Here is a 61,635-nt window from a genome sequence, read left to right as displayed (position 1 = left end):
AATTTTCTCTAAAATATTCAATATTTTGAGAACTAAAGATAAAATACTACATACTACATACTACATACTACATACTACATACTACATACTACATACTACATACTACTACTACATACTACATACTACATACTACATACTACATACTACATAATATATTGTATTTTTATTATTGATGTGTTCAATAAATTATTTATTAACATTTGCAAAAGAAATGTCAACACTATTCGATAAACTTAATAGTGGAATTTGTTAAAACACGCACCGAAAACTGAGCCTAAAACAATTCCACGTCTGACCATTTATACGAAGGTAAAGTTTACGACGGTTAAACTGACACAGATGTCCGCCGATACACCGCATCAGAGATTCCGAACCCTGCTGACCCTTATTGCTGATACGAGCGTCCTTCCTACAAATAAAATCCACACATCTCCTCTCAAAATTGCCGATTTGTCACCTTATCATAACCGAATTACAAAACCCTATGTTTTCGCGCTGCGCAATTAGAAAAGTCCACAAACGTCCGCATAATCTCAACCCTGCAACCTTCTATATGTCGGAGGGTGGAAAATTAAAAAAAAAGGCAAAAAGAACACAGCAAGTGAGAGGCTTGGACTGTAAGGGTGAGGAGGGTTGGTTTTGAAACTCGAAATAAAGTTTGCCCTAATCCCGCAATAACGGAGATAAAATTTTCAGAAGGAACCGTTGCCAAAATTTTATGGCCCGACGTCCTTCGTCCTGCCACCACGGTTTTACGCTTCATTTAACGAGTAATAAGGGCCCTAATTAAATCAGATTATGTGCGCCGCATTTGAAGATTCCGAACAAATTACGCGAGGCCGGAAATGGAATTCGAACATAAGCATAACCGAAATTGACGACAATCAGTAACACAGACTGAAGGGCAAATTACGTAACTAGATACAAATATGCATATTCAAACCTGAACATTTGATTTTAATTAGAGTACACCAGAACGTATGTTAAAAAAAATCGTTTTTCAACTTTGATGGAAAATTACAAGAAAACGGTGGAATAATGTGTGATAAAAACATAACTATAAGAAACATACAAGTTAAGTGGCAATAATTTACAACAAATAAAATTGACAATTAATATGACAATTCTAACGCTAGGCAGAATATTTCAGTTTACAAAAAAAACAAAGATAAACGAGTTTGTTAAATGTGGAGTAACTTGTAAAATATTATATAATATTGAGTTAATTACAAGGAATAATATAAGGATCTGAATTATAAATGTAATTTAGTCTTTTGTTAAACGTTGGTAAATTCGTTTTAGCCGAATATCTTGTGTCACAAAAGAAGACGTAATCTTCCGACGGTTAAGGACTCAATTATGTAGCTTCGAGTATTCCAGCCTGGATGATTATTTTTTGTTTGCCACGCATTGTAAACAAATCCATGATTACGAACAACGAAACAAAAAAAAAACAAAAGAAAACACACAATTTTTGCAGCGATCATCGAATGCTGCGAGCGCTAAGCTAGAAATGATGATGTAATGATACGCGTCGCCGGTGTATATATGTGCGAGTACGGTCTCGGTAAACCGTAATGGATTTGTTCGGTTCAATTTCCGTTTCCGGATTCGCTTTTATTTTCCGGGCCGTAACTGAAATTATGAACTGCGTGACGTCCAGAGTTTTGCTACAGACGTAGTAGTAACCGTATCCGCAGGCTATTAATCCTTCATTAAATATGGAGTGTAATGAAGTTACATCTCGTATACAGTGTCAAACTTGGGGTACATTATGCGGGTAAAAAATTGGCTTTCTTGAGAGGAAACTTAATTATGCTTGTGTTGCCGTTATCGTTTCCTTAAGATATCCTTCACTGTCTTTTTCTTTTCGTTTGCGCTACTGCTTTTATTTTTTTTATTCTCGTTCGTGTTTTCTGATGGGTCGATAATGCAAATGGATTATATAAAGTTTTATAGGGTCTGTAATGTGCAATAAAATTGATAAGCGATTACGAATTCGGTGATTAGATGTAGTGGAGCTGAGATGAGACGCAGTTGCACATCGTAGGTTGGTTAGTAATCTATATCTATCAGTGCATGTAATTAGGATGGTGCGCGGGCCGCGCAAAGTAGTTGTCATTATAGTGATTGTGTGCGAGTGGATCCAACCATTATATTACATCGGTAGAGTGGGTACATCTATAAATGCAGAGTAATGAGAGAGTACACATGTGAGCTTGGCATGTAAGAGAAATGACTATAATGTAGTCTTGGAGTATGTGACAGCAGGTTGAAGTATGGGCGGAAAAGGGAAAGGGCCTCGGGATGAAGATAGGGACAAGAGACCAACAACAGCATCCGAACCAACCGTTCCTCTCGTATTACTGCTAGGTGTGCGACGACAAAACGCAAGATGGATGGCCCGAGCACGCCGTGACCCGGATGAATGTTTGATGGTACCGTACTGTATGTGGATTGCCGTCTCGAGCTGGGCCATCTCTTATGCAGTGGCTGCATACATAATCCACGATCACGTCTTACAGCCGATGCCTGACTGAGGATCTGCCATGGTCCGGGACCCACCCAGCCCATCTAAGCATCCGGAAACTCCTTCCGCCTCTACATTTTAACCGCATTATAACACCGTTAAAACACCCAACCCCTTCAATTATAAATTAATCTTAAGTCTTTACCTGGATAATTAAACGCAATGCGTGAAAACCGGAACTGTTGGTTGACCTTCGAACCATCGTCGACCCCAATCCGTTTCACCTACAGCTTTAAACATAACCCAAAAAAAAAAATTACAAATTTCAAAGTAAATAAATAATAGCCAAAGCAATTTCGCGATTAACCCAGATGTGTCTTTCTCTATTATTAAAACAGAAAGCAACTGGAAATAATACGAGCGCTTTTATAATATCCCAGAAAATCGATATGGAAAATGAACAGAACTTTAATGCACTGACCTAAAAAGATGTCATTGCAAAAGCACAATTGTGCTATTAGCCTTTAATAAATTAATTTCCATATACACAAAAAAAAAGCAACTCCTGTATTCACCATACAGCACAGAGCTGATTTACATGCACGCATTGACATCTACAAGGAAGAAGAAACTTGAAAGGTCTTTTATTCGTAAAATCTGCAAGTAAGAAAATGCGTTCCGCATCGTGATCAATGTTTAAATATGTAAGAGAACAACTTGTTATTTATAGCCACGTAAGCAGTGTAGGATATAAGAATACAATTTGCGCCAATCCCATCACATTTTTATTGTTTCTTTAAGCTCGAGTATCTCGTAAAACGAAAATTCCGGAAGTGTTTAACTTAAAATCCATTGCAGTTTATTTACTCTTTTTTTTTCGGTGGAGTCTGCATATTACGGAATTAATTCAATCAGCGCGTAGCGAAGTGAAACACGTCCGGTGATTAAACCAACTCAAAGGATTTTACGACTTACATCAACATTCCTCACATATTTCTCGCCGTGTTTGCACCGTGCAAACACACATACGTACATTTTATTTATTTATTTTTGTTTGCTCGAAATATTCGGAACGCGTCTCGTGTGCCCTTTATAATCGCGAACTTTTTTGACATAATTGTTGCACATATATTAATATCGTTATCGTTACCGTTGTCGTTACCGTTACCATTACCGTTACAAACCGTTTTTTCGTGTTTCTTATCCCCGGTTTTCCATATAAAAATGGTTAATATATATATATGTGTGGAATGAGAGAATATAAAATACAGTTGTGCGCAACTATTTTGCGGGGAAGTGGGAAAGCTGTAGTAAAACAGAAACGGATAGAAAATAGAGGGGAAAAGGAAGAAAGAGAAATAAGGAAAAGGACGAAGTGGTAACGCGTAGCGTGGGGAGATGAAAACGGGAAGAGCGCAGTGTGCTTTAAAAGAATGAAAGCCGATATCTTAGCACTTCCATTCCTCGTCTAATCTCTGGAGGTTTGCAGCCCAATATTGCTTGCTTTTGATTTAAAGGGCCTGCGGAATCGTAACATAACGTATCGCATCGGAAAATTAACGGGTCACGGATAAAATGCGGGAACAGTACATTCATTTATGAGTGGGAAAAGATCAGCGAAGTAATAAGGAATCGAAGTAATTTATATAAATTGCGTTTTGTGATTGAAGTGTGTAAATATGGAAATTATATGGTCATTGCATGCAGAACGATACAACAGTTTACTTTTTTCCTTCTCCTATCTGGGAATCAACAAATTAATGCTAATGGATACATAAATTGCATTAAAAATAATGTACACAGCATTTAATTATTTGTCGTCGCGTTCATTTGCACAATCGATTTGCAGATTCGATTCGACAGGGACGTGGCGCGAATCGGAAACGATTGCATTTTAGGTTAGTCCTAGGGCTAAGGGACTGTCGTCTGTCTGGCAGCAGCTTCGAAAGATCGCGTTGCATGTTAGACGCTCTTCCCGATGTGCAAAATATATATGTGAAACGTGAAAAAGATGAGAGAAAGCGAGAGAGAGAGACTGGGTTTGAAATAGAGTGAGAAGGAGACAGGATGAGAGAGGGTGGATGAGATCTGGAAGCACACGGGGGAGGAAACACAATCTAAATGTAAAACAGCCGGCAGCTCTTTGTGACCGAATATCCAGTTAATAAACATATTCATTTTGTAATTATTTAATAACGTATGTAAATTTTTGGGGAAAAGCGCGCACGCGGCCGCGCAATGTACCAAATTTTTGGCCATATCTGCGCGCACCGCCGAACCGTCCAGATTAATTACGTAACGCAACATTTTGCACAACGTGTCCCGGCGCGATTGTCCTGCAGACTCGGAACAAAGGATGCCGCTGTGCAATTGATTTCAGCGACATCGGAATAATGGCAATAAAAGGGCGGACGTCCATTTCTCTTTTTTTTTTTTTCTTCCTCGTCTGGCATTTTCATATGAAATGCGTAACTCGTATTAATTGCATGTTCGATTGTTCCATAAAGGCCAATAGAGATATTCCTGGGAAAATCATTTATATTTCATAATGCTGTATAATTATTTCTTCCTATTAAACAAAATTGAATTTTTAGCATCAAAGTTGTATATAATACCTGTACTTTTCAGGTACACTTATAAGCCTTCAGGTATATGAAATACAGGGAAATGTATAGTTATTTCTTCCTACTCACGAAACTGTTTCCATTTCTATTAATATTTACGATTTTTTTTTACCATTATCAAAACATATTTCATTGATATAAATAAAGTAAAAAAAAAATATACATTTGAAGGTGTATGGTGTACTAAACCTATACTTATAAGCCTTAAGGTATCTGTATATAATACCTGTACTTTTCAGATACACTTATAAGCCTTTAGGTATATTAAAACAGGGAAATGTATAGTTATTTCTTCCTACTCCCGAAACTGTTTCCATTTCTATTAATATTTACGATTTTTTTACCATTATCAAAACATATTTCATTGATATAAATAAAGTAAAAAAAAATATACATTTGAAGGTGTATGGTGTACTAAACCTATACTTATAAGCCTTAAGGTATCTGGATAGGCATCTGTCTCTGCTGTTTGGTTGGCTGCGCTAATTGCCGGATCTGAAGGAGTCGCAATAATCGTAAATAAATGCGCGCGAATAAAAGAGACAGGCGACGATCATCAATCATCATTTTCACTCGCGAAAGTAGCACGAGCAATGATGATAACGGCGAGAGAAAACACAATTAGCGGCGTTTTGTTGTTTAGATCTGGCCATAAATTATTTTGCAGCCACGCAAATCGATACACACACATGATTCACAGCCGCATCGAATATTTTGCGCAAATTAAGCGAACGACGTAAGAAGAACAAAAACAAGAAGAAGGCCTAAGGGATTTGTAGGTTTTGCTTGCGCCAATTCCTAACTGTACCGCAGATTCCTGTACACCATCAATAAATCACTTTTTACTGCGTCTCGATGCATAAATAATTATTGAATTATGACCGCAATTTCGTATCGAGTTTACTTTACCCTAGCATTATTCATTTCAAGGTCAACTCTGTGTGTCTTCTAGTTACTCCGATTTCCAGAAAACATTTCCATCCGTAAATCACTTATAATTGTACCATGATGCTTCTTATTAAATTGTGCACTTAATTATATGTATATGATTACGTGCACAATTTGGTATCGAATTAATGTATTTATTATACATTTTGAATTTATTAATACAAATAATAACGCAAAGTAGGGCAGAAAGACCTATTTACTAAATTATTCAAAAAAATGAAAGAACAAAGAAAAATATGATTGTGCAAATTGTAATAATGATAATTGTAAAGCACTTTGTAAAGTTCGGATTAATCACATCAAACTTTTTAGTAAATTATTACAAATTTCAGTGCATAATTGAAACTTTTAATAGAAAATAAATGTAATTACATAATTAATTATCATCTGTTTAAAAATACTTTCATTTTAATATTTATACACATTTCGTGTAATCATTTTTAGTAAATTATTCAAACAAATGAAAGAACAAAAAAAAATATGATTGTGCAAACTGTAATAATTATCATTTTAAAACACTTTGTAAAGTTCGGATTAATCACATCAAACTTTTTAGTAATTTATTACGAATTTTATTACATAATTGAAACTTTTAATAGAAAATAAATGTAATTACATAATTAATTAACACCTGTTTAAAATTACATTCATTTTAAGATTTATTTACATTTTTAGTAAATTATTCAAAGAAATGAAAGAACAAAGACAAATATGATTGTGTAACCTGTAATAATGATAATTATTGTAAAGCACTTTGTAAAGTTCGGATTAATCACATCAAACTTTTTAGTAAATTATTACGAATTTCATTACATAATTGAAACTTTTAATAGAAAATAAATGTAATTACATAATTAATTAACATCTGTTTAAAATTACATTCATTTTAAGATTTATTCACATTTTTAGTAAATTATTCAAAGAAATGAAAGAGCAAAAAAAATATGATTGTGCAACCTCTAATAATGATACTTATTGTAAAGCACTTTGTAAAGTTCGGATTAATGCCATCAAAATTTTTAGTAAATTATTACGAATTTCATTACATAATTGAAACTTTTAATAGAAAATAAATGTAATTACATAATTAATTAACATCTGTTTTAAATTACTTTCATTTTTAGATTTATTCACATTTTTAGTAAATTATTTAAAGAAATGAAAGAACAAAAAAAAAATATGATTGTGTAACCTGTAATAATGATAATTATTGTAAAACACTTTGTAAAGTTCGGATTAATCACATCAAACTTTTTAGTAAATTATTACGAATTTCATTACATAATTGAAACTTTTAATAGAAAATAAATTTAATTACATAATTAATTAACATCTGCTTAAAATCACATTCATTTTTTGATTTATTCACATTTTTAGTAAATTATTCAAAAAAATGAAAAAACAAAGAAAAATATAAAAATTATGTTTATATAAATTTAAGATATAAATTGTATTCAGTATACAACATGAGATATAAAACGATAATATGCAAGTTTTCTGTTATTTTGTAATTAGCATGAAGGCTTTTCTATGCAGAATGTCAGTGTTAACTTAAAACAAGTCAAAAATGATATGCAAATCCGCGTTAAGCGTTTAACCACAATTATATGAATTGCTTTGCGTAATGACACAGAATGTGGTTGGAGCACACATAAAACATATCACATGCAGATTAATAGGCAAATATACAATGCTCGACTATACAAATGGTTTTTTATTTCAACCATCCACGCGCGTATACAGAGCGATACATTTATATCCACGATCAATTTTACAGCACCGACGAACAACAAGCTCCGAGGACAAAAGCAAACAAACGGATGTTTTGCTTTGGTTATTGCCGTTCCACCTGCGTTTCATCCGCGTTAATGTATCCCTTTGTTGGTAAACAAATTGCCTGAAATAAGCGGCAAATATGATGAAGTTGTTTCGTATGAAAGTTCCCCAAACTATACTATACTAGAGTAGACGGTTGGTGTGTTTTCCCAGGGAAGTGGACAAAAATAAATTAAACACATCAGATGCAGCTTGATGGACGTACAGAGATTCACACGAACGGGCAAGGGTTGCCTCCCTCTGTTCAAGGCAGCTGCACAGACGTCAGCCCAAGGCGAGCCCAAGGCGAGCCCACGTATGCCACCGCAAGGATGAAATTATCCTCTCATTAAATACATGACAATGTTGCCCTCAAATGAGTAATTGTACAGTTGTCAGTGACTGCATACATCGTCGATATCCTGAAGGCATCGCATAGCATCCATCGTCGTCGTTGTAGCAATTGGAATTTGGGTTCGATTCGAAGGAAGAAGCATTGGTTGGCACAAGTGGCGTTCATTAACGGCACGGTACGCGTGTGCTTTATATATTTCATTCGGTTCATTCCCGTATTGCAATATGCAAGTGGATGTGTTAGGGTTGGAAGCACTTCACGGAACGAGCAAAATAGTTTACAGTATTTTGCCTATTTTATGAACGGGGTTGGTCCGGTTCATGAAATTTCAATTCAGCACACGATCCCGTCGAGCATACACAGAGTGTTTCACATTTTCATAAGTAAATTATTTCGGCAGGCAAAATGAGGGTGGAAAAAACACACAGCACAGACATGCATATAACATATAACACACAGCGAACAAACACCGGCTCTCCACCATACATACAACCACCCTCCCACCCTCACCCTCGCAGCAGGTCCGAGCACTGTGTCGGAGCGATTGCAGTTTTTCATTGACATTTAGAAAACAAAAGGCAAATAAATAAATGATTCGCAATTATTATTTACTATAATTATTATGATTATTATTGTTGCTGTTGCTGTTGCTGTTAACATTGAAATTTATATCGCATTGTTTTTGAACAAAAGAGAAATAAATTCGTTTGTATATATTCATATTATTGTACGGGTAATTATCTCGCGTTCGCGTTCCATAACACAATTACCGAGAAAATGAGGGAGAATATCAATCTCGACTGCTATTCAAGGGCTTCGATAAAATTTGTTGTTTCTTTCCATCAGAGGCTCATTAAAACAATACTAACATTATACATGATTATATAAGTTAACTGTATATATATATTGTTATTAGTTGCTGTATTTGAAATGTAGTGTCATTAGAGTATTTTGAAATATTTGTGCGAAATCCAATCAGCTTGAATGATGTGCGCGGTGTAAAGATGTTTCTGTAATTCAATAGAATGAAATGCTGTATGAATTGGTAAGATGGGGGAGGCGACAGGGATGAATATGTAGATGGAATCACACGGCTTGTGTACGTGTGTTGATATGCAAATTAGCGCGGTTGCAGCGTGTAATTATTTGAAACGGCAGCTCATTACGGCGTGTGGAATCGGTTATAGCGAAATACGGCAAAGCGGATTAAAAGAAGAAGGTATCGATTGGGTTGATAACGCGAATGTTAGCATATTATCTCGTCAGTCCATACATCAAATTGATTCCTGTTATACCGTTAGTCGGAGAAGCTGCATCTCCATCAGCAACTAGTTTTCATTATTAGATATACAGTTATGCGAGAGAGCCTACTTCCTCGCAGAATGCAGCGGAAAATAATAAACAACAAGGATAAGTAAAAATCTGCAAGCGAAATAATAATGATGATGGTGATAAGGTGAGGAATGTTGAGCATCTATTAATTATCGTTTTGGAAGTGCGAGTGGGAAAGCCGTCCCAATGACCCGTTTCGATAGTGTTTCCTTCTTGTTTGTTGCATTGTCGGAAAACCAATCGCCGTGCAGGATAATAAAGAAAGGAGCAAAAACGCGATCGTGTATGCAAATCGCCTGCACTCGTGTGCGATGGTGAAGGGAAGTCTGTGTAAAAATCCGTCTAAGGTAGGTTGTATAAAACACCTAACCTACAGACGACACCGAGCAATTGCTATATAAAAGGCCCGGCGTCTCGAGGAAGGCATTTTGCTCGTGGTGGTGTGGCACGAGGCATGAGGTATCCTCGCGGAACGTGCAATTTGCAATAGTTCGCGCAGTGACAGCAATCAGTGCGCCCAGTTAATAAGAATTGCTTTGAACAGAACTTCTTAGAAGAACCATGGTGTTCCACGGCCTCCTGGTGATCATGGGTGTCCTCGTGTGTGGATGCATTGGCGGCCTAGTACGAGGCCCGAAAATCTACAACGCGCTCATCACCTCCGACGCGAATCTCACCCCCAGCCAGGCGTTTCCGATCATAGAGCCCGTGCTGAGGACGACGGCCCTGGGTGTCGCGTTTCCGCCCATCGTGGTGCACCCACCGCCTCGGCGCACTATTCAACCCACGCAGCTCGACAAGGTAATGTTTCCAACGACGAGGAAGGAAAGACGAGAACAAGTGGAGACGCAAAAAAAAAAAACGTCCTTTGCCTTAGGTAACTTTTACTTTTTACTATTTTGCTTCTCTGATCGCCAGGAAACTGCACAGTCAGATGGTGGAGGCAAGGTGCAGTTCGCATACCACGGTTCGCTCTACCCGCTCGCTTATGACCCATACATTCCATATGGCTACAGGCAGGAATACCTGTACCCAGCGCTTCCGTACTACCAGCATCCCATCTACGTGGAGCCGCAGCAGCAAACCGTCAAGGAGGAATCCCCAAAGCCGGCCATCAATTTTAAGAAGAACCCCGACATTCCCGATGTGCTTCCGCCGTTCCCAATAAAGGACGAGAGGAAGGGCAACTCGTGATCGGTGTTCGTCCATTATTTACTTTAACGAATAGTTATTTATTTCCGCTAACAATACATGTGCTATCTTAAAACTGGCAAAAAAAAATACAATAATAATACATTTTAAAAGAACGTAATATAATATAAACAAATAGAGACAAACAAATACAAGTTAGTCTTCTTTCTTCAAGTCATGTCCCAGTATCTCCACATAGAAGTGGAACCCTTTTCCGTAAACAGTCGACACCGCGATCACTACAAAATTCTCCCCGACACCTCCGTCCAAGTATTGAGGATATGCCTGACTCGCAGGTGCCTCGTCCATAATCCTCACACACCTGATATCAACAGGACCCTCAACTTGGAACTAAAACAGAAAATAAATTCAAATCAATAAAATACATAAATTTTCATCATCATCTATTTTTTTCCTTACATCAATTTCTTTTAATTATTATTTTTTTTGGTTGTTTACATCATATTTAAATCATTGCCTAACATCGAAACTGCACTTTAACTGGAGCAAGATCTAATTAAAATTTATCTGCATCGAGCGGAGCAGCAGAACCCGAACTTGCCGAATCAATTATTTATTTGGCTTTAACTATAATGACGAACTTTATGTGCGCCTCCCCGAGCTGTGCCTTGCCTTGCCCTGCTCTCAAAATCAAAAGAAAATAATCTAAAAAGTGCACACGCAATAAAACGGGGAGGCGAAAGTCCTTAACCTTTTAATCTATGAATAAATAAAACCCTTCATTAATTCTAGATGTTTACTTCCGACCAATCATCTTTAATTATGTTTTATTTATATTCTACACTTTTCTTGATTAAAATCGTTAAATTCTTTAAGTAATTCATTAAATAATTAATTTTATCATCTGAAAATCTATTATTTACTCAACATTTGTTGAAAACTATTTAACCTAGCCAAGAAATGTTGAAAAAATAATTACTTTAACAATAAAAAAAAATAATAACTGTTACATGTTACACATTCGATTTGAATGCAATGACTAAACAAATAGGAAACTACGTTTTTTTTTCGGTTCTTTATTATAGATTTACTTTTTTCCTCTACATTGATTGTTTCCTATTGGAATGATTAATCGAATAATAAAGAACTTTTATATTTATTTTTTAAACTTCTCCCAACTGCGATTAATAGATTGCAAACTTTTGTTTTATTTGTTTTATTAGTGGCTAGACAAATGTACCAAATATATGAAAGAGTTATGACTCAGAGAATTGTCCTTGAATTTACTTTGTTGGAGATGAAGCGTGCGAAGAGTTTGTTCAGTAAATAGGTACAGGTAATGCTTTAATTATTGTTCAGTGGTATTTACCGTGATGAGTTTTGAACCAAAGAAAGAATACCGTTGTTAATGAATGTATTTTTAAAAATTCAATTATCCGCATCGGTGCGTTCGCCTTTTCTTGTTTTCGCGCAAATAAATAAATAAATATATCGCTTTTGATACGATACGATTTCGTCCTTGAGCGGATGTTAATTGAGAGATGAAACTGGAATATGTGTATGCCGCATTATAAAAGAGATATATACAATGCGTCTAATTACCTTGAGTAAAAGCCTGATGGATTTTCAAATACTTGTTACGCAAGATGAAACCGAGTATTAATAAATATCAATTAGTTTAATTGAATTAAGTACAGTGAAGATATTAGTTTTGAATAAAACACTTCGTAATCACCTTAATTTCGGCGGTCACATGGCTTTTTCCATCGTTGTTGACGATAACGTTCTCCTTGTGCAGCTCCTTCAGACCTGGCGTGCACTTGCCTATGAAGAGGTGATGGGGCTTATCGAGGACCTGCAATTCAACTGTTGACCAGCGAAGATGAGATAGTTCTTGGGAACAAAGATCTAACAAAAAGCACTTACTGAAGCTGTCCGGAGTCTTCGATTCCGTGATGTTATTGGTCGTGACCGAAGTGTGCACCAACGGATTAGCTCGAACTAGAGCGCAGAAGATGAGGAAAACGAGCTGGATTGATCTGATCATCGCGTTTACTTGACCCTTTTACCAGAAACGAAACGATCCAATTCACGGAGACTTCGATACTGCTTCCCCGATTCCTTATATACCATCGCATTCCTCACGAGCATAATTTATTAAAATTTTTTTTGTTATCGCGTTGCAGTGCATCCAATTGATAAAAGACTGATAACACACGCCTGTTTCTCAACATCGCTGAAGATGCAGCTTCCTTTTGTGCTTGTGCAACATAATTTGGATCACAGAATCCGGAAAAGCTTCTTCGCACTCGTCGTCGTCTGTTTACATTCCTGACGTTGCGCAACGGTTCACAAGCGAAGAAGTAGGCTGTAGCAATTAAAGGTCAAGCTTGGATCTGTTTTTCATGGTGATAAATTTTCGTAGTCGTCCGTTGCTGCTGCGACCGCACCCGTGCTGAGGAGAAGAGAAGAGATGAGAGGAGAGGTCGGCCTTTGGTGATTGCATTTCAATAAGGATGCATTAAGGATTTTTGCGGAGCGTGTTGGCAAGGAAGAGGAGGACCGGAGGCGGTCGCCCTTCCTGTCATCCGCAGGATTCCGTTCCGCGCAATATAACAAATGACATTTTGTATTTTCTTTCCGGTGTGCATTTAAATAACTCCATCGAAGGTCGATGGCTAAGGGATCAACGATCGCACTTGACCACCGCTCACGAAAGGGCACCACCGTTTCCACAAAACAAATGTATAAATAAAGAAACATCGGTGCGAGCGACGCAACGAGCGGAGATAAAAGAAGAAGAAGAAAAAACAACAAACGTGCTGCGTGTACGTAATTAAATTAATTCAGAACCATTAAATTGTGAATGAAAGCAAAACTAACTGGAACAAATCGACGTGCGTAATGCTTTAAGCTTGGAAAAAACAAGTCTCGAGATATATCTATATGCAACATAAGGAGTTGCCACTTGCAAGAGAACATAAATTACATAAATAAACCATACATGGAATTTTTATTAATATCTTCCAAATAGATTTAAAACCAAGCAAATTATTAGAATTATTTATTTACAATTTAAATTTATGTGTGCAACTGCTGCAAAAAATATTTTATTTATTATATTTTTTATTAAAATAATGTTATAATTTTGAATATTTGAAATTTACGGTAATTTTTTATTTTATTTTTCAGTGAAATTAAATAATTATATAAACGAACGTTATCACAAGTAGATGAACTTAATTGAAAGTAGGTTAATAGTATTCAGGATAATAATAATAACTTGACTAATAAGAACAAAGCTACTTAATAACTTACTTAAGCTAAGTATCATTATGAAACGAAGTAAATTATTATATAATAATACCGGTGGCAATCCCAAGCCCGACAACCGAAATACCGTCAATCAAATTTCCAACGTACGAAATCCCGACTGTATCGAAATCCCGACAACCATAATCCCGGCTATATCAAAATCCCGACTATATTAAAATCCCGACAACCATAATCCCGACTATATCGAAAATGTCTACAATAACATTTTTAAATTATTCCGGAGCGTAGTGACTTTTAAATTGTTATTAATAATAAATAATAATAATTAATAATCTAATTGCATTTGAGATTATTTTATAAAGTTAAGGTTTATTATGAATAATTCAACAAAATCAAATAAATTAATAATAATTTATTGTTATTAATAATAAAAATGTAATACAAGGTGACTACGCTCCGAAATAATTTAAAAATGTTATTGTAAAAATTTTCGATATAGTCGGGATTTTGATACAGTCGGGATTATGTTTGTCGAGATTATGGTTGTCGAGATTCTGATACAGTCGAGATTATGGTTGTCGATATTTTGATATAGTCGGGATTTCGATACAGTCGGGATTTCAATAGACGTTCTTTCGGTTGTCGGGCTTGCGATATAGACCTTGGTATGAATTGAATATAAAAACCAATAAAAGTTAAAGTAATGGAAATTTTTCTGAAAAATTATGAATGAAATTTATTTAAAATTAAATAAATTTCATTCATAAATGAATCCGTTATTTGTATTTTCCTCTACATACTTGCGATAACCTCTTCATCGGTTTTAACTGGAAGATCTTGACGTAGTTTCTCTAACAATCCTTCAATTAGTTATTTATTTATTTACTATTTTTTTTTAAGTTTCTACTAGAAAATAATACATTTCTTAGAAATGATTAAATAATAAATACAAGAAATGTCATTGCACATACTAATATCATTACTCAATCTAATATGTTAATAAACTGGGTTAAGATATTCCTCGAACAAGTAAGTGCAGAATCTGGATTGAATTCAAAATACATATTGAAAAAAAAAATATATTAGAAGAGTTCACCTTCTTTTTTTCTTCTTTTTCTCTGTTATATGTTTCTGGGCTCGAATTTGCATTCGCGATAATCCGGAGCGTCGGATGAAAGGGCATAGGGCGAGAGCGCATTACAAATCACGGAAAAAGTCTAATTCTATTAGCATTACAGATGAAATATAGAAAAGTTTTCGATCGGATTCTCATTGAAACTTTCGCACTTATCGCCGAATAAATCACGCATTGCGACATAGTTTATTAACTATAAATCTAGTTTCCCTTTTCTTTTTTTTTCTTCTTGTTCTATTCCGTTGGGCGTAGCTCTAATTCTTAAATGTCACAAGTTTGATCTTAATTCTTGCCGCACGCATCTGAAGATCAAATATAAAAAAAACTGGTATAGTAGTTTCGTAAGGAAATTAGGGTGGGATTTTTTAGTATAAAAGGATATGAATTAAACATCATAAACATATCAGTTTGAAAAATCAACAGCTATGAAGGTAGTAAATCAAATTATATTTAATTTATTTTTATGTAATAATTATTTCGTTTCAGTTACTCGTCGTTTTGTTTTGTCTGGGTTTAACCCAAGCAGGATTTGTTAAATCCAATTTTGCTTACAGCACCATACAAGCAGTCCAGCCAATAATCCAACCTGTGGCTCATCCACTGGCTATTACCTATTCACCTTATCCGTTCCATCTAATCCAGCCCCAATACTACCACCCGCTGATCACAGCTCCCACGTACTTCGGCCAGCACCACCACCAGTTCATAGCCTCGAGTCCAGTTTTTGGAGCGTCACCTCCGGTACAGCAGCAGCAGCAGCAACAGCTACAGCAGTCCCCGCAGGTTTCCGCTCCCAGACCGGAAACTGTCAACGTGGAAAACGATTCGATCACCGTCGAAGCCGCCTGAAATGCAATTCCATTAATTTCAACTACAAACAAAACAAAAAAAAATAATACAAGGATAAATGTAACTAAAAATAAACGCATATTCAATTACAACAACAACAATAACAACAAAAAAATGAAGCCCTGACAATAAATCATTACAATATTTCAAAACTGTTTGTGTTTAACTCGAATCATCCGCTTTGTACACTCATAATTGATAATTATTTTTAATTGGGTTTCATTGTGCATTGTTCAAAAATAAAAGTAAATGTTTATAAACGCAGTCTAATTAAAAAAAACTCTATGATCTTTCACAAAACTAAAAAAAAACGCTCTTTCCGAATGATATGTAAATTAATAAATATTAAATACGTTGTCCCAGTTAAATTAAAATGGTTGTTATTTTCTCTTTTATGAATGAATAAATAATAAAGGTAATTGTTTTTTTCCTAGAAAATAAATTGCAATTGCATGACGGTAAACGCATATTTAGTTCATTTTTTTGTTGTTTTAAAACTTGGGGATAATATCGAATAGTTAATTATAATCTAAGCGATATGAGTAAATTATTACAGTTATGAAATACAGTTTAACCTTATAACTGTTATGAAAGTAATTATATTAACATCTAGTTAAAACTAATTTCATTTCATAATGTTGTAATTCTTAAGTTAAGTCGATTAATTAAATTATTCTTGTATAAGAAATTAAGAATATCCTCACTTCGAGTAAATTATGATAACCTCTTCAACTGAAACTTGGATTGGAATCGTTGAATTCTGTAGTTTTAATACCAAAATATTAGTTTGTGACAAATATCTCAACTTATTTCAAAAGTCATACTTAAAATTTTATTGAATATAATTAATTTGAAAATTTGTTAGTGAATTTGATTGGTGTTTTAGTGATTCGATTCTACTTTGAAAAGGTAACTTTTTTTTAATTAATAAAAAAATAATTGTAGTCAATATTATTGTTAAGGAATTTGTAAATAATTGATAATAATTAAATATTTCACAAAATTCTTCTTACTAATTCATACAGGTATTTCCCGACTTATGAACTCCCGGACTTAAGAACAAAATTCTAAAAGCTCTAACTCTAGAAACTCTAAAAACCATGATAATGTGTGGTAAGATAAGTATATTTTAAAAATTTTAAAATTCCCCCAACTTACGAACAAATCTTTGGAACAGAACTAGTTCGTAAGTGGAGGATACCTTTATATATAAAAAAATAAGTGGAGGGGCCGTCTTTGATTAATACAATGTCTTAAGGTAATTTTCTTTAGATAGTAAACAGATAGAAGCAATATCGTTAAGCCTTATGTAAATGCTTTTGTATTGCATAAATATTTGAATTTGGGTCCTGTTCAGCATGCAATGCAATCAAGTGCATGCGATTTTTAATTGCTTGGGTGTCGTCGCATTATTTATTCGAAACGATAATAAACTTACGGGCGTGCTCAATAATTTTGAGACGAGAAGTTTTGCTTTTAGTTAGCTAGTTTAAATTTTAGTCATTAGCCTCTGAGCTGAATGCGAGACCGCACGTGCGAAATTTTCCGAGGTACAACCACTAAACAGGCTGTGCGGCTGTTTATACATACATAGCATAGTCTGCAGTAAGCAGTATATAGATATAAAGTACGTAACTTTGGCCTTACGTAATCCGGTGCGGGGGTTAAGGCGTTAAGGTTCCCTTTCTTTTTCCGCCTCCCCACGATTTTTGCACGGTGCTCGATACTAATTTTAATTAGCTAATTTGCATGCGCGCCTAGTTCGATCAATTAAATCGCGTTCAATTCCATACGGAATATATTTGCTTTAATCGAATTGCCTTTCAGATCGGGCGGTATGAATACAAACCCCTAACTTGCAACCACCCAAAATATACCCCTATTGTAGCCTTGTTCCTTGCGCTCTCATCAAACCTACACCCCCCCCCACCCCCAACCCCCAAAAACAACTATAAGCAAAATTAGAACTGATTAGTCAATAAATCATTCGGCGATAAATTGAAACGCGTATGCGAACCGAATAAATCATACGCGTTCCGGATTAGTTTTTCCGTTACCCCCGTTGCTCTTCCTTTCATCGCGATTCCCATTAAGAAAATTGTTTTTCATTCCTTCCTAGAAATTATCAAACGCATTTTCCAATCCAATAGAACCTTGTGCTCTTCCGTCAATCGTTATTTAATCAACTTTAAGCTTTACAATTTTCAAAAAATCAATTATCAAAAAAAAAATCATAAATTTTGCTAATATAAAACTTTCTGATTAATGCATTCAAATAAAACAATTTAATCTGTGTTTTAATAACCTTTCTGCTTTAAATTCAAAGAAAACATTTAAATCAATTAATTATCAATAAATATTGTCCAATTTTTGAATCTCTCTAAGACTAAAATCATTTTTAATAGGCTATAGAAGAGAAATTACTCATTGTATGTATTTAATGTTAAAAATATTTTATATATAAAATATATAACTATGTTTTAATATAGGCAACCAAGTTTACAATTTCAATGAACAATTATATAAAACTTGAGACCGCAATAAGTAAAAGTTAAAAATTAACTTGAAATCCTATATGAATTACAGATTTCAGTAGCTGAAATGGATGGAATGGTATTTTGCGAGTAATGCGGTAATGGCAAAGATTTGCACGCTCGAAATTAGAGCGTATAATCCCGCATTTCCATGTGTATTAAATTATGTTTGTTATTAATTCAAGCTAATTGGGATTGCGGACGGCAAACACATTAATGCGTAATTGTTGTTCGGTACAATAAAATCAAAGTCCACGGTGATAATTTAGCTCATCCATCGACGATTTCCCAATCGAACCACTTATCTGGAACAATAAATAAATACAAAAAAAAAACGCTTGTACAAATGTAATTAACACACTGCGATATCGCAAGAATTGTAGGACGAGCTGTGCAGTTTTCCTAGATCGCATCTGAATAAGTAGATTATGATGGTCGAGGTGAAAAGGTTAATTACCACTTTACATAATAACAGTAGTGAAAGAAGCGGTATTTTTGAATTATTATCAAATAACTAATGCATTTATAGGCAGTAACAGCATTATTCAAGCAAGCCATTACAGTATATGTTAATTCTATAAATGATTCAAGTTTTGACCTGAATCTCAACAAATAAAGCATTTAAAATTCACGTAAAGAATTAAACAAAGCTTATTATTAGTAATATCTTAATAATTTAAATGTTCTCTCCAAATGAATTTAGGTCTTGTAGTTGCAGATTTTTCCTTATTATAATTCAATCTTGAAAAAACAAATAAAGGAATTATATTAAGATCATTCATAAGAAGCTAACTTACCTTATTTTATTCTACTAATGATATGCACATTCGAATATTTAAAGTAATTAGCATATGTTTAATAATTATCCAGAAGTTACAATATTAACATTTAAAGGTCAAAGTGGAAGTTTTGAATTGAATGGTAGAAAAGATGAGTTTTGGATAAGTTTAGTGAAGCATAGGTTTAAGATTGATGAGTCAATGTGGAAGTAAAGTGAAGTAAATATAAGTAATGCAAATTGATTAAGAACACCTTCGGCAGAAGTTACGTGCGGTTTCTTAATCACGGTAATCAAAGTAGTTTGAAATTGAGTTGATGTGTTCAATTAGACGTAATTCGAGATCAATTTGTGTAATGGTATAATTGCTTCCAGTAAGCTTCGACAAAGTAGATGACTGGTGGGAGTCGAGCCTATGCAACAAGACGAGCCTCAAGAGATTGGAAAGTCTTTTGTTGCCAATAAGGTCGACAAATTTTGAAGCGCGTTAGATAAATAGTTGTAGTCTACGTGCAGGCCGGAGGGAAAGTCAAAATCGGCCTTCGCGCGTGTCATTTTTAAAACCAGTCCAGATGTGTCTGTGTTTGCCTGCGTTTTGAAAAAGGACAACGACGACGACGATGATGGTACTCTTCTAACACCGACCATCAACAACACCCGGGTACGCCACCTATCCAGCTGATTTTGTTATCGTAACAAAAACAACAATTAGTCGCAGTCCTCAGTATAAGCAACACCATGAGTCTGTTCGCATCACTTTTGGAGCGCTTCCAAACAAGATTTGCAGCGGATGCTCCATCGAAACCCACGAGCATGGTGAAGCCTCATGCAAAGATCAACGAAAAGGAAAGCGAGACCTACTTTTGGATTATGTAAGTACTTCTTATTTTGCGGACAATGCGCGCAGTTTAAATGCCGCGCACAAGAAGAGAACAAAAAAAAAACAAACAAATCTCGTCGTCCTTCCTCACTGCTTCCTTAAGAAAAACAATTGGCAAGTATATACAGCTTCCAACAACAAAGAACATTCGTTCAGGAAATAAAATTAACAAGTTTCATGATGCGCGGAAGATTTGGCTACCGCTCGTACGAAACGCAAACATTCGATTCTTCTTAGCATGGAAATGATGGTCTGAGACAAGTAAATAAACATTGCTGTTTACAAACAGACCTTCTATATTTAGGTAGGCTATTTATACGTTTGTCGTCACATACCTAAAAAAATATACACAATATCGAAATCTCAACGTTGAAATAATTGTGCATGCAATAGTCGTTTGACGATTGACTTATCTGTCAGATAATATGAGTACTATAAATAATAGATATATAAAACATAAATAGTAGAATCTCGACAAAAATTAGATACTTGAACACGCTGTATCCAAGGTAAACAAGTGCCATGGAAATGTGCACACCACGCCTCAATTCATATACGCTATCTCTCGAACAATATCATCGGATCAAATGACATACGGAAAAAGAAAACAACGCCTTAGAGGTCAAAACAGAAAATTCCGATGAATAAACATGCCATCAGTCATAAAACGTAATGTGTTTACTGTTTGTTCAAGTTTTCAAGTAGAAAGAGAGAGAGAGAAAATGAACGCCACGTGTTTTTCATTTCATTTCAACGATTCTTAGTTATTCTCTCAATTTGAATAACTAAGCTTATCTTGAAGGGTTCAAATTGACAAAGGTAAAACTACCTGATCCTAGACCTTCCCTAAAATTCTATATGGGGACTGTCCAATCTTTCCAAATAAAGTATAGAATTTTCCGCAGTTCGGATAAATTCAACGCATTGTTCAATTTATTTTCTTGTTTTTTATTTAGTACATGTTACATGTTACAGAATTACAATCATTTACAATGATCTAAACTACAGTTACATATTATTTAGTAACGAAATACATTGTGAGAACAGACATACATTGTTATAATAGACCAAGTAATACAGATTTGGCGAATATAATTGACCCCAAGGAGACTAAGGTCCAAGGTGAAATATGATCTTAATTAATAGCTGCTGGAGAACGACATAGACACATTGAGTTAAAAAGCTGAGCAACGAAATGTTTAGAACAACGACCGCAAGGTCGGTTTCAAGCCTCATCAACGGCAAACCATACTTAAGCTAAGCTATGATTTATATTTATTACTGAATGCTCGGATAATTGATTTCTTGATGTAACAGATCTAATAGTGTGTGTGTGTGTAATTTTGAACGGCAAATATTGTTTCTAAAGAATTCAACAATCATGATAGTATTAGCGTTTTCTTTGCTCATGCAGTGGGTCAAAAGGTCGGTGTCGGTGGTATCACCTGAAGGGCATCCACGTGTGTTTATTTTATGCTTGATGTTCGTCGTCGGTGGGATTTGCATTTTGGCCCACTTGTAATGATGATGGGGATTTTTTGATAGACACACAATGAACATTCGTTTTGAGGCGGTCGACAGTATTCCTCCTCCTCCTCCTCCTCCATTGGGGGGACGAGGCTGGCATATATATGCTAAGCTAAGCCCACATAATTTTGTTTGCAGAATCGCATTTGCTTTATGTTTATTTCTGTTTCAGGTGGAGATGGTAGGTGTTGTGAAGTGATGTACGACCAAAATAATAGCGCCCCAATGTGGCTTCTGCTGATCTACGCAGTGATGCTACTCATATGCAGCCCCATCTTCCTCGTTGTTGTCTTTTGGTTCCCACATTTACCTCTAATGCTTATCAGGCGAATATGCTACATACCATTTGAATCTATTTAATTGTGATCAAAGCAGGAAAGCCTCATTCTGTTCACCTTATACTTAGTTACTATAGTTAAGATTTATAGTATAGACTAGCTGTTAAATTACCCTTTAAGATGTTCATTTGTGATGTGAGAATGTGCAAGTGTGTCTTCATTTATATACTTTTTTTTATATATATCTATACGTTTTATATGAGCTTTTTACCATGTTTGTATTATTTGCCATTTAATGTAGACTTAACTAGTTAACTAGTCAATAAATAATATATATATACATTCAGATTTATTCTCTAATTCCTAACATATATTAAATAATAGTATTCATTTGAAAAAAGGAACAGGAAAGTCTTAATAATTTAAAAGCCGTATTTGGCTTGTGTCTGCTTCCTGGAGAACCGGCTGGCAGACCACTGATTCTGCAATTCTTGTTCATTTGCTTTGGCCTAGAAAAAAAATTAATAACCTTCATATTATTTGTTCCATAGTCACCCTAACCCTCTACAAATTAAAGCCCGATTGGTACTTCTAGCTCATCAAGGATGTCAAACAACAATTAACATTTTAGTATACCTTTTCTAATAATTTGACAACCCTGATCATTTAATAATATAACCCCCAAGTATGGTTGTTCCTATACTCTAATGTAACCATATGGTGTATGATAGAAGCCTCATTTTTTTTTATCTGCCTAGTAAACTCCACAAATTACATTTGTTAAGCATAGATAGAAGCTTTTAACTAAATGTAATAATGATAAATTAGTGTACTTAAAGCTAAAGAAAACACATACCTGTTGAGCAAGATATGTGATGTGGTGCTTCTTCTTGCATGTATTGTTCACTGGATCATTGATGGCAGTACCCTTTGGATTGGCCTCTGGATCAGTGAGAGCCTTAGTGACCCAAGCATCCTTCTCTGTCAAAACCTCAGCTTCATTTATATCAACCAACTTGATATTTTCTTTATGCAATTTTCCAGAGCCAACCAACTGCTTGAACTAGAACAAATAATCATATAAATCAATAAATGCATAAAATGTTTGAAATAGATTCAATACAGCTTCATTGTCCAAACCACCATATGGTTCTTGTGCATCAGGAGCAGAATCAACAGTTGTATCTGGAGTAGCGTCTTCCTCTGCATCAGGGATAATCTTCACAGGCTTCTTCTTCTTTCCACAAACTTGTTTCCAAGTTTCATCATCGAAAGTCTCAACCTTTGATTCATCATCATCCTCATCATCACTCTCTTGTGGAAGTTTTCTCTTTTCAGCAACTTTCGGCTTTGTCTCCTGCTTGGGCCTAGTTATAGTAGCTGTAGGCTTCTTCTTCTTCGTCAAAACATTTGGAACAAATGTTCTGTTTGTCATAGGCACATTCTTCGGAGCAGGAAGAATGGCAAACAAGCCACTCGCCTTCTAAAAATGTTTGAAGAAAACATTAATACAAAGTATTGTTATGTGATAAGATGAAACTTACAGAAGCTTGTAAACGAAGTTTTAATGGTTTAGCATCTTCTTCATCGCTGTCAAACTGCTCAAGTGCAGGAACTCCAATCTTAATGATTTTCTTCAGTTTCTGAGGTTTCTCAAGAGCCACTTCTTTCTTCATCAAGAACTCATCAACCTCCTCCTCAATGTCTGGATTAGTATCCATTTTGGGATCAGGCAATTTCTTGAAAAGAGTGTCGGGCCCCTCCTCTATTTTGTCAGAACTTTGTGCTTCATTGCTGGATGACTTCTGTAGCAAGGTAACAGTACCTGGTTTATCCTCATCATGGTCTGAATAATTATCAGATTCGCTGTCACTGCCGTACGCAACCAAAGCCATCTTTCTGTTTAGTTGAACTTAAACTAAATCTCAGATAAATTGGCTTTGATTGAGGTTATGGAAATACTAACACTGAATAACACCAACTAACACAACTTTGTTTTGACAACTACAGGAAATATACTGTGCATATTACATTGCCTATAATAGGGGAAGTATCATCGGTGGCCTATAGTTACCATCTCCGATCGTCCTGCCAATCTCGCAGGATAATACAACTATTGAACAAATTGAAACGCAACGGAATTCAAATTTAAATTTAATTTTGAACGACGATTTTAAACAAGTCACAGGTAATTAAAAAGCTGCCGCAGTCGTTACAGACAGTTATTTCAGGATTTTAAAATTTTAATTACGCAAAACAATCAATGCGAAAAGAAGAGAAGCAAGGAAAAAGAATAGCAATAAAAACGCAAACGGTTTCTTGCTTTTTAAAATGCAATTAGTGATAATTGAAGAATATGTTGTTTTTGCGTATGAGAATTTTCCGGAATTCCTGGCTGGGATTTTTCCCGTTCATCCTGCTAAAGGTGGAATGATTATTAATACGGGTATCCATGTATGTGTGTATGGCGGGGTTTATGCAGGGGGAAAAAGGACGACAGACAAAATGGAGTTACGATGGTTAATCCCGCCTACGCGGTTTGAGGATAGCTCCTCCTATCGGATTAACCTGTGCTTGAGGACCAATGGATGTTGAAAGGTGGGGCCGAGACTGCGTACCCATAATTCCAGCATGAGCACAAACTCAAACCGATTTTCGGTGTTATCCCCCTCAGATAAACCGATTTGTTAAGTCAACTACAAAGCATTGCCGACAATACGCTACCACCGCACCGCACGATCCAACGGAGAGAGATCCTATTGCTGACGATGAGTGGCGACATGTGAGTTGTAGTAGTCCTAAAGGAAAAGAAGATTTGAATACGGATAATGTCATCTCGATGGAAGAGCTGGAGGAGATAGAGGAGCTGCACCGCAAAATCAGGTAAATTGAAGATTTAATAGGATGTAATTGTTGTTATCGTAGTACAAACTGGAGATATGCATAATAGGTTTTGGCCCAGTTTGCTTGTATAAGATTATAAATAAGATTATAAACACGGCTAAGTTAAGTGTTTTTATGTCGAAAAATAAAAGAAACAACGGATGAATGGCCGGTAATTAAGAGCGAGTTATAAATGTTCGAACAGTAGAATGAAGGACCCTAATTAACGATCAAACTATAAAGTATCCATGATAAATGATTGTAGTACGTCCCTCTATTTTGCCGCTATTAATAAAACGCGTCAGCTGTGTAATCGAATTTCGAGCGCTATGTTTGATAGAGTAATTTCGGGGCATGGTGGATCACGCGATTCCAACTTTTTTGGTATCAAACAAAGGCTAACGAACGGAACAAGAACATTGAACACAGTTTGTAACAGTTTATTTTTCTCTCCCTAAAACGGATTTTGCAGATATGCCGCGGCCGTCGCGAGAGACGTACGGAGACCAGAAGCCGCCCTACTCGTACATCTCCTTGACGGCCATGGCCATTTGGAGTTCGCCGGAGAAGATGTTGCCGTTGTCGGAAATCTACCGCTTCATTACTGATCGTTTTCCGTACTATCGTCGCAACACGCAGAGATGGCAGAACTCCTTAAGGCACAACCTGTCGTTTAACGATTGCTTCATCAAAATACCTAGGAGACCCGATAGACCCGGGAAAGGCGCGTTCTGGGCACTGCACCCTTCGGCTTTAGATATGTTTGAGAATGGTAGCTTCCTGAGGAGGAGGAAGAGATTCAAACTACCCAAGCACGTGCACGAAGAGCTGGACAGCTTGAGCAAGCTGCAGAATAGCAATTTCGGTGCGCCCATCACAGGACCTAGTTCGTCCAGCTGCTTACCGCGAGTTCCTCCAACAGCTTGTCCCATGACCGTCGGTATGACTCTACCAATAGCGCCAATAACCCAATCAAGCACGACTCCCATCAAGTCATTCAGCATAGACAGCATCATACAATCGGACAATAAGCCCGCGACTAGTCCAGTACATCCGCCGCCTCCAATACCAGCTTGCAATTTGCAGCTACCGAGGTTGCCGTGGACCAGCGTACTGCCCACGGCGACGACCACCAGGTTAGAGGAGATGAATAGGGATGAGTTCATCGCTGCCCAGCAGGCCGCCCTCTTTGAGTATGCCGCAGCTCTGATGTCGATGAATAGTGCTAGTGCAGCCACGTTGAACCCTGGTGTAGGTGTGATCAAGCCGCACCCGATAGTGCCCAGTGTTCTGTTCCCCGGGTCATACCACCCCGTGCCAATCCCCGTGCAATACACCCTGCCAATGTCCAGTCCCGTGCATTCTGGATCCGGCGGAACCCTGGACTTCGAGACTGACCGTGAGTGTGATAGGCAGGACAAGAAGGGTTTGCCTCCGATCAGTGTGATCTCTCAAAGAACGCGGGACGAGGCTTTGGACACCTCCTCATGTTCCTCCGGCGATGCTCTCAATGTATGAATGGTTAGTAACTTCACAAGTTATTGCATATACTGTAAATGTATTATATATACCTGTGTTAAATGTACTTTAAGTACCTAATTATAGCAAATAAAGATTGTTTAAAACTTGATCGCTTTTTTTACTAATCATCAAATCGCTGGGATTACGCTCGCTGTCGACATGCTGCGAACGGGATTGCCTCTTAACATTTTCACAAACTAATAAAGAGAATAGAAGACGCGCCGCAGATGAGCCCAATACAAAGTGTGCTCCTCAGCAGGAAAGGCAAAAAAGAAGATGATGTAAAGACTGAAATAAATAAAAAAAAAAAACAATAACGACGACAACAACAACAAAAACTCGAAGAAGCAGCAAATCAGATTAAGCTCCAGCGACTTTGTAAGCACGCAAGCATTCCCAGAAACTAGATGTCGAGATTTACGACACTTTTTACGGATTTCATAATCCATCTGCGGTTTTCGCCACAATCCATTACACATAAAAGATGCGAAGGGAAAAATAGCTTTTATTGTCTCCAACAATGTTGCTAATCTAAGCTCTTCACCGACAGCGCTATAAAACTGACACGCCGCCATAAATAGACATATTAACTAAATGTCATCCCTCGTTATTACCACCGACAAGACAATCTCATTCAATTCGAAACGCGAAACTCATTTTTGAAAATGCCAATAAACTGAATTGCTTTTGCAACTTCAACTCACTACAAACTATTTTACGATTTTTTTTTACTAACGATTTACAACCATACACAAACTAATTAATATAATCAACATTCAATTGACATAAATATAAAGTTTTTTTAGTAATAAAATTTAAAAGAAATTTTTAAAATAAATTAATTTCATTCTTATTCATCTTATACTATTATTATTACAATTTTTCATTATTAGACAAATAAAATTTTACTAAAAAAGTAATTATACTAAATAATTCAAATTTTATAGTATTTTCAAATTTTCATGAAGCAATTAGAAAAAATACAAATAATAAGTAAAATATTTTATTTCAATTCAAATGAAATACAGGACAAATTCAGCTCACGATTTCCAAATGATCTGAATTAAATCTGCCTTTAACATGAAGATGGAAATACTCAAATAGATGGAATTTTCAAATTTTTATGAAGCAATTAGAAAAAATACAAATAATAAGTAAAATATTTTATTTCAATTCAAATGAAATACAGGACAAATGTCATATTAATATTCAGCTCACGATTTCCAAATGATTTGAATTAAATTTGCCTTTAACATGAAGATGGAAATACTCAAATAAATAAAATCAGAGTTGTCGCAGATTCTTCAGGATATATATAAAAAAAGAACGCGTTTAACCTTCGGCGTGTCGCGCGCCGCTCGCTCGCAAATCCATTTAATTGCTATCGTCGTTTTAACAAAGCGAGAGCCGCCTCGAGCGAGAAAAACAAACATCGTGTGAATTTATAAATAATATATGTGAACGTGAGGTATGCATAAATAATGCGAGAACTTAAAACAAACACATTTCCATTCATTAAGCGCCAGTAATTAATAGTTCACAGCTTAGATCTACGTACATTCGAAAATTATATAAGAAAAAAAAATCAATCAACAAATATACCGTAGATTTATGAATAATCATAGAATGGGTAAGTGATAGAAAAGTAGTCACATTTTACGTAACGCACGTTTTTATACGGCAAAGCTAATTAATTGATTTGTTTATTAACACGCTTTTAATAACAGAGTATTTCGTTTTACAAAATAATACAAAAAAGAAAATAAATGCGCAGTCTGGAAACTTGATGAAATGAAACTTTTATTGCAATAAATTTCCATAAAAATTACGTCCGACGTGACATCATGCCACGGTATAAACAACTTAGTTTGGTTAATAAACTAAGCTTTTATAGTCTCGACAAATCGGATTATGGAAGCTTAAAATATAAACGTAAACATATTAACAAATGTACACAACTTAAACGGCTTTCGGTTTATAGAACAACAAATTTGCAATTATTTCGAAGACCGCGGCGGTAAACCGCTAAGTGCATTACGTAAAAATAAAATATACTCTTTCTTTTTAAGGGTTTGCCGTACGCGTCCTTAATTAAGCCCATTTGTGATTCAATTTGTCGAGTCGAATTAGGGAATGGCGTGTCATCAGATTGTCGTTAATTAATCATGAAGTTCGTCAAAATATTTCATCAGCAGGACTTTAATTAATTCCATTGATTATCGCTTCAACTAATGGAAGTGGAAGCACATAAAGACAATGCGAGCTCATTTGTTGTTTTTTTTGTTGTTGTTGTTGCTTTCATCTCTAACAGATCATTAAACTTAAGATCGATGTAAGATTAATAACGTTTTTAATTTGTCGAAATCTCATCTTTCATCTGCATAGCTTTTTGTATTTCTAACTAAGATTAAATTAAAAACTGAGATTAAAAACTTGCAATTAATGAAGCTAAACAAATGATTCATTTTAATACAACAAAAATAACTTAAATGAAAAAAAAAACAAACTTTTGTTTAAAAACTTTCATTATAATTATTAAAGTGAAACAAATTGTAAGTGAGAATTTTTTTGATAAACGTCGTTTGCGCAAACACGCGACAAATCTGATGAGCTTTTAATGGCGTTCCTCAATAAATGTATCAAATTGATGCGGTTTCTTTTGTTTCTACTTTCGTTTCGTTGTAAAAATTGTTTTACACGAATGCAAACGCGTGTGTTGCGCAATTATTGATTACGTTTGAAAGCCGATATGAGGATGATCCGACAAACAGCAATTTACGTAATGGTATATTAGAAATTCGAATAAAAAAAAAAGAAACAAAACGTAATAATAATAAGAGAAAAAAAAATATAATGGTACGTGCGATTGTTTTGATGCATGTAACACGTGGGATTTGCGCAAACTTTTGCGTCAATTACGTATCTAGTTTCTGTTTAATTTATAAATTGTATTATTTTTTATTGTATTAACGATTATTTTCTTATTAACTTTTATTTTGTTATTTAGGAGAATATTCAATTTTGCCATTTACTATTCCAGATTTCATTCACAAAAGAAAAAATGTTTTTTAATAACCCATTAAAAAGCCATTATTTCTCGCTTCACAATTTGTAGGAAAATCAAGCGAATTTGTTTGCGCAAATATTTTAATATCGAGTTTATTAAGCAAATTATTTGTCGGAATTTTAAAAGAAAAAAATCGTTACTGCATTCATTTTATTTCCCTTCAACTTCATCTTGTTCCACTCTTGACGTGGCTTCGATTTGCACGGTGTTTTTCTGGACTTGTTCTTGTTTTTCTCTTCTTTATAATTCTGTGTCCGTTTGCATTACGTGTGGTTAGGATTAGGTTAGAAAAAAAGGATTTTTGTTGTAGAGAATGGAGCAAAAAAAAACAAGATTAAATAAATACAGCGTGTAAATCGTGAACCGTGTTGCGATTAAGGGTGTTTTAGATTGACGGTAGAAAGAACGAAATGCGATGTTTCTTTAAACTAGAAATTATGTTGTTTTTATTTTGGTTAAGAAAACAACAATTTATATATATATAAAACGCATAGTTGTAGTGTAATGAGAAAAAAATTGAATTCCGATGCTGAAAAAAAGAAATAAATGCAGCGTGTAAATTTTGGACCGTGATGCGTTTAAGGGTCTCAAAAAAAAACTAAGCGTTTTACTTTAAACTGTGTTAAATCGAAAAGAAAAGCAGTTCAGGACAAATGTGAAGTAATTGAGATTTAAATTAAAGAAACTATTTGTTACTTGTAAGATAATTGAAAATATCGATGGATAATTTTAGATTAAGATTTTTTTTGGTAATTTGTGTGATATTTCGGTGATAGTAATCGATAATACTTTGTAAAATTGCCGACACAATATGGTAAGTATTACAAGATTAGTGAAACTATAGTTTTAGTCTAAATCAATTTTAGAGAATAATGCAAAATGTGGATAAATTTGCATGTTTGAGATTTCAATTTAAAAAATTATAAAAACTATAGTTGATTCACAAATAATTCATAACATAACAATTCTTATATATTATAAATTTAAAAAATATTGCAATTGAAGATATTTTGTTGATTGAAAAAAAGGAAGAGTTTTGATGAGAACTTACATCTAGATTTTTGGAATTTTAAAGTATTATATATAACAGGGGTGTCTCAACTAGCCACAACAAGACTCTTGAAGAGCCGCATGCGGCTCGCGAGCCACAGTTTGGCCACTATGTACTTAATACACATCCTAGAAGTAATTGATGAAGGATAAGTTGATAATAACTTAAGGATTGTAAAGGATTCTTAAAGGATGTGAAATAATGTACTTAATACACATTCTAGAAAAAAAAAACAATGATAAAGTTGAATTATTAATTAAAAGATTAATACTAAGATGTGATTAACTCAATGTACTTTCAGAGATACATTTTAACTACAAATGAAATAATAAAAAAAAAATTACAATGAAATTTTATTGAATGAGAAAAGAAATAATGCATTTGTAGCAATTCGATATATTTGTTCATGGTATAAATCGCTTACTGTAAAATGTATATAATACAAAAAAGAATAACCGTTCAAACGTAACTAATATTTTAAATTCGTTATGTTTAGTAATCTTGTACTGTATTTAATTTAATAAAAATAAAATAAGAAAAATGTTTTCATTTTTTTATTAAATGATGTGAAATTCTGTACTTAATAAACATTATAGATTTAATTGATGAAGGATAAATTGGTAATAACTTAAGGATTGTAAAGGATTCTTAAAGGATGTGATATAATGTACTTAATACACATTCTAGAAGTAATTGTGAAGGATTCTTAAAGGATGTGAATTAATGTACTTTATACTCATTCTAGAAAAAAAAAACAATGATAAAGGATATTGTAATTATTACAAAATATTTTATATAATTTCTAATAATAAAACTGAAAAAAATATTTTAGAATTAAATTTATAATAACCTAAGGATTTTTAAAGGATGAGAAATAATGTACTTAATTGAAATTGAAATGTACATCCTAGAAATAATTGATGAAGGATAAATTGATAATAACTTAAAGATTGTAAAGGATTTTTAAAGGGTGTGAAAGAATGTAATTCTAGAAGTAATTGATGAAGGATAAGTTGATAGTAACTTAAGGATTATAAAGGATTCTTAAAGGATGTGAAATAATGTCCTTAATAAATATATATAGGATATTTTAATTATTACAAAATATTTTATGTAATTTCTAATAACAAAACTGAATCAAATATTTTAGAATTAAGTTTATAACAACATAAGGATTGTGAAGGATTCTTAAAGAATGTGAAAGAATGTACTTAATACACATTCTAGAATAATTGATAAAGGATATATTGGATAAGGATATAATTTCTAATACATATAGATTTGTTTTATGGTTATTTCTGCTATTGTACAGGAATCTGAGGAATTCGCATAGTTTTTTGTATGACAAGGTAGTTCACGGTTGCACAGTTGGTTTACTTCTCGGTCCTTCTGTTGTTTTTCGTCTATTTTTTGTTGCTGGTGACTTTGGTAACAAAAAGAATGGAACTGTCACGGTCTTCGGTAAACGACTATTAAACGGTGGAAATTCGATGAAACAGTGGAATTCCGTTGGGTAGGACCAAACAACAACAGCAACAAAAAAAAAATACAGAGCACATCCAACTGTGTAATACCGTAGCTTAAGGAGAGTAAACGGCGACTGATTGGTGTTTTATTTATTGGTTTCCAATAGAATAATGCCTACAAAATGAAATTGAAAAAGAGTAGAAAGGAATTTATGTTTTACATGTAAGGATGCGGCTACGTGCATGGGTGTACGAGCGAGATGGTGTAAGAGGGATTGAGCTGAGGTGAGCAACAGAAGGAAGGAGAGAAGAAGAACTATATATATATATGTGTGTGTGTATAAAAAAAAAGAGAAGAGCTCCGAACCATTTAAAATTTTGTATAGCAGTCATGCCGGTCGTTCAAGGTATAAAATGTGTATTTTCACACATTTTAAAGTACAATAGATCGACCACCGCCGATGGAAAAATTAAATAAATTTCAACTTTGTGGTGTATAATTAGCATTTAACCTAACCCCGATCTCTTCCCTCTTTTCTTTCTTTCTTTCTTTCTTCTTCATCTTCCTCCGACCTAGGCTTTTCCTTTTCGGTATGTGTGAACGCGTTGTTTGGGGGTACGTCCCACCACCCCAAACACACAATCGCAGGTAAATAAAATTAGAGGAAAAACACACTTTAGAGGGACAAAGATCAAAAGCGAAGAAAAAAACGCATCTTGCTATTATTTCCACAAATATATAGAGTTCTATTTTTTTCCCTCTATAAATAGTCGATTCAACCCTCCGGAAAATAGAAGGGGAAAAAAATCACGTGAATGCTAGGGTGGCGGCGGTAGCGGCGGCGGCGATCACGGAAAGGGCTTCGCACGCGAACCTTTTTGTCTGTTTAATTTGATAGCGACAGTTAAGTAGAGTACGTTTTGCATAAAAACAACACTCTCCAAATAAACCAGAAAATGAATTAATAAATGGAACGCAATCCGAGCAAACCCTGTTCTCACCTAACTATATCTGTTCGTTTACATGATTGCTGAAATCCGAATTACATAAGACTATTTCCAATTTCTAGTTACTTTTCTTAATTAATTTTGTCTAATCGAGATGTTAATATCAAAAACTCTTGACTACAACTTGTATCTGTGTTTGCGAAAAGCTCATTTCAGGAAAATCTTAGAAACTACGATTCTGGAACTAAGCTTATTAGAATTTAAGGTATGTACTGAATTAGTGAAAGCCTTGAAGGAGGTAAATGCTTAAGCTACGTCTTCGTCCTAAACGAATTACAAAGGATGATGAGTAGTACCACAATAATGATGTACAAACATGTAGGTGTCCTGTGCATGGTAATTCCTTGCTTGAGCGGCGTGTTTTGTTTCTCGGTACGTCTTTTTCTCTTTTTTTTTTCGCCTGCTTTAATCTGGTTTCTAGTTTATATGAAATAGTAATTTATGAGCAATGGGTATGCATTGTTTCAAATTTAATCTTGTGTTGAGACCGGCCCTGTAATTGGGGTTGATGAGACCGAGAGAGGTGTGAGATGAACCGCTAACACCTGTGCAGAGCCCCGGGCGTTCGATGCGTGTTGGCATGTATAGGAGAAGAAGAACCACTACGGAGAAGACCCAAAGCACCGCGCGATCCTATTCAATTCCACCTCAATCCAAATAACCCGACACAACAAACAATGAACATTCGAAAAACTAATTAACAATCACGCACTCATTACGATTTATTATTATTATTATTATTTTTATTACTGTGATGATGATCATCGTCGTAGTCATCGTTCACGGGATGCAAAATGTAAAAGAACTGAGAGCAACAAATGTTTAGAAATGCTCGAACAATTACTCGACCGCAAAATCCAACAAATAAAATACACATTGTTAAGTTTTTGTTTCTTTTCTTCCTTACAACTAACCTTCTTAAATACCGCATTTTTCAATGCCGACAAATGATGATTGTCATTTCATTACGACATTCTATTTATTTTATTTACAATAATCACGTTGTCTTTCCATCAAACCGTTAACACAATTCACTTCATTTTATAGAAAGAAATCTTTGTCGTTGCAACTTTACAAATAATATAAAACTATTAATTTTTGTATTATAAATTATTTCTTTTTATTAACACTTTTATATGAATAAACAAGAATTAATTATATTTATTCGGACTCGATTTGAAATATTATTTTTATATAAAATTTGTTTAAAAAATAAATAAATATGTAAAATAATTATTAGTAAGTATATTTGTGTAATCAAAAAAATTGTAAAGAAGTCAATATAAATGTTGTTTAAAAAATGATGAGAATGGGTTTAATTTAATTCTTTGTAAAGATGTTTGGGATAGAGACATTTGTATTCATTATGTTTATTTCAGGTTACATAATTGTTTTGAATGTTGTGTGAAGCTTGGAAGTTTCTGACGTGATGAAGATGCTATTTGGATGAATGCAAATGGTTGAATCGAATCCCTGGTGGAATATCAGAAGGCCCGTGCTGGGCGGCTCGAAAGAGATTGGATTGGCGCGTCCGGTTTTTGAATATATTTCTAAAACTGTTTAATGTAATTACGAGGTCGGGGAATCCCACGGGGCACCAGCTGCGTCCTCGCATGGAAATAATAAATGAAAGGGAAGAAGAACAGAGAGAGAGAGATAGAAAGAGCAGCGCAAAAGGAGTGGAAGCGAGGAACAGAGAACACAGGTAGTTTTATTGCCTAATTAGTTTTGGGACACCGTTTATACGTGTTTGAGGTGGAAAAATATTTACCAGGTAAAGGAGCGCGAAAATCACCATAAATCTCTTAGCGTTGTGTGTTTTAGCACTGACGCATCGGAGGGAAGAACTGAAAACAAAGGGAACGAATAAAATGAGATGAGATGAAATGTGGAGGAAGAGAGATGTAAGAGTGGATGGTCGATGATGATGATGATGATGATGATGAAGAAGAGGTGGATGATGATAATTCGTTTTCGTTTTGTTTTGTTCTGTTCTTTGGGGCTTTCTTTCTGTTCTCGGTGCGGCCTGTTATTTTAATAGGTTATTAGATGGTCTGGATAAAGGCAGAACAGGCAGACGGTGTGTCTGGCGCGCAGAGTTTTGATGGTCGACCAAGAACTCGTCCCAGACGACGAGTCGCCAGAGCGTTGGACTAAGAGAAGGAGAAGTAGAAGCGAATTTTGTTGCATCGTTTCAACAATAACCTTTTACGGCCGTCTGGGCAAATCCATTTTCGACCACGAAAAAATATTTTGCACACGGACATTCCGTTTTGGGCTCTTCCTCACCTGTATGTAATAGTCGTAAAAATAAATCCGACGTTTAACAATGCCGATTTGCATTTTTACAACTCATCGGGGTTGAGCCGAGGTGTCTGGAGCGGGCGAGGGTCGCTCGTTACGGCCTCGGGATGATGAGCGGCGGATAAGGTGGTTCAGAAGAGAGATGAGAGTGAAAAAAAAAAAAACAAAACAAAAGCGAAACGAAAATGGAAGAGATGAGGAGGCTATGCACCAGGCTATGGGAGCAGACTGCTTGGCGGCGCGGGCGGCGGCACTCGAAACAAAGGCCTACACTCTCTCTCTTTCTTGTAACTAATCAAAACTGGTGAAGGTGAAGGAGGAAGGAACAAGTCGGAGATGATGAAGGAGGAGGATGGGTGATGGAAAGAGCGCGAGCATCTTATGGCCGCGTTGTCTATTAAGAGGACCAGGTAAAACCAGGTGTCAGCCATCCAAAAATTTTACTACTTCCAGTCACATGATTTACAAAAACATCTATTTGCCTTTTTATCGAGCGTCTAATTGCCAGACACCATCCATCCATCCCCTAGGTGTATTATCCTGTAGGAGGTCGCGTGACGCCTTTGGAAGAAGGACGTTGATTGACGCGGCGCAGTAATTACCACATAATCCGACGTGCAAATACGATGTCTGCGGTTTTTCCTTTTTAATAAATCGTCCTGGCGCGGTGCCAGGACCGCTCCGCTGTTTATTCTACCAATCAAACGAAGGAACGGAAACGTCCACCAAAAAGGGCAATAAATCATGGCCGGTTATTGCAATAATTACGAAGATCTACTTATGAGGTCGCGGAGCGTGGCCATAGGTTCCGTAATAACAGACTGCTTATAGTCTTATTAATGCGGGTGATATTAATTAAGGAGTCCGGGACGGCAGGAGGTTGAGGTGAGGCGGCTGAGGAGAGGTTCAGTTGGATGAGGTGGATGAGGAGGCTGCGAGGTGGAGAGAGAAAACCGATAGTGCTGCGCTGGATGAAAAAAGGATAACGAAGCGGAAAATGGTTCCGGTGATGTTGTGGTGCAACAAAGGCCGCAGGAATGCGGAGAGATGCGATCGGATCGGTGAGGTTCAGCGGCGAAGACCAAAAAGAGATTCGGCTTGGCGGCGGGGAACGCCCACATCACACCTGGTCTCTCGCGGACTCTCATCCCGCCGCGCGATCTCACGCCAGATTCCTTTCGTCTTTTGGTAATGATGCAGAACCGCATCCCGAACTTATCCAAAAATAATAATAATGAAACAAACAAACAATAATAACTACAATAAACTTACATAAACCTATATTTAAAACATCTTTAATCCTTTCAATTACTTCTCATACTACAAATTTCAAACATACATCTTTCCAATAAGCAATGTATAAATACATCATTTTTATTATTTTAGAAATACATTAAGTTTGTGTTTTATTTTAAATCTTTTGATTTTTCTCAGCTTCCGTCAGACGATTCAAATTATTTAAAAACTTTACTATTATTTTACAAACCTGAGTATTAGCTGTTAATGTAAGAGTAGTGAATTCATGCAATTTTCCCAGTATACTTGAATGAGACTATCCTGTCCAAAGGTTTCCTGTTTACACGTAACAGTGATTTCATAGCCGATGCATGTAATAGATTTTATTAACGAAGTCTCCGAGTGTATCCTATCCTGGGATTAAGCCGATTCGTCTCGGACAATTTTCAATAATTTCTATTTTTTTCTTCTTCGTTCCTCCGTGATACTAGTCGCTCTTCCTCTTACAATTTTCTCCTTTCTCCGTCTCACACATTATCCACCAAATTCCCTATGCGCTTTCTATTTAATATTCATCGAGAGAGGCGGTTACGCAACACCTTCGTATTCGATTCACAGTGTTTGGATAATGTTCCGATCCTGTTTGACCTTTAAAAAACACATCTACAATACAATACAAAAAAAAATGTATTCTTCTCATTACCTATTTCTATTATTTATTACAAAAAAAATAGTGCTAATAAGATTTGTTTTTTTTTTAATTTTGAAATTACACATATACTTTTTGTATAAAATATGTATAAAGTATTAAAGTTTTCAGGAATAATAGTAATAATAATACATTTTTTGGTGATTATACTAGAAATAATTAATCAGTAAATTAAAATTATTGAATGCAAAAATATGCTTTTTTTTCAGTTTTTTTAATGTTACAGATATTTTCAAAAAATATTGAAAATTGGGGAAGTCAATTTTCATATTGTAGATGATTTTAGGAAATGTTGAAAATAAAAGTAATAAATTTGTAGGCTTAGATTTTTTGGTGATTATACTAGAAACAATTAATCAGTAAATTAAAATTATTTAATGCAAAAATATGTTTTTTTCAGTTTTTTTTAATGTTACAGATATTTTCAAGAAATATTGAAAATTGGGGAAGTCAATTTTCATATTGTAGATAATTTTAGGAAATGTTGAAACTAGAAGTAATAAATTTGTAGGCTTAGATTTTTTGGTGATTATCCTAGAATCTAGTGTGAAATTATCGAAATTATGGTGGCAGAGATATAAAGGACTAAAAGTATTGAAATAATATACTATAGTAGCAAGTGTTTATAGACGAGGCGCGGTAGAAGCGTTTGGGACCTAATTGGAAGGGGTGTCTGTTGTTATGGTTACAGAACTACAAGGCCATGTTCCGAAAAGGATGCATTAAATTACCGAAGGTAGACTGATTGATTGGAGGTCGCGCGTGAATTTCGGGAATACTGAGTATAGCTCATGAGACTTAGGTTGACTGCAGTTCTTTAGGTTAGGCTTAGGTTGAATTCGCTGAGGTTGTAATATTAGAGCTTAGAGAAGAAGGAGAGAAGAGGATGTGAATGTTAACAAATGGAATTGATGTCGGAATGAAAATAAAGGCGTACCATCCATCGTTCGTTCTCATCTTTCCTCGGTCGTTTTGCTTTCAGAGTCTCGAAAAGTTTCCGACCTCCAGTGTTTAGCGTGGAGCGAGAGATGCGTTTCCATCCATAATATATGGCGTGGCGTGGCGTCGACCATTTTAATTGCTAAACTAATTTATAAAGGCAATGCAAATTCCCATAAATCTTAGAACGCGTATTCGGGTAAAGTTATTGCTATCTCATTTCATGCATATTCCGTTTATTAGCAAATGCAAATGGCGCAATTATTATCAGCAGCAATGGCCGATAATTAGCCACGCGAAATCAGATCGGTTCCCGACTCCTGCCGCCCTCCATACTCATCATCCTCATCTTCAAGAGGTATCTCCTCCATAGTCCATTACATCGCGATAAATAAATTGAAAGCAGCAGGACATAACACATACAAGGTGTATGTATGCATACATACACATCATATGTATGTGCAACATAAAATATGGTGAAATTGATTACGAACATGTTTCGTAATGGGGTCTCCTTGTGACCACATACATCATCATGTACGCTAGGCTGAGCCGTCTACCGGGACCGCTTGCTTCCCCCCATCGACCATCCTCCCATCCATGCAAAAACCATTATCCAAATTATGATAATCAAGTGGATAAATAAGGCAAGAAATAATTGTAACAAACTGGCGGGCGAGCATCCACAATTACACAAAACATTTACGATAATTGTCCCACATGCAAAAAAAAAGGAATGAGAAGAACAAGACTAAGAGGAGGAAAAAGAGGAGGTTGTACATTCAACAGCTGAGGCCTCGTTTTTACTGTTTACTCTTCCGATCCAAATTGCATCTAAACATGGAAATTGAGCGGCCATCCTTAATTGGTCGGAATACGACATAAACATATATAAAAGCGCTATCGCATTATGTTTGTATAATAATGGCGGATCATTTAGATAAATTACTTCCCATCTATTAACAATGCAATATCAAAAACGAAATGATATATATATAAAAAAAAAAACGTTGTTGTATCTCCACGTATAGTAATTTAGTCAATTAGTCTATTTGGCAAGGCTGATGAAAGTCCGTTCTAGTTTCTATGATTGATGAAAACCTTTTGTTCCGTCTCTTTCCGACGCAACCGAACTCGTTTGATGTCCGCGACAAATGCAATAAATTTAATTTAAACAAAATATACTATTACTAATTTATAATAAAACTACTTTAAAAGCCTATCATTAGGCTCCATGGTAATGGAACATCAAATCTTAGAAGAAAAACACATCTCCAAAAAAAAAATTCTTTCAAATTTCATAATCAAATAAATGATTACTTTTAAATTTAATATTCATCTACAATAAACAAAAACTATTAGATAATTACGAATTTACTTTGATTTGACTTATTAATAATTAAATTAAGCTGGATAAAGTTTATTTTATTATTGTAAATATATACCAAAAAAATATAATAGAAAATATATCAAAACACAAAATTTTCATTATAATTTGTCATGTAACTAAAAGAAAAAAAAGTGTTGTAAATTAAAAATTTAAGTGTAAATCATTTTGATTCGTTTCTTGATATTCACGTGTGCTGTTGGTGTTTTTTTCTTTGCTGTTCCATGAGGAGATATTAAAAAGGGAGGTGAGCAGAGAAGGTTTTTGACAGATGACTTGGTAGTCCGGCAACTTCAAAGACGGAGGGGAACATCGAAAAGGTGAGAACTCCGCTGTCAAATGATTGACGTCTTTCTGACAGGAAATGCACCGAAGAGGTCCTCGTATCAATGGGAAGGCCCTAAGCATGATTGATTTCAACTATAAAAAAAATATATATGAAAAACCAGCAACATTCAATTCCTTCCACCCATTTGAATATCCTTATGTAATATTATATTTTTCATATTTAACAATTTTTTTTAAATTATCAATAAATATAAATTGAATTAGTTTTTGTTTTCAAATTGTTAAGTTCTTATTTTCTTTTGCATGTCAAACAACGAACAATGGACTTTACATCTCTTCTTATAGGTAAATCTAATTTCATGCGATTTTGCAAATTCAATCGTTTCGTTATTAACAATTAAATGTATGTCCATTTTATACACGTATAATGTTATTATCCGAAGAAACGTTACAAAACCATCGTGAAATTCATGATCAGCAGATTATTACAATTTTTTATAATATAATTAAATATAGTTTTTTTTAGACAGATTTTGGTCGATAGGCACAAATTCCGCTATAACTATATGAAACTATTATTAATGTTATAGTTATCATTGTATAATAATAATGTAATAATCGTAATAAAATAAATTTTATTACGCAAATTCAATCGTTTCGTTATTAACAATTAAATGTATCTCCATTTTATACACGTATAATGTTATTATCCGAAGAAACGTTACAAAACCATCGTGAAATTCATGATCAGCAGATTATTACAATTTTTTATAATATAATTAAATATAGTTTTTTTTAGACAGATTTTGGTCGATAGGCCCAAATTCCGCTATAACTATATGAAACTATTATTAATGTTATAGTTATCATTGTATAATAATAATGTAATAATTGTAATAAAATAAATTTTATGATTAAGTAAATATTCAATGTTTTGTGTTACAGAATGTTTTGAAAATTGTATGGAGTGAACGTAACCTATTTTATTGTGAATTGGGATTATAGTTGTGGGGTGATTAGTTTTCGGTCAGTTATTGGATTGTTGGTAGAAGAAAGGTAAGGAGAGTGAAGAAAAGAAAAGAATATAGAAATGGATAGAGGGAAAGAGTGTGAGAGAGAGATGGTAAGTTCGTGTGTAATATATATAAGAGAAGATAATTTATCGTTTTAGGCGGACAACGTTTTGATGCTTTAACGTGTAATTTATAAATGATTTTGTTTTATAATGCCTTTGTGTATCTTAAAGTCATCACAAGGCAACGGCGAGTCGGTCGCTTGGACAGAGAGGAGTAGGCAGGCAATTTACCATATGATATGTTTGCTTAGGGGCAAGGCCTTTGAAGTGTTAGCCGCACCGAGCGCGGTTTGCCGAACGCTGCCTAGGCTGTTCGCGCGGGACAAGGGGGGTGGAAACCGGGCACAGGGGGGCTAGTGGGGTCGAGTGGGGGGCAAGTGGGGCGGCGAGGGCTGCGGCAGCGCGGGCCGGGGCGTCAAGAAGTGAAACGGAAGATCGCGGGGCACGTCCGCGCGCTGGGGCGGCGGTCCCACCGGCCCAGCACTAAAACACGCTGGCCCTATAATTAAGGGAAACTCATTTGTGCTGGCCTGACACCTTAAAGATAGGCATTTAGTCAGCCGTCAGCGGCGTCTTTGTAGCCGGTTAGCTGGAGCTGAGCTCCTTTCGGTTCGCAGCGCCGCGGCCCCCCGCTTCCAGCCGCCCCTCGCGCGCACCGAAAGCCGCGGCTCGCCTACCTGCAATCCACAGAAAGGTAGAGGAAGGACGAAGGAGGCAGGTTTGAAGGACGAAAAAAAAACTGCGACGAACGATCCCGCGGTTAGCCGCTCTGGAATACATGTAACGGGCGGAGGCGGGGCCGTCACACCGGTGTGACGGCTGACGCTCCGCCCAGCGCGATGCGCCCCGACGCCCGGCGTCGTGCCACCCTTCCAAAAACATCCCCAAAACTCCCTCTACCAAATATGTACAAACATACAATAATAATAATACTAATGCAATAGCATAGCTATCAATTACAATTACAGATCTACCATTAGAGACCGGATCGCTCCCATGTCGACCTGCAGGTCTGCAGGCCGCCTTCAGGTTGTGGGAGAATCTCTTTCCGAATCGGAATCAGTATGCAGCTATCTTATATTTAATCACGTTATCAATTTCGAAAATCTCCGATGTAAGTATACGAGAGCGCGTCCGACGTGTTCTACCTACGTGTTCCCCTTGTCGGCATTGTTGCATTACAAAACACTCCTTCCTCGCTCTCTCGCTCCGAACCGCCACCTCAATCCTTTTCCTTCTATCTCATTCATTCACTCTCTCGCACAAACACACTTCTTATCGAATAGGGAATATTACGCCGCGACCCGCGAATCATTTTACTTTAAAATGTAATTTAAAAGCAATGACAATCATTTCATTGTTTTATGTGCCTCTTCTTCATTTTCATCTTAAGCCATAGCATACCATACCATACCATACCATCCTATGGTATAGCTGCAGCAGCAGCCTATGTGGCATTATTCCTCGTCCGCTCCACCTCTCCTCACCACGACCCATCTCATCACCACCACTCAACTCTCTCACACACACGCATACACACACTTACACTCACACACAAATTACATGATTAGTTTAATTTTACGCTTTTTATGTCCCATTCAAATTCAAATTGAAAATGTATGCCTTTTTCAAAACGTAAACTCCACTAATCGCATAGCGGCTTCGTCCTATCCCATAAAGACTCGTATTCAATTAAAACAAATAGGGCTTAAATATAATCCCACGATAGCAGAATACCTCTACAAGAGGTTCTAAACCTACAAATCGACACGCTCATATTACCATTCAATGACATTCGCTTAAGAATTATCATATAGCTTCCTAATCATTACTACTATAACTTTCAATTATAAATCAGTTACCGATAGTTTGAAATTCAAGTATTCAAGTTTAAAACTATAAGCATATAAGTAACTTATAGTTAATATAGTCAATTATGACAATTAATATATGAAAAAATCTAATAACTCTCAATTATTAAGCACTATCATAGAAGTACTATTTTTCAACATCTTCTTCTTCTTCCTTTTCCTCTCCACACTTCACTTGGTTTACGCGATTTCCAACATCTAGAAGTATATGTTTATTAAAAAGATAAATTACAAACTGAAGATTATTTTTACAAATTTAACTCTTAATGAAAATTAATAATTTTTAATTTTATGAACTGCTTAATCTATTGAAATAAAACTAAAGTTCTAAAGTATAAGAGAAATAAATTAAGTTATTGAAAATTAATATTTAATTTAATAAACTATAATATATCAAATAGTATAATTAAACTCAATGATATTGATAATATTGCAATAACTCTAAATCAGGATTGGAATGAAAGAAGCGAAAAATATAAAAAAAAAGAAATTAATTAATCATAAGATTTATGGGTTGGCGAGAATGGACTGTGAGTAAGAATGGTAAATGTATGCGGCGTGTATACGTAATGCGCTTGAAGTAGCTGTGATTTAGTGAAAGGCCATTCCGGTCGTTTTTGAAAATATTTTGAATATTGATGTCCGGAGGTGTTGGAAGATTATAAGGCAGAAAGCAGTTTAGGACAGGGTTGGATGTTTTATGATAAAATAAGAGTTTGCTTCGACCCTTCACATTGCTTTCTTCAAACTTCTCTACATTTTTTTTTAAATTTTGTATTTTGTTTCCGAGCGGGGTTGCAAATATTAGCCGCCATTACTGGTGATTTGTATTTCGTATTCTTCGTATATTTAATTTTTTTCTTGTTGTTGTTGTTTTCTCTTTTTTTTATTATTTTTTTTTGGTGGAATCGTGATCGGCAAAAGTGTACGCCGTGTAATGTAATAGGTTATAAAATATTGTTTGAAAGTCGAATTGACCGATTCCGAGCGAGGTGTAACGTTGAGATATAATTAGATGTTCCAGCTATGTTTGATATATATCCCGGGGCCTTAAATTGGTAGCTAGGGCCCAGCAAGTTTGTCGGCTCGGTAAATAATCACAGAACTGACTATGCGGCCGGAGCTGATCTCAACAGATCAAACGCGCGAATAGGCTCAGTAAACAGCAATTAAGCGGCAACTTAAACCACCGTAATCATGGGCCTTAACTTGCTACTTTGCCTGCATAATGGTAGGTCACATGTGTTTGTACTGCCCGTCGCACAACCACAAAAACCCATGCTCTTCATTTTACCACTGCAACCATTCACACCTTCCGTCTCACCCATACCTACAACAGAAAACAGAAACACCAACAACAAAAGGTAAACTTCCAACAACAACAAATTTATCATTCAAATTATATAATTGGAAATCGAAAATCCAACAACAAAATATAACAGAATTATCCACGTATTCAAAATTTTCATCGAAATTTAATTGGATAGAAAAAAAAAGAACATAATAATAATAATAATAATAAACAGCAGCAACATCGCCGGCGTTACGTAATGAGTCAATATTTATACAGAGGATTCTCCACCGAAAGCGGCAGTCCTATAATTAAGAGTAATTACCATAAGCGGCCTATTAATACGCGTATAAAAGCGTTTATAATGCCTTTATAATATTGAAATAATTATAATTTTTGTACTGCGTGAGAGAGGAGCCGGGATAGAGAGGAATCTTACGTGCTTATTACGACGGGATCAGAATTGTGTGTTTCCGAATGTTAAAAGCAAGAGAATCCATCAATCTGCGATTAATGCATTCTATAAGTTCGTGGTGACAGCTTTATAACTGTATATAATATATAAAATGAAAATATTAGAATAATTATTATAAGACTGTAGGAGTTATGCAAATACACAAAGCAATAGATTGACCTATTCCATTATTTTTTTTTAAATTTAATGTCAATGGAATGCTAATTTATTAATGCATGAACAATATTTCTTTGAATTTTCGATTCGTTTTTGGATAATTGATTATTATTTTTATGAAGATTTAAATATTACAAAAATATTGTGAAACTTTTTCTTTCGAAATCAAGTTTAGTATTATTTCATTTTTTAACTATACTAATTATTCATTTTTTAGTTAATTAAATTAAAATTTTAGATTCAATTAGCAAATTTAATTCAAAATGTAATGATTGTATTAAAAATCACCTTATATGGTTATATATGGTTATGAAAACGCATCTACGTCACGATGAAACATCTTCAAACGATAAAAACAATCCTTATTTGGGCACAAAAACGCGTGATGTGCGTCACGATGAATCAGCGGTGACTTTGAAAGCTAAACAAATCCTTATATGGTTACGAAAACACACGAACTAAGTTACGACGAAACAGCTGCAAACGATTCTTATTTCGGCACGAAAACGCGTCTTGTACATCGAAACCTGCAATCACGAACGCGAAAACAAAAAAAATAGAGCTTATTGATTCTTATTTAAAGAAAACCAAACTCTTAAAGTCAATAAAATAATTAACAATTTTTTTTTAATATCAATTTTCAAATACCAAATTACAAAAGTTATATAATTACAATACAATTTCTAAAGTATTTCTGAATTATATCTATATAACCTAAAATACATCAATTTGTGATTAATATATTTAACTTTGGCGTTAAGATACATTCCTGTGCTCTTATCCATATTGCTGTAATACGCGTTCAAAGTTGAAAAATTTAAATTAGAACGTTCAAAAAAGCAGTGTCTTCTCATTTCATTGGTTTACTCGAAAACTATAATTGATAGAATGAGTCTAATATATTCATATGAAAGCTGAATGTTTGGGGAATCGAACATGTATAGATACATTCTTGTGCTCTAAAACTATAATAGATAGAATGAATCCAATATATGCATATGAAAGCTGAATGTTTGGGGAATCCAGCAAGTATAGATACATTCCTGTGCTCTTATCCATATTGCTGTAATTCGCGTTCAAAGTTGAAAAATTGAAAAATTGAAATTAAAACGTTCGAAAAAGCAGTGTTTTCACATTTCGTTCAAAATTGACATATTGAAAAATTGAAATTAGAACGTTCGAATAAGCAGTGTTTTCATTGATTTACTCGAAAAGTATAATAGATAGAATGAATCCAATATATGCGTATGAAAGCTGAAGGTCATTGATCACGTCGTTTGGATTATTACATTTCATTGATTTACTTGAAAATTATAATAGATAGAATGAATCCAATATATGCATATGAAAGCTGAATGTTTGGGGAATGTAACGTATATCGATATCTTACTGTGGTTTTAGCCGAGCCGTTTGGCTGTAATTCGTGTTCAAAGTTTAAAAACAGTGTTTTCACATTTCATTGATTTACTCGAAAACTATAATAGATAGAATGAATCCAATATCCGTTTTGCTGTAATACGCGTTCAAAGTTGAGTAATTGAAATTAAAAAGCAGTGATTTAACATTTCATTGATTTACTCGAAAACTATAATAGATAGAATGTATCCAATACAGGCATATGAAAGCTGAATGTTTGGGTAATTCAGCATGTATTAATACATTCCTGTGCTCTTAAGTAGTTTTCGTGAAGATAGAAAAAACATATTTATACATTGCATTGATATGTTTGGGGAATCCAGCAAGTATAGATACATTCCTGTGCTCTTATCCATATTGCTGTAATTGCGTTCCTTTTATGAAAGGGGAGGCGCCAAATGATTACATACTTTTGAGGAATGCGTAGTAACATCAAGTTTGGAAACCACTGCTCTAATCCACTTTGAGCGTTTAACATTTTCCTTATGAAAACAGAATGAAAAGAAAGAAAAGCAAATAAGAGATGCGCGCTTCCATTAACGTCGAACGTGTTTCACCGATGTTAATAAAAACGTTGCTTCTTTTTTATCAAGTAGGTTGCAGCAATTGTTCCATATTTTCTTTTGTTTAACTTCACTCTCTCTATCTCTAACCATCTCTTAAGATTCAATCTGCGCGCAATATATTGATGCTTTTGAACATATGGACAGAAGAGTCCAACGAAATCATTCATAAATACAATTGTTACAATTTAGATTTTCAAATGCAGAATAAATTTGACGAAGATCGCATCGACTTTGTAATCTTTTAGCAACTAGTGTGTGATTTATGGTGGACGGATGATGTCATCCGCAAGTAAAACCGTGGCTTTCTTTCATATTTATTGGCTATAAATAATGTTGAAAGAAAGAGAAAAGAAATAACAGGAGACAGGAAAGATATATAAAGATGTCATTGTTTAACTTTTATTTATACTCTAGAAACACCCGTTCGTTTAACTATGCAAAAAACACGTTATAAAACGAAAAGCGAGAAAGGTTCAAGGGAGCCAAACATGAATGTTAATTATTATTATTATTATATAAAAAAAATGTATTTAACAAATCTTGTGGATGTTGCAGGTGATTCGGAGCGTCAATAAATGTATATTTGTTGTTTTTGGATCTGCGTCGGTTGTTGTTGAGTGTCGAGTTCTTATTTCGTCGGTTCGATGGTCTCTCCACCGCGAATCTGACCCCAACCGATGAGACGCCAATGTTTCTCCACCCTACGACTGAGCGCGATCTTCTCGCCCACCTCCGTGCACACGGGATTCGTCAAAGCAATCTTAACTAAATCGGCTTTGGTCGCGATCACGCGACCGCCGGTACTCAGCGAGCCGATGTTGACCAGCAATACCTCGCTCTTCGTCAGCTTCTGCACCTTCGCGGCCTTCTTATCCCCTTCGGTGCGCACGCCCAAGAGTCGCTTCAGGAGGTAGTAATTCACCTCGAGTTCAATGAAAATACTTGGAAGCGCACCGACGGCGCCGAGCACTTGTCCGACGAGACGATCCGCTCTGCAGAGGGTCGGCTCGATCTTGGTGCCGACACCGATCAGACCGCCGGGGACGGCGAACTGGAGCTCGTTCTGCTCGGTGTACAGCGAGACGATCCGCGAAAAGATCGGTCTGCACGTCAGCTTACCCTCGGAGTCTTTGCTGACGAGGCCAGGACGCACCTCGATCTCCTGTCCGACCTTCAGCACTCCTCTCAGGATGCTGCCACCGGCGACGCCGCCCTTCAGATCGTTCACCTCGCAACCGGGTTTGTTCACGTCGAACGAACGGATGACGATCAGATGCGGCTCCGATGAGAAATCTCTAAGCGGCACCGGGATCTTCTTAGTAATGTACTCGCACAAAACCTGAAACGAATTATTTAAATCAATTGTATCAAATGTAAAAAAGCGAATTTGATCTTACCTCAATGTTGTATTTCAACTGTGCAGAAATTGGAATAATCGGTGCACCCTGAGCTACAGTGCCTTGCACGAATTTGACGATCTGTTCGTGCTGCTCCTTCGCCTGTCCCTCCTTCACCAAGTCAATCTTGTTCTGCAGGATCACGATGTGCTTCAGCTTCATGATCTCGATGGCAGCCAAATGTTCGCTCGTCTGTGGCTGCGGACACGATTCATTGCCTGGAAATCACAGAGACAGAGAGCATTCAACAACAACTATTCAATGATGATAAATGATAAATGACTACGACTTACCAGCGATGAGGAGAAGAGCTGCGTCCATGACGGCGGCACCGTTAAGCATAGTTGCCATGAGGATGTCGTGACCGGGGCAATCGACGAAGCTGACATGTCTCACCAGTTGGAAGCGGCCGGAGCAGGCCGGACGCAGGCAGGGGAAGGAATCGTCCTTGGATGAACTTCCAGAAATGTAACTGGCCGGTCTCGGACACTTCGGGTTATCACACTTGTATATCTTCGCGTTGGCGTACCCTTAATAATAATAATATAAATATAAAATAGTAAAGAAAAAAAAAGATAAACTACGAATATAGCAACAATAAAATCTCGTATCTTCTTGAGATGATTATGCGGGTGTAGTGTACAGCTAAATAATTATATTATTTAAAAAAAATAAAAAATGATCTTAAAAAGTAAAAAAAAACATTCTGTTTGCAAGGTAAATTTGAAGAAACAAATATTTATATATTAAAACAAATATTTGCGGCACTTCTGCGAGTTGCATCTGCAAACGAATTTATTTATCTTCTCCGGCGTCCGACTCGTCGACTTCGACTTTGCCGGGCTCTGGGAATCGCGATTGTTGCACATGTAGTCGAAGGTGAGCTCTTCGTCCTTTGCGATGTTCCGCAGAGCGAACATGGCGAGCAGCGGTAAATTGGGATTCGTGCAGTTGATCCAAACGGCCCAAACGCCGATGTTCGGATCGCACGAATGATTTATAAAATGCGAGACGTTGCCTTTAACTGCTGCGTCCACCGTGTACACGTTATCCGACGAGTGGAAGTCGAGATCGAAGAGGTACGTTATCCCGACGGCACCGTATATCTGATCCCTGCGTTCCGCCTCCTTCGCGGAGATCACCTCACCGACGTACGTGCAGACGAACGTGCCGGCCTTGATGTTCGCCAGAGTCTTCACACCCCAGCCGCAGCCGTTCCTCGTTTTGAATATCGCAAGCGGTATTTCGCTACCGTTCTGCACGACTCTGTTCTGGCACGTCGAGTCGCAGGAGCACTTCTTGTTGCATTCGTAGATGGCGAAACCCTGCGGCACGTTCACCCTTTTCGACATCGTGTACGCGAACTTCTTGCTGTCCTTCACGCCGCAGCACTTGCTCAGTCTGTAACTGCAACCGCCGGTGCAGTCGCATCCGTAATCCGGTTCGTACGAGATGACCAATCCTTTGCTGGCGACATACTCGTTCACGTATTGAAAATTCACTGGCGGATAGTCCAAATCCACGTTATTCTCGACGACGATGTTCGCGTTTTTACCGTTCTTCGTGTTGATCTCGTTCTGCCACTGTTCAATGTACGCGAGCTGCTGGCTTCGCCTCTGCCGGTAAACGTAAGTCAGGTACATGGTTTTTAATTTTAAATAAGGCTTGGTACTTTGCCTCGGCAGATTTCCGTACAACATGAGCAGTTCCCTCTGTATCGCGTACAAATCTTTGATCGTATCCCAGCCGAGGATCTTGTTATTCAAATGCCTCAACAACTCTTCGTTGTCCATGCATTTATTTAAATGCAAATAGATTCTCAACTTCTCCAGGATGTAGCTGTCGAAGACGTCGTCGATAAACTCTTCGATCATCTGCTTACATTTGGTAACATTCTGAAACGGCTCCCATGTACTATCGCTCACCGGGAACGATTTCCATTTGACGAGGAAATAGACCGAGCAGTGCGTAATCTTCACGCCGATGATACTTTCCACCTCGTATTCTACCTCATGGTCAGCGCTGACGACTATATTATCCGAAGAGCAAGAGTCTTCCACGTTGGGGTGCACTAATTTAATTAGTAAACATATCGCTTTGCCGTAGTACTCTTTGATCTCTCTGAAAATCAACCGTTTCTTCCGTCTCTTCATTCCGCGCGTATTATAAGGATTTATCATAAACTCAATGTCCCTGTGCAGGACCACGCGAAGTTCCTTTCGAGCTACAATCTCTGTTGGCTTCAAAGCGGATTGGTCAACCTCCTCCACATCCTCCATGGAATCCTGATGATTGGTCTCCATCAGCTCCTTTTCGACCTCCAAAAATCGCTCGTCTCTAATGTACGGTATCTCGCAGACCATCTTCGAGTCTATCGATAAATCGCACATCTTATTCGAGTCGTGCAAAATGTTATTCTCGTCCTCCTTCGAGTTCTCTTTCTCGGACGACGTATCCAACCATCTTTTCAATCTTTTACTCATCAACATTCTATTAAGTAGCCGTCTTTGCTCGAGTCTCTTTTTGCTCGTCCCTTTCGTTCTGTACTTAATGGGCTTACGTCGCTTCGCTGGAGGCTTATTCCTTCCGTTCACATCATTTTTTTTCTCTGCAATACATTTCGTTTTATTGTATTACATTGTACTGATGCAAAATAAATTATATTTAACATAATATATATATATATATAAATATTTATACTTTTGCAAAGTGCTTATTTATTTATGGCTTACGATGTGAACGGATCACAAAAAGCCTCCAAGTTTTACTTTTAACATTCCGTCTATGATCATCTAATCATCGAGAGAGAGAGAGGTGTGTTGAAAATAATCCCAAAGTTTTTCATGTGTTCACGACAACTTCTTCCAACTTCCCAGATGTGCTATTTTAAGAGATCTCAAATAAAATACAGTTCCCACCCATATTTATATTATAGAATAAATAGATAAAGTCTTTGATTCGAGGTTGTGGCTGAAGTTCCACTACATCTTCCATATGCATATGAATACACAAGATGTTGATGACGGATAGGAAACAAACAAACAAACAGTGGAACCTTTTCAACAACCTGATGATGTCTGGACGACTGCAGTAAACTGACCCCATTCTCATGCATTGACTGAGCTCAGTTTTACAACTTTTTTTTTTGGAGATAATAGAAATAGAATGTCTGCTTACCCAATTTAATGGTGATGTTCCTTTCGAGTTCGTTCTTAAATCTAACAGTTTGCACACCGGATATGGCTTTGACAACAGTGGATTTTCCGTGGGCTACATGTCCTATGGTGCCTATGTTTATGGTCGCTTGTCTGCTGATAACTTCTGGAGACAAGGCTGTGAGTTTCGTGACATCCTGCAGAACAAAATTACATTAGCCTCTGACTCCAGCACATTCATATTGTAAGGTAAGGTGTATAGGTTATGTGGAACAATCACTTAGAACAATCAAGTGGATCTGCAGAAGTCTTCGACGTCGATGAAGGTTTGTATTTGGTAAAGAATTTCGTAAAACTTACAAGTTTAGAAAGGTCTTGTTTATGTAGATTAGGCTGACCAGTTGTCACACCGCTTCCCTCGGATGCCATTTTTAATATAATGGACGAAACACAAGTTGTGCTGCCACCGCCAAGTCGATGGATGGACGACGACGGTTGGTATTATTGTTCGGATGATGCAACCAGATGCAACGTTGCTAAATTTGAATTAAAATTCTTGAAAAAACTTTAAGAAAACAGGAATTTCCTCATAGATGTTGCATAGATTGAAACGAAACGCTTCAACGTTTAAATCTATATATTTTATACGCAGTTAAACCGCATCGTCGATTCGATTATTTCCCGCGACAATAGAATTTCTTCGTTTTTTTTGTTGCCAAGTGCGAAAAAAAAAAATAAAGAATAGCGAATTCGCGTGAATGGTATGAAATGATCGGAGCGGGCTCGTGTCATCCGATTGTAACAAATAAATTATTTGTGTGAAAACGTCAATCGCTATCATCAACCCTCACATAAACCTCCCAGTTTTATTCCATCCCCCCACCATCTGCTGAGGTTGCATTAACAACCCCTAATCACACATCGATATTGACGCAGTGTTCTCTTATAGGAATTAGGTGAGAATTGCACAGGATGGCAGCCAATCCCACATACAAGGTATGTATTAATCGAATCGTAACACAAATCTCTTTAAATTATGTGTATGTTTATAGCCGAATGAGTGCAAGAGGGAAGAGTTCCGCAGGTACCTGGAGAAAACTGGAGTGATGGATGCCTTGACCAAAGTTTTAGTTTTACTTTACGAAGAAACTGACAAGCCAGACGATGCCTTATTGTATCCTTTTTTTTCTTTACATTTGAGCTTCAATCGAATCATTGAATGGAATAGATAAGAGTTCTTTAATAATCGATGCACAGATTCATTCAGAACACGTTAGCCAAGCAGACTGGAAACGAGACGTTGGACGAGCTGAAAGCGCAGATCGCCGAGCTGCAGGAGAAGATAACGATGCTCGAGGAGGAGAAGGAAAAGGGGCACGTCGATGAGAACGCGGACGCAGGAGAGGCCGTCGACGGTGAGGCTCCTGCGAGTTCCCCATCGGCAGCGGCTGCGGCCTCTCAGATGGCCGCAGCTGAACCGGCCGCGGAACCTGCACCAGCCGAATGAGTTCTTAAAGCAAACAGCAAACAAACAGAAGAGAGTATTATAAACCTAACCATTTTAATTGTAAGAATTTTTATTTATTTTTTTTTTAAAAAAAGGATATTTAGTTTTTATCTTTTCTTTCCGCTCTTGTTACTTAATTTATTATTATTTACGCCTTTATAGAAATATTACTTTTTCTTTTCCTTGCTTCAATTGTTTTAGTTTCATAGAAATACTGTTTTTTTTTTCTCTTTTAGTTGTCGTTTGTTTATATTTTCTTTTCATTTGTTTCCTATGTTGTACTGATTATCTATGACAAAACTAAACAAAAGGTAACGCTATGCTGCACACAAAGATTCCCTCCAGTTGTTGATATGTACGAGATAAAAATGTATTTCCATTTTTATATTATTAAAGGTAGTGAAGTGTCGAGAGAAAGAAAAGTTGGATGAAATTGTAAGGATTTTAATTAAAGTTGATGATGAGAAATAAAAATGTTTAATGCAGAAGTGATGTGAATTCCTTTCAAGTTTCTGTTAAAGTTAAAAGGAGGAAAGCGAAAGTAGTTTGGAAAAGTCGAGCTTGTTCCAAATTTTTTTAGTTGTAAATGCAAAGAATATGTTTCTTCTTTTTTTTTTAATCCAACTATTTCGCAGCGCTCGCCGCCTTCGCCGCTTGACGCCTCTTGACATCCCAATTGTACACCCTAGCCATGTTTACTTCAGTTGTTGTGAATTGATCTCTGCAATAAAGTATATATATTTAGTTACTCATGTTGTTTTCGTTTTTAATAATAATTGATACCTTAAGAAGTTCAAATCGTGATCCACATGCATCAGATTAGTGGTAGCCGAATTGATGTTGTTCGTGAGCAGTTGCTTGGCATCCTGCAGATTGTATTCGAGCATAACGTTGGCGCCCAACCAGAGACACACCTTGTCCGTGGGTGGGATGATCGCCTTCACGAAAACTTGATCGCTCAGCAGATACTCCGTCTCGAATTCCTCCTTCTGCGTTTCCAGTTTCTCGATCATCGTCAGAGAGGTCTTCAAATCGGGGATCTGGTTGCGGAGACGTTTCCTTTTCGATTGCAGATTGTATTCCATGAACTTGTATTTCGAGTGCTGCTCGTCGAGTTTCTTGAGAACTTTGTCTGCGTTCCCTTCGTTATCCTTTTTTCCCAAGTAAGCGTCGACATCGTCCTTTCAGGTAAGAAACAAAAGAGGGTCGATCAATTAGTGTAATTCATGTAGGTGTTATCCACACAAATGGTAGCATGCTTCAGATATAATTCAACGCTTACCACGAATTCGGCCTCCGGAATGCCGGCGTACGACTGCTTCTCGTCCAATTCCTTTTCCACCGCTTTCTGTTCGGAAGCCATCCTGATCTGCTAATTCACAATTAGCTAAAATTATATATATATAAATAAGTTCCAATCGGCTATTGCCTATTTTGGAGGTTGACAAATCCGTGGGTGACTTCTTGCGCGCAGTTTTACCAATATCACCAATTAAAAAAATACAATTCTCTCTCTCTCTCTCTTTATAAATATCACCTAAAAACCCAAAAATCAACTCATAATTACAACACATATTAAATTGAACAATTAAATCACTGATAAACCAATATAAAGATTTGAAATTATAAAAAATATATAAGAAATTGCATTTGAAAAACTCCAGCAGATGTCACTGTTTAACAACATTCAAACGCTAATAAAATCATTAACGAACAATTAATTAATACAATATTTATATAATATTTCTTTAAGCAACAAAACTATTAATAGTAATTTCTAATTAATGCATTTATTAAAAAAATCTTATTATTATTAAAAATATTGGCCATCTCTGAACAATAAAGTAAAGTTTATAGTTCAGCACTTTCTGCGCTGTTCTAAACGCGAAATTTTAATTAAGACTTTATATTAATTAAAAAAAAGCATCAATTAATTTGTGTGTAGAATTGTAGCTTATATTATCTAATATAAGTTATTGGTTATTCAAATGTGAATGATTTCAAGGTGCTTCAACTGTCCATCTAGCGTTAATTATTGGAGTGATTGGGAATTTAAATTTTTAAAATTAATATTCTAATAGTTTAATCATTGTATTTTTTTTTAATTTAATGAATCAAATAAATATTGTTAATTTAAATAACAATCATATTTAAATCTACTTTTTTAATATATTTTTTAATGTATAATCCCCATGCGCTGTTCTAAATGCGAAATTTTAATTAAGACTTTCTATTAATTAAAAAAAAGCATTAATTAATTTGTGTGTAGAATTGTAGCTTATATTAGCTAATATAAGTTATTGGTTATTCAAATGTGAATGATTTCAAGGTGCTTCAATTGTCCATCTAGCGTTAATTATTGGAGTGATTGGGAATTTAAATTTTTAAAATGTATATTCTAATAGTTTAATTATTGTATTTTTTTTAATTTAATGAATCAAATAAATATTGTTAATTTTAATAACAATCATATTTAAATCTACTTTTTTTTAATATATTTTTTTTAATGTATAATCCCCATGCGCTGTTCTAAATGCGAAATTTTAATTAAGACTTTCTATTAATTAAAAATAGCATTAATTAATTTGTGTGTAGAATTGTAGCTTATATTATCTAATATAAGTTATTGGTTATTCAAACGTGAATGATTTCAGGGTGCTTCAACTGTCCATCTAGCGTTAATTATTGGAGTGATTGGGAATTTAAATTTTTAAAATTTATATTCTAATAGTTTAATCATTGTATTATTTTTAATTTAATGAATTATATAAATATTGTTAATTTAAATAACAATCATATTTAAATCTACTTTTTTTTTTTAACATATTTTTTAATCTATAATCCCCATGCGCTGTTCTAAACGCGAAATTTTAATTAAGACTTTCTATTAATTAAAAAAAGCATTAATTAATTTGTGTGTAGAATTGTAGCTTATATTAGCTAATATAAGTTATTGGTTATTCAAACGTGAATGATTTCAAGGTGCTTCAACTGTCCATCTAGCGTTAATTATTGGAGTGATTGGGAATTTAAATTTTTAAATTTATATTCTAATAGTTTAATCATTGTATTTTTTTTTTAATTTAATGAATCATATAAATATTGTTAATTTAAATAACAATCATATTTAAATGTACTTTTTTTTAAATATATTTTTTAATGTATAATCCCCATGCGCTGTTCTAAATGCGAAATTTTAATTAAGACTTTCTATTAATTAAAATAAGCATTAATTACTTCTTTTTTTTTTAGAATTGTAGCTTATATAAGTTATTGGTTATTCAAATGTGAATGATTTCAAGGTGCTTCAACTGTCCATCTAGCGTTAATTATTGGGAATTTAAATTTTTAAAATTTAAATTCTAATAGTTTAATTATTGTATTTTTTTTAATTTAATGAATCAAATAAATATTGTTAATTTAAAAAACAATCATATTTAAATCTACTTTTTTTTTTAATATATTTTTTTTAATGTATGATCCCCGTGTAAGATAGAAAACTTGTTATTAACTTAAGTTAATAAACAAATGAGTTAATATGGTATAGTGATTAAAATGTTTACATGATTTTTTTTTGTATGTTGTGAAGCAGGGTTGGTCAGCCCTTACGTAGTAGAAGGGATGATGCTCGAAAAATCAATCGCTCGACATGCACTGAATCGCGCAATTCGCACGAGTATTATTTCCATTATGGGACGTGTTTACAAATATAATTAAAAAATAAGGTAAATAATTGTCTTTTTATTTATATAATAGCCGAGGTTTTAATAACTTGTTGCTTAATATTATTACTTAGTTGCTATGGTAATGAATTGTAATTAACATGATAGGAGCGTTGCTATGGAAATTGCAATTTGTGGTGTTTAATTTTCAGATGTTTCGCGATGAGTTTGAAGTTGCGATGGGTGATGATCTCATTGAAACGTTACTATGTTAGCTTGGCGCTGGCCGCTGCGCTTTTCACTTTGGGCTTTACGTATAATTTCGTGTACGAGAATGAGAGAAGGCCTCGACTCTTCACCACGGCTGTTACAAGAACGTCGACGTCTTCACGGAATAACGATTTGATCGTCGAAGGGAACATATTTTCCAACAGCGAGCTGCGAGCCAAACTGTACAAGCAAAAGGTGGAGAGGTTGTCGAAGAAGATGAAGAAGTCGCGTCTGATAGAGTTGAACGCGAAGCGGGTTGCGCGACCCAACTACAACGTGCACATCTTCTACTACGCCTGGTACGGGAATCCACGATACGACGGTTCGTACAGGCATTGGAATCACAGATACGTTCCCAATTGGAAAACGGACGATCGCAAGGTCTATCCGACGGGAAGCCACGATGCGCCCACCGATCTGGCATCGAACTTCTATCCGAAATTGGGTTGTTACAGCTCGAGGGATCCGGCCGTGATCGAAACCCATTTCAGGCAGATCAGAGACGCTGGTGTGGGCGTGGTCGTGCTCTCGTGGAGCCCGCCCACTTTCAAGGACTCGCCCAGCGATCTGATGCCGCGCCTCTTCGAGACCGCCGAGAGCGTCGGCTTGAAGATCGCCCTGCACATCGAAGCGTACGCGAAACGCGATCCGGTGAATCTGCTCGAGCATCTGAAGCAGTTCATGGGCGAGTTCGGAAGTCACGCAGCGCTTTACAAGATGCGGAAAGCGTTGGGTGGGAAGAAGGAGGTGCCCGTGTTCTACGTGTACGATTCGTATCTGACGCCTTCCGTCGCGTGGAAGGAGGTGCTCAGCAGGAAAGGCAACTTGAGCGTGCGCGACACCGATTTGGACGCGATCTTCTTGGGTCTCGTCGTCGATCTGTCGCACAGGTCGCACGTCAGGAAGTCGCAGTTCGACGGATTCTACACGTACTTCGCGTCGAACAGCTTCACGTACGGAAGCACGTGGAAGAACTGGCGCGCTCTGTCCAAGTTCGCCGTGCAATTCGGTCTGATCTTCGTGCCGAGCGTCGGTCCTGGTTATGCGGACACGCAAATCCGGCCGTGGAACAGCGCCAACACCAGACACAGAAGACACGGCCAGTACTACGACGTGGCCTGGAGGAGCGCCATCAGCAACGACAACGTCAATTACGTGTCGATAACTAGCTTCAACGAGTGGCACGAAGGGACGCAAATCGAACCCGCTCGTTCCAAGAACATCCTCGGTTTCACCTATCTGGATTACGAACCGGACGGCGCAGACTTCTACCTGAACCTGACGCAATGGTGGGTCGGACAATTCGGGAAATCCTTAGAATCGAACGAAATGGACCAGCATTTGTTTAACAATTGAACTCAAAGCACTAAAATAAACATAATCAACATCTCATGTAATTTAATAAAAACACTAAGAAAAGTTAAATTCTCTTTAGCTTGTTATATATTAATATAAAAATATCTATTTATAAATAACAAAATTGTAAACTCTCTCTCTCAATCTCTCGATGATGATGATGATACAATATATATATAGTTTGTATTTTTTTTTTTTATATAAAATTAGTAGAAATCGTTGATGAGTCGTCGATAATTGTCGCCGTTGCAGTAGGATCTTAGGGTTTTATTGCTGAACCCTAGTAGTCTGCAATTGCTTGAAAAGAAGAAACCAGAGGGGACACGAAGGAATAAAAAATGATTACGTTTTCATAAATAAATAAGAGCTGCTGTCCGAACTATTTCACCAGCAGAAAACCGTGCACGTTGCATATGAACTTATCGAATTGATCGCGAAACTTGAGCTTATGCCGGTCGCAGGTCAACGGAACGTTCGCCATCAGTCGATTGAATTCGGTCGCCAGCCTTTCGGCAACAGCAGGATCGGTCTGCATTTGAATCATGTTCTGGACGAGCATCTGATACTGCTCGCTGTAGCAACATATCAACGTGTAGATGCAGAGGCTCGCCGTGGCGACCATGTCCGTGCAGATCTGCTGCGACAGCGTCAGATCCATGATCAATTTGAGGAAGGGCATCAGAGCCTGATAGGCGGCGCTCTGCTTCATCGAATGCTTGAAGATGTGCGTCGCTAGGCCGGCGACGAAGTCCAGACAGGGCTGCGCCACGTCCGCCGTGAACTGCGTCAGACCGATCTCGACGGAGGTTAACAGCTTGCGGAGCATATCTTCGGGCAGCGCGCACACCTTCTCCGGGTAAATATCGTTGATCAGCGTCAGCAGTCCGTAGTATTGGTGGCACAGCGCCGGATACTTGAGCAGATCGAGCGTCATCAGGGGCATGATGAACCGGAGTCCGTACAAGGCGACGTCCGACGCCGCCACAGTTGGCTCCTCTTGATTGATCAACGGATTCAAATCCAGACAATCCTTGGACAGGATGTACGTCAACAAGTCCATGACCAAACACAGATCTTGGAAGTTGCCCTCCTCGTTCAACGCTTCAGTGCTGAATCTGTTTTGATTGCACTTGGCGTACACCTGAACGACGTTGTACGTCGTCTCGTAAAGTTGATTGCTGTCCGCCACGGACAAATAACACAGCACGTTCTTCGCGCACTGTCCGAACAAATCCAGAATCATCTGCACGATCACCTGGTAATTGTGATACATGTTCAATAGCACCGGCAGCTCGGACAGGATCGGACCCAAGAACTTGAACAGGATCACGACCGTTCCCATCGTCGCACCCTTCGAAATACCGATGAAACATTCCAGCAGATCCTGGATCTCCTTCTGTATGTTATCCTGCTGGTAAATGCGATTGAAGTTCTCCTGGCACAGGACGCCTTTGAACCTCTGCTGCACCGGTTTCAGGATTTGATCGTAATACTGTACAGCCTCGTCGTCCTTTTTGAGAGCAGTTCCAGCCAGAACGAAGCCCTTGTAGAGACCGCGCCTTATATTCACAGGAAGCATTCCAGCTTGTAGCTTCGACTGCAAATTAATTAAATTCCACAAACCCTCCGTCTTCACAATATACAACGATCTAAACAACAACAACAACAAATCTCAATTAAATTAAATCCAAAACACTAAATATTGATCAACTTGCTTGCTTTTGATCCCAACCACATCGGAGAACAACTCGACCGTGTCCCGAAGCAGAATTGGCTCCGAATTGTAATAACATATATTCGATTGGATCTTCGCCAATACAAAATTCATCACAAAATTTGCACCTTCCGTGTCTTTGCCCAGAGCCCCAATCAAGACCGGACTAATCTGAAATCAATTAAATTGAATTCCTTTGCAATTATGTGAGGGTTTTTTTTTTCTCTTACCTCTTGGTAGAACGATTCGGTGGGGAGAAGGTAGGAGAGACTCCAGCGTTTGAGGAACCACATCAGAGTGCAACTCACTTCGGGACTCATGAAATGGCCCAACTTCACTTCGGCCGCAGATGATTCTATCGCGCAGAGTTTCAGCACGTCCGCGAATATGCGGACAGCGTGATCGCAGAGCGGCGAGCATTCCGCGTCGTTCCCTAGCTGCTGCACGCTGGCCATCACCTTCAGAGACTCGTCCAAGTTCGTCAAACCCTTCGCGTTCATGTCCATAGAGTAGCGCATCAGATCGGAGGGAATTGTAGGTGTTTCTCCGTCGCTGTCCATGCACAGGGTGTGACCTGCAATCAGCACCGTCCAATGGATATCCTCGAAGATGTTGTCCAGTGTAACAGAGTCATTAATGGACATAGCTTGCGATTGCATTGTGTGCAAATGTGAGCGCAGTTTATTCGTCCTGTCCTCCAACAATCTGCAATAATTCACAAATTATTAATAACTGCACAAATTATTAATAGTTGTTGCGTTTCTCACTTGTAAAGGATGGGAAGCGCTTGATCGGGAACAATCCTTCCGAAGAGCCCGATCGTTTGCAGCTGATCTTTGAATTTCGTTCGATCGTTATCCTCGTCGTCTTCGATTTCCTCCACCTCTAGATCGGTACCTTGCTTCCGTGAACCATCGGGCGACGACAAGTGGCATTTGAGGTACGTGTTGAATATGCACGTCGCAGCCTGTCCCAAGAAGTCGTTCGTCACTTGCCGGTACTCCTGAATCAGAAGAGCCCAAGATTCCAGCATGATCTCAAACGAATCCATATAACACTTTTCGTCGCAATCCTAAATAGAAACATCCAGAATAATAGATCGATGTTAGATATTTTCAATAATTTACCACTTCTTCGGTAGCAGCGCCTTCGATGAAACAGCACGTGAGCCTCGTCAGGTCATCAATGTAAGATTCCTGCAAGGCCTTGGGCAGCGCAATAACGTCATGTACAAAGTGCAGATGGATGTTCTTGGTAATCTGCGAAATGCCGAGACTCTCCTTGCTCTTGATGGTGACGCTCGTGATGAGTTTCAGGAAGTTTTCCATGAACGCGCCGATGTACAGCATCTTGTCCGTGTGCTCAGCCATGATCCCTCCGTTCAGGGAAGCCAGTTGCACCAGGCAAGTCATCGCGTGGTGCGACAGCTGATCGTTGTCTCTGACCTTCCAGTAAATTTGGAACATCAGCGGTAGAAACTGCGGGGCAAACATGATGCTCTTCCACTGCATTCCCAGTCTCAATGAAGGCGCGTGATCCGCCCTCTGGACCATTTCGTATAGACCTATCAACTTTTTCGGCAGTGAACAAGTACGTTAAGGAAAACAATTCGAAAACTACTGCAGCTAAACAATGATTAGTTTTGTATTAAAAGAAAAAAGGATATATGATGATGCCATGAATCCCCAAGACAAAATACTCTCAATGATGGTCAGCAGATGTTTCAATAAGTTATTGACGTTATCCCCAAATGGTGTATCACTTTTGATTATCTCTGAAATGACTTGCACGCAAAACTGAAAGATCCTCTTCAAGTCGACAGCCTCGAAGTTCATCTTAGCCTTGTAATGGACCTCCCAAGAAAGTCCCACATCCGTGGACTTGACGGTTATAGCATATTCTTGCATCAAGT

General features: G+C 36.5%; 9 protein-coding genes across 14 annotated transcripts in view; 4 read left to right on the top strand and 5 right to left on the bottom strand.

The window, feature by feature from the left end:
- The first annotated feature begins 9,914 nt into the window (after positions 1-9,914).
- LOC108558902 lies at positions 9,915-10,853 on the top strand. Of its 2 annotated transcripts, XM_017915959.1 has the most exons (3): positions 9,915-10,003; positions 10,089-10,345; positions 10,463-10,853. In XM_017915959.1, the coding sequence occupies exons 2-3, from the start codon at positions 10,106-10,108 to the stop codon at positions 10,736-10,738; spliced, it is 516 nt and encodes a 171-aa protein (XP_017771448.1). In that variant the 5' UTR covers positions 9,915-10,003; positions 10,089-10,105; the 3' UTR covers positions 10,739-10,853. The 2 variants fall into 2 exon arrangements, with proteins under 2 accessions (XP_017771448.1, XP_017771447.1); XM_017915958.1 differs by having other exon boundaries at positions 9,926-10,345.
- Positions 10,837-12,785, bottom strand: LOC108558903. Its single transcript, XM_017915960.1, has 3 exons — positions 12,623-12,785; positions 12,432-12,562; positions 10,837-11,086 (listed from the first exon to the last, which is right to left on the bottom strand). The coding sequence occupies exons 1-3, from the start codon at positions 12,741-12,743 to the stop codon at positions 10,892-10,894; spliced, it is 447 nt and encodes a 148-aa protein (XP_017771449.1). The 5' UTR covers positions 12,744-12,785; the 3' UTR covers positions 10,837-10,891.
- Positions 12,786-15,597: 2,812 nt separating this feature from the next.
- On the bottom strand, positions 15,598-23,980 carry LOC108558909. 3 transcript variants are annotated; one of them, XM_017915967.1, is made up of 4 exons: positions 23,498-23,980; positions 23,077-23,436; positions 22,810-23,016; positions 15,598-15,952 (listed from the first exon to the last, which is right to left on the bottom strand). In XM_017915967.1, exons 1-4 carry the CDS (start codon positions 23,846-23,848, stop codon positions 15,758-15,760), a joined length of 1,113 nt encoding a protein of 370 aa, XP_017771456.1. In that variant the 5' UTR covers positions 23,849-23,980; the 3' UTR covers positions 15,598-15,757. The 3 variants fall into 3 exon arrangements, with proteins under 3 accessions (XP_017771456.1, XP_017771458.1, XP_017771457.1); XM_017915969.1 differs by lacking the exon at positions 15,598-15,952 and adding an exon at positions 18,566-18,795 and having other exon boundaries at positions 23,498-23,978; XM_017915968.1 differs by lacking the exon at positions 15,598-15,952 and adding an exon at positions 22,290-22,462 and having other exon boundaries at positions 23,498-23,978.
- A 618-nt stretch (positions 23,981-24,598) lies between these two features.
- LOC108558899 (fork head domain-containing protein FD5-like) lies at positions 24,599-26,354 on the top strand. Its single transcript, XM_017915955.1, has 2 exons — positions 24,599-24,836; positions 25,309-26,354. Exon 2 carries the CDS (start codon positions 25,311-25,313, stop codon positions 26,352-26,354), a length of 1,044 nt encoding a protein of 347 aa, XP_017771444.1. The 5' UTR covers positions 24,599-24,836; positions 25,309-25,310.
- A 20,693-nt stretch (positions 26,355-47,047) lies between these two features.
- Positions 47,048-51,727, bottom strand: LOC108558904 (eukaryotic translation initiation factor 2 subunit 3-like). 2 transcript variants are annotated; one of them, XM_017915962.1, is made up of 5 exons: positions 51,575-51,643; positions 51,237-51,411; positions 48,353-48,589; positions 48,060-48,277; positions 47,048-48,001 (listed from the first exon to the last, which is right to left on the bottom strand). In XM_017915962.1, the coding sequence occupies exons 1-5, from the start codon at positions 51,641-51,643 to the stop codon at positions 47,291-47,293; spliced, it is 1,410 nt and encodes a 469-aa protein (XP_017771451.1). In that variant the 3' UTR covers positions 47,048-47,290. The 2 variants fall into 2 exon arrangements, with proteins under 2 accessions (XP_017771451.1, XP_017771450.1); XM_017915961.1 differs by lacking the exons at positions 47,048-48,001; positions 48,060-48,277; positions 48,353-48,589 and adding an exon at positions 48,775-50,667 and having other exon boundaries at positions 51,575-51,727.
- Positions 51,728-51,899: 172 nt separating this feature from the next.
- Positions 51,900-52,803, top strand: LOC108558906 (C-Myc-binding protein homolog). Its single transcript, XM_017915963.1, has 4 exons — positions 51,900-52,108; positions 52,164-52,210; positions 52,267-52,388; positions 52,472-52,803. The coding sequence occupies exons 2-4, from the start codon at positions 52,187-52,189 to the stop codon at positions 52,719-52,721; spliced, it is 396 nt and encodes a 131-aa protein (XP_017771452.1). The 5' UTR covers positions 51,900-52,108; positions 52,164-52,186; the 3' UTR covers positions 52,722-52,803.
- A 486-nt stretch (positions 52,804-53,289) lies between these two features.
- On the bottom strand, positions 53,290-54,204 carry LOC108558900 (prefoldin subunit 3). The gene is made up of 3 exons (XM_017915956.1): positions 54,004-54,204; positions 53,505-53,902; positions 53,290-53,442 (listed from the first exon to the last, which is right to left on the bottom strand). Exons 1-3 carry the CDS (start codon positions 54,082-54,084, stop codon positions 53,346-53,348), a joined length of 576 nt encoding a protein of 191 aa, XP_017771445.1. The 5' UTR covers positions 54,085-54,204; the 3' UTR covers positions 53,290-53,345.
- Positions 54,205-56,354: 2,150 nt separating this feature from the next.
- Positions 56,355-58,039, top strand: LOC108558901 (glycoprotein endo-alpha-1,2-mannosidase). Its single transcript, XM_017915957.1, has 2 exons — positions 56,355-56,446; positions 56,596-58,039. The coding sequence occupies exon 2, from the start codon at positions 56,606-56,608 to the stop codon at positions 58,007-58,009; it is 1,404 nt and encodes a 467-aa protein (XP_017771446.1). The 5' UTR covers positions 56,355-56,446; positions 56,596-56,605; the 3' UTR covers positions 58,010-58,039.
- Positions 58,040-58,365: 326 nt separating this feature from the next.
- Positions 58,366-61,635, bottom strand: part of LOC108558910 (exportin-4-like) — a 3,948-nt gene continuing 678 nt past the window's right edge. Inside the window, exons 3-8 of one of the 2 annotated variants that reach the window (XM_017915970.1) lie at positions 61,390-61,635; positions 60,851-61,305; positions 60,491-60,795; positions 59,954-60,428; positions 59,725-59,894; positions 58,366-59,658 (exon numbers count right to left, since the gene is read on the bottom strand). The exon at positions 61,390-61,635 is cut by the window's right edge and continues 28 nt beyond it. In XM_017915970.1, coding sequence (XP_017771459.1) covers positions 58,389-59,658; positions 59,725-59,894; positions 59,954-60,428; positions 60,491-60,795; positions 60,851-61,305; positions 61,390-61,635 — 2,921 coding nt within the window. In that variant the 3' untranslated portion in view covers positions 58,366-58,388. The remainder of the gene's footprint in view (positions 59,659-59,724; positions 59,895-59,953; positions 60,429-60,490; positions 60,796-60,850; positions 61,306-61,389) is intronic. The other variant, XM_017915971.1, reaches the window with a different exon arrangement.

The sequence above is a fragment of the Nicrophorus vespilloides genome, unplaced genomic scaffold (genome assembly GCF_001412225.1).
Source record: "Nicrophorus vespilloides isolate i.1.1-1 unplaced genomic scaffold, Nicve_v1.0, whole genome shotgun sequence".
Classification (NCBI taxonomy): Eukaryota; Metazoa; Arthropoda; class Insecta; order Coleoptera; family Silphidae; genus Nicrophorus; species Nicrophorus vespilloides.
This window is presented reverse-complemented; position numbering and strand designations above follow the sequence as displayed.

Excerpts from the sequence above, each read along its gene's own strand:
- LOC108558902 (XM_017915959.1), top strand. The coding sequence starts at position 10,106 with ATGGTGTTCCACGGCCTCCTGGTGATCATGGGTGTCCTCGTGTGTGGA. Across the intron at positions 10,346-10,462 it reads AACCCACGCAGCTCGACAAG|GAAACTGCACAGTCAGATGG; the intron begins GTAATGTTTCCA and ends TCTGATCGCCAG.
- LOC108558903 (XM_017915960.1), bottom strand. The coding sequence starts at position 12,743 with ATGATCAGATCAATCCAGCTCGTTTTCCTCATCTTCTGCGCTCTAGTT. Across the intron at positions 12,563-12,622 it reads GAAGACTCCGGACAGCTTCA|TTGAATTGCAGGTCCTCGAT; the intron begins GTAAGTGCTTTT and ends GCTGGTCAACAG. Across the intron at positions 11,087-12,431 it reads ATGTGACCGCCGAAATTAAG|TTCCAAGTTGAGGGTCCTGT; the intron begins GTGATTACGAAG and ends TTTCTGTTTTAG.
- LOC108558909 (XM_017915967.1), bottom strand. The coding sequence starts at position 23,848 with ATGGCTTTGGTTGCGTACGGCAGTGACAGCGAATCTGATAATTATTCA. Across the intron at positions 23,437-23,497 it reads AACTTCGTTTACAAGCTTCT|AAGGCGAGTGGCTTGTTTGC; the intron begins GTAAGTTTCATC and ends AAACATTTTTAG. Across the intron at positions 15,953-22,809 it reads TCACATATCTTGCTCAACAG|GCGGCTTCGACGGTGATCGA; the intron begins GTATGTGTTTTC and ends ATTGCATTTCAG.
- LOC108558899 (XM_017915955.1), top strand. The coding sequence starts at position 25,311 with ATGCCGCGGCCGTCGCGAGAGACGTACGGAGACCAGAAGCCGCCCTAC.
- LOC108558904 (XM_017915961.1), bottom strand. The coding sequence starts at position 51,643 with ATGGCATCCGAGGGAAGCGGTGTGACAACTGGTCAGCCTAATCTACAT. Across the intron at positions 51,412-51,574 it reads AACAAGACCTTTCTAAACTT|GATGTCACGAAACTCACAGC; the intron begins GTAAGTTTTACG and ends TTTGTTCTGCAG. Across the intron at positions 50,668-51,236 it reads GAACATCACCATTAAATTGG|AGAAAAAAAATGATGTGAAC; the intron begins GTAAGCAGACAT and ends AATGTATTGCAG.
- LOC108558906 (XM_017915963.1), top strand. The coding sequence starts at position 52,187 with ATGGCAGCCAATCCCACATACAAG. Across the intron at positions 52,211-52,266 it reads CAGCCAATCCCACATACAAG|CCGAATGAGTGCAAGAGGGA; the intron begins GTATGTATTAAT and ends GTATGTTTATAG. Across the intron at positions 52,389-52,471 it reads AAGCCAGACGATGCCTTATT|ATTCATTCAGAACACGTTAG; the intron begins GTATCCTTTTTT and ends ATCGATGCACAG.
- LOC108558900 (XM_017915956.1), bottom strand. The coding sequence starts at position 54,084 with ATGGCTTCCGAACAGAAAGCGGTGGAAAAGGAATTGGACGAGAAGCAG. Across the intron at positions 53,903-54,003 it reads TTCCGGAGGCCGAATTCGTG|GACGATGTCGACGCTTACTT; the intron begins GTAAGCGTTGAA and ends CTTACCTGAAAG. Across the intron at positions 53,443-53,504 it reads CACGATTTGAACTTCTTAAG|AGATCAATTCACAACAACTG; the intron begins GTATCAATTATT and ends ACTTTATTGCAG.
- LOC108558901 (XM_017915957.1), top strand. The coding sequence starts at position 56,606 with ATGAGTTTGAAGTTGCGATGGGTGATGATCTCATTGAAACGTTACTAT.